Source organism: Phragmites australis, chromosome 3 (genome assembly GCF_958298935.1).
Source record: "Phragmites australis chromosome 3, lpPhrAust1.1, whole genome shotgun sequence".
Lineage (NCBI taxonomy): Eukaryota > Viridiplantae > Streptophyta > Magnoliopsida > Poales > Poaceae > Phragmites > Phragmites australis.
The window spans coordinates 7288997-7359284 of record NC_084923.1 but is presented as its reverse complement, the minus strand read 5'-3'; the positions used below and the strand labels follow the sequence as shown (position 1 = coordinate 7359284).

General features: G+C 42.7%; 7 protein-coding genes and 1 pseudogene across 11 annotated transcripts; 2 read left to right on the top strand and 6 right to left on the bottom strand.

Moving 5' to 3' along the window:
• Window positions 1-8848: 8848 nt before the first annotated feature.
• LOC133911883 (uncharacterized) lies at window positions 8849-13559 on the bottom strand. The gene is made up of 3 exons (XM_062354336.1): window positions 13312-13559; window positions 11897-11980; window positions 8849-11544 (listed from the first exon to the last, which is right to left on the bottom strand). The coding sequence occupies exon 3, from the start codon at window positions 11468-11470 to the stop codon at window positions 9155-9157; it is 2316 nt and encodes a 771-aa protein (XP_062210320.1). The 5' UTR covers window positions 11471-11544; window positions 11897-11980; window positions 13312-13559; the 3' UTR covers window positions 8849-9154.
• A 12167-nt stretch (window positions 13560-25726) lies between these two features.
• LOC133911881 (uncharacterized) lies at window positions 25727-30203 on the bottom strand. Of its 2 annotated transcripts, XM_062354331.1 has the most exons (3): window positions 30075-30203; window positions 28817-29175; window positions 25727-26717 (listed from the first exon to the last, which is right to left on the bottom strand). In XM_062354331.1, exon 3 carries the CDS (start codon window positions 26695-26697, stop codon window positions 25912-25914), a length of 786 nt encoding a protein of 261 aa, XP_062210315.1. In that variant the 5' UTR covers window positions 26698-26717; window positions 28817-29175; window positions 30075-30203; the 3' UTR covers window positions 25727-25911. The 2 variants fall into 2 exon arrangements, with proteins under 2 accessions (XP_062210315.1, XP_062210316.1); XM_062354332.1 differs by lacking the exon at window positions 30075-30203 and having other exon boundaries at window positions 25727-26703; window positions 28817-29269.
• Window positions 30204-30264: 61 nt separating this feature from the next.
• Window positions 30265-30893, bottom strand: LOC133911882 (uncharacterized). Of its 2 annotated transcripts, none has more exons than XM_062354335.1 (2): window positions 30606-30893; window positions 30265-30514 (listed from the first exon to the last, which is right to left on the bottom strand). In XM_062354335.1, exons 1-2 carry the CDS (start codon window positions 30815-30817, stop codon window positions 30382-30384), a joined length of 345 nt encoding a protein of 114 aa, XP_062210319.1. In that variant the 5' UTR covers window positions 30818-30893; the 3' UTR covers window positions 30265-30381. The 2 variants fall into 2 exon arrangements, with proteins under 2 accessions (XP_062210319.1, XP_062210317.1); XM_062354333.1 differs by having other exon boundaries at window positions 30265-30520; window positions 30606-30885.
• Window positions 30894-34005: 3112 nt separating this feature from the next.
• LOC133911878 (uncharacterized) lies at window positions 34006-45383 on the top strand. Of its 3 annotated transcripts, XR_009908729.1 has the most exons (10): window positions 34006-34562; window positions 35497-35685; window positions 36217-36309; window positions 36503-36685; window positions 36760-36862; window positions 36950-37135; window positions 38451-40816; window positions 42340-42944; window positions 44603-44789; window positions 44949-45383. XR_009908729.1 is itself a non-coding variant. In XM_062354328.1 (9 exons), exons 1-9 carry the CDS (start codon window positions 34362-34364, stop codon window positions 44622-44624), a joined length of 3948 nt encoding a protein of 1315 aa, XP_062210312.1. In that variant the 5' UTR covers window positions 34006-34361; the 3' UTR covers window positions 44625-45383. The 3 variants fall into 3 exon arrangements, 2 of the variants coding, with proteins under 2 accessions (XP_062210312.1, XP_062210313.1); XM_062354328.1 differs by having other exon boundaries at window positions 44603-45383; XM_062354329.1 differs by having other exon boundaries at window positions 34007-34562; window positions 44651-45383.
• Window positions 45384-45599: 216 nt separating this feature from the next.
• LOC133911880 (uncharacterized) lies at window positions 45600-51825 on the bottom strand. Its single transcript, XM_062354330.1, has 5 exons — window positions 51494-51825; window positions 51206-51295; window positions 50986-51082; window positions 50654-50904; window positions 45600-45770 (listed from the first exon to the last, which is right to left on the bottom strand). Exons 1-4 carry the CDS (start codon window positions 51642-51644, stop codon window positions 50766-50768), a joined length of 477 nt encoding a protein of 158 aa, XP_062210314.1. The 5' UTR covers window positions 51645-51825; the 3' UTR covers window positions 45600-45770; window positions 50654-50765.
• LOC133910470 (uncharacterized) lies at window positions 48816-50265 on the bottom strand. The gene is made up of 2 exons (XM_062352858.1): window positions 50015-50265; window positions 48816-49936 (listed from the first exon to the last, which is right to left on the bottom strand). The coding sequence occupies exons 1-2, from the start codon at window positions 50263-50265 to the stop codon at window positions 48877-48879; spliced, it is 1311 nt and encodes a 436-aa protein (XP_062208842.1). The 3' UTR covers window positions 48816-48876.
• A 943-nt stretch (window positions 51826-52768) lies between the features above and the next one.
• Window positions 52769-53695, top strand: LOC133910469 (cold and drought-regulated protein CORA-like; annotated as a pseudogene).
• Window positions 53696-55342: 1647 nt separating this feature from the next.
• LOC133911877 (uncharacterized protein At5g01610) lies at window positions 55343-57921 on the bottom strand. Its single transcript, XM_062354327.1, has 3 exons — window positions 57697-57921; window positions 57172-57226; window positions 55343-55961 (listed from the first exon to the last, which is right to left on the bottom strand). The coding sequence occupies exons 1-3, from the start codon at window positions 57781-57783 to the stop codon at window positions 55585-55587; spliced, it is 519 nt and encodes a 172-aa protein (XP_062210311.1). The 5' UTR covers window positions 57784-57921; the 3' UTR covers window positions 55343-55584.
• Window positions 57922-70288: the final 12367 nt, after the last annotated feature.

Genomic DNA, 70288 nt, shown 5'->3' with positions numbered 1-70288 from the left:
TTTAGAAGGTACCTTGATGATCCAAAAACATTTGTATAAAGTTGTGCCATATTAGGGGATTTATGTAAACATTAGGATCGTGATTAATAATCACGATCTATTTTGGGAGGATTTATGTAAACATTTGCATCGCAATTAATAATGGTAATCCAATTGAGGGGCTACTTCGTAAAAGTTTTTCGCCACTGTCAACTAAGGCAGGCTGCACATAGCCGTTTGATCTAAAATGTGGGGCTCAGATTGAAGCCAGTTTAGAAAAGCACTGCCTTGTCGGCTCGCCGGCGGCCGACGCCGATGGCAAGCCCGTGGGAGTTTCCCCGGTCACCGCTGCCACCACTCCGCCGCTCCGATTCCTCTAAGGGCGCATTCACCAGAGGTCAACTCGATCAAGGGAAGAGGAGGTAACCGTGGGCTGGAGGAGAAGATAGAAGAAGCTGGCACCGAGCAATCTGGTTCCGCCATGGGCGTCGTCGCCCGCGCTCAAGCGAAGTGGAAGTGGTCGCAAGAATCGGATAGCCAAGAACCAGGGCCTCGAGGAGAAGGAAGCGCCAATCTGATATGCCTTCTCCCAATGAGGTCCTCGATCGGTAGCATAAGCTCTCTTCCTCCTTGTAACACCCTACTTTACAACCAAGCCTATTTTTTTAAAAAAAGAAAATTTTGGCAGTATTTCCTCTATAGAGAGGTATAACTGACCAAAAGAAATATCACAGGTAGGCAGAAACAGATATAACCAGCATATATATAGAGTCCGCCACGACGCTATCAGCGTCGTACCACAACATAAACAAAAACAAACGACGGACCATCAGACACACCACTTGTATACACCGGTTGAGCTATCGACATCGTGATAAGTTAGTGTGTGCAGCTACCGAGATCCATCTTCAAAATGCACGTCAACATCTAAACATACCTGTAAAGAAAACACGGGTGAGATTCGAAAATCTCAGCAAGTGAAAGGTACTTTAACAAAAAGCTATTTAGCCACAGTTGAATGTGCTAACAATTCTAAATAGAAACTAGTAATGAAACAGACCACTAACACTAGGAGAAACAGTTATGACTAAGCAAGTCCAACGATAACATTAAACATTTTAACATTCGGTTGGTATAAGCCTTCAGAGCCGCATATATATTTATATACACGCTAACTAAAGGAAATAAGATTTAATATGAATAATTCATTGAATTTCACAAGAAGACATAACCATGCACATGACATGCTCTTCTCACCCTTACCCCTCCTCGGGTAACATAAGGGTGTGCACCGTACCCCTCCTCAGGTGACATACGGTACTGTACCGGTACGGTCGCGGCCAGAAGACGACGACAAACTTCCAATGCATGAGACGTATATGTATGACGTGCTTCAAGCATAACCAACATAACTTCCAGAATATGCTTGAGACTTCAAAAAAAACATTGCATACAACACTAATGAACAACTGCAGAATAGTATATCGTGCCTACTGCACTTCATAAATCAATCATCGAGTAAACTTCTGAAAACGTAAATAACATAGTACTCAGCCCAGAATCAGTCATTCAGATTAGATGAATACACTGTAATTAAAGAATGTAGGCAACCCAATATTAGGTTAAAGCATAGTCATACAATACATTCACTTACCTTTACCGACGATAAAGAAAATTCGATCAAAAACGTCCGGAAATAGTACCACTTGTACAGGCATACTATTAGAACTAAAACACACTTAAAACACATAAAATATGAAGCGTCAATCCTACGCCTGAAAATGTCGCGTATACGCCTATATTTCGAAAAATCGAACAGAAAATCGTATCACATGAAATGATACATTATTTCCAATTCAGCGTCGAACCAAAATTCTCACTAATTAGACTTCGCTTCGATGAACGAAAAGAATATTTCGACTCAGATGTCGTATCTTCAAATCAATAATGATTATCGAAACGAAACAGACTATTAATTACATGAAATAATACGATAGAAATTGATTAATTTAATTTAGTCCAACCACAAACATCTAAGAATTACTGAGAAATCACCATCGAAGGATTGACGACGAATCCAACGAAATTCCGAAATTTCCAATTTTTCCCTTTTTCCTTTTCTCTTTTTCCTTTCCTTTTCTTTTCTTTTCTTCTTTTCTTTTCTCTTTCCTGGCTTCTCTCCTGCGCTGGTTTGCTTGCTTCTCTGTGCTTGCTTCTTCACGGCGGCTGGCGCAGAGCGAGCGCGACAGCACGCATGACGGCGCGACGCGGTGGCCCGGCGCGACGGCGGCGCAGGCGCGCGGCACGCGCAGCAGCGGCGATAGCGTACGGCAGCGGCGCGCGCACGCAGCAGCAGCCACGGCGGCGCAGGCGCGCAGCGCAGCGGCGAGGCGCAGGCCGGTCAGGCGGAGGCGACGGTGGCCGGCTGCGCGCAGCAACCAGTGGCAGCGAGCGGCCGGCGCGGCGGACGACAGCGTACGGCGCGAGGAGCTCAGCAAGCAGCTTGCTCAGCAACGAGGAGAGAGAGAAAGGAAAACGGTGGAGACGTCTGGATGGATCGGCCGGTACTTATCTCTTTTTTTTTTTTTTTTACAACCAAAGATTTAAATTTATTGAACTTGCTACAGGTCATAAAGTGCTCGAAACGGACATATAAATAGCAAAATGGGTTCGTCTCGACGAGATGAACGTAACCACGGTCTCCAATTATCCATACGAGCAACGGATCAAAAAGTCAAATTTTGGTCAAATCTCTCTTTTTTTTCTCTCTCAAAAATTTGGTATTACACTCCTGCTGGCGCTCGTGGCTCGTGGCACAATCATCAGCGAGGCCATCCACTCCCGTATGGCCGTGTGCTCTTCCGAACACCTTGATGATCCAAAAACATTGTTATTCTAGTGACAGAGAGTAGTTGTGATTATGTTAAACAACCGCTTAAGAGTTAGTACTTTTCTTGTTGATTAATAACATCCCGGTGCTATATTACTATGAACTATGACCAAATTACTTAACCTATGCTGTAAAAAGTAAGTTATGGAACATACAAACATTCAGATGTTCTGATTTTATTCCTAAAAAACACAACTCTTCAAAATAGACAAATGCAGAGTCCAGCCATAATTTCCACAGTTTTGTAGTAATCAGTCAGTGAACCAATTTTTCTTGAAAGAAACGGAACCACCAAGATGAAACAAGATAAAAGGTAAAATCTGACAAATTGGCATTGCAACTTCCAGTGGAAATGAGCAGCAGCGGAGAATACGACGCTGCATTTGCAGCCACAGTTGCGGGCAGCAGCATATGCAATTGCTGCACGAGAAGAGAAGCTTGCATCTCAGGAGAGGCCTGTAACCATCGAAATCCCACGCCCCAAATCTTCTATGTATACTATAACAGTTATACTATATTATTCTCGAATTAATTAGCTAATATGTATATTATAACAGTTATATTATCATCGTCAAACTTCGTATATAAATATTAAAGTCAAAAAAAAAATTACAAACCATACTGTATATTACAAATATAGCCTAACGACCAACAAAAACACAACGGAAGACCACGACCTAAAGCCACAGGAAGCTAAGGTACGAACACGACTTCTAAGTCTACTCTTCATCCTTGCCTTCTCCTTCAACGAAATCGACTTTAGTTTCCTCATTTGAATGACAACAAAAGTAAGTACAGAAGTTACTCAATAAGCACTATACTACTTAAAATATTTGATAGATGCATAAAGAGTAATTTAAGGATAAGACTTTACGGTTTAATTTTAAGTGTAAAGCAATTTATGCCGGGATTAAGTTGTATTCTCTACTGTTAACTTTAAAAAATAGTTTGAAATAGTTTGTGTCGGAGTATTGAGTAATGTGACATTTTGACTAACGGGCTCTACGAGAGATGTGACATCCGATGGGGGATATAACCTAAACCTTAGCTCATCGAGTGACTAGCTCTTGGCTCGCACGACCAGCGCGAGACTTGCTCGATCAGCCTCCTTGTGATATAATAGGGCTGGTCGCGGGACGTCCATACCTAACCTATTTAATTGTATTTATTGATGTCTACTTAAGTGTTTTCTTTCCCGAAGTACATCCTTCAGCAAATAAAGTCGTGGCCGGCGCAGATGAATAATACTCCGTCCTATAGCATTAATTGCTATATAGTGGGGTGTTACGGACCGACTTGCGCCACATGACGAATGAGACAGAATCTGCAGAACGACCAGACAAGTGGATGATTTTATAAGTAGACTCACAAGACGCAGGGATAGGATGCTTGGCAGACGATCCTACGGCACACGGCAATGGGACAGGTCGGGCGACCGGGAGAGGCGGGTAAGATAACGTGCCACAGATGGGACGGGCGTGCAGAGCTCTCAGGGTGTCGGTGAATCAGGAACCAGGGGTCCCCGAATCCCGAGACCAAGCCAGCAATCCGCCAAGTGGCGCCATCCGGCGGGGTCACCTTCGCAAGGTAAAAAAGAACAAGTCCCAGGAGAGGGCGCTCGGGGCCACAGTCAGTGGTCCCCGAGTGCCCGGGTTCCCCGATGATCTGCGAAGATTAAGGTGACCGGGAAGAAAGTGCTCGGGGAGGTAAACGGTGACCCCCGAGCACTCAAGTCCCCCGACGACCAGGAAAACCAAGTACCGGGAGGGGTGTGCCTGGGGCTGCGAGCAGTAGCCCCCCGGGCACCCGAGTACCCCGAGGACCCACTGAAGGAAGTTCCGAGAGAGAGTGCTCGCCGAGCACTCGGTTCCCCGAGAATCCGTACAAGCATGCCCGGGAGAGAGTGTTCAGGGAGGTGAACAGTGGCCCCCGAGCACTCAGTTCCTCGAGGACCAAGGAAGGGCGTTCCTAGGAGAGAGTGCTCGGGGAGGTGAACAGTGACCCCCAAGCACTCGGTTCCCCGACAACCCAGGAAGCCTCTCCGTCAGTGGCCCCCACAGGGGTGCAGCGATGAGGTGTCAGCCGGCGAAAGGCCCGAGACCGCATTTAAGAGCGCGCGTGGTCTATCACCTCCAACTGCTCTCGCCACGCTCGGTGTCAGTTCCTGCCATATTCTGGCAGAAGGGCGTAGGGACATTAAATGCACGGGTTCCATCCCGCACTATCCGGTGCGCCTCGGGATAGCATCGCGAGGCCCGAGGCGTTCCGTCTGCCGCGCTGCTGTGGCAGGAGAGCAAGACGAGGCGGGCACGCCGGGTCGCTCTGCGGCTGCCCGGTGGGCCCTCTCCACGGCGCCCATTGCCAGCGCCATCATGACGACTGATAACCGGGGGCGGGGCGCGTTTTCAACCCCCGTCACTTCGCACAGGGGCTATGATGACGCCCTTTCCATTTATGGTGCCTTAGAACTCGTGCCCTCCCATTCGGGGCATGCTACCGTCGGCGGGTATTTAAAGCAGCCGGTAGCACGGACAAAGACAGACGAAAAAAGCTCTGAGGTCTTGGAAGTCTTGAAAGCTCAGCAAGCTCTGCACGGTTGAAGAAGTTAATGAAGTAGAGAAGATCGAGAAGTCCAAGGGCACCCAAAGCCAACAGATACACACAGATCGAAAAACACCTTCGTACGAGCATAGAAGCCCAAGAACAAGGAGCCCCAGGCTCTAGGATAGACAGGCATTCTTGTAATTAGCACATTCCTGGGAGACATTCCCAGGGTATTTATAGCATCCACACAGGAGTAGGGTGTTACGCCTCCGTGCGGTCCGAACCTGTCTAAACCCCCAGTGCATTTACTTCGTTCCGCATTAGATTATTCCACCCCCACCAGCCATCGCATTTACTCCATTTATTTCTCCAGCAAACTTATTCAGAATCATCCCCCCGACCGAATCTCTAAAAAAGGGTCCCTCAGGATCCCTGCGACAGGAGTTAAGCCTCCGACACAGGGCAAGTTGGATTCACCAGGTTCTTCATGATGATGATTTAAGAGTAGAATATCTAGCTAGACATGGGTCTGCTAAATAGTTGAGGAAAGATGACCTAGTTTGTAGTGAGACAAGGGCAAGAGTTGAAAAAACTCATCTGTAACCAGTTCACTAACTCTGATAACAAAATACACATAACGTAAAGTTGTTATCCTTCAAGAGGCCTGGATCTAGATACTCCCTTCGTGTTCTTTAGTCCATCATAAGTACACGAATGCCACAAGCGTTGTTCATGTATCTACCGACTGGTACACCTCAGAATCATTGTCAGGGATTAACCCTCGACATTTGTCATGTCAGGTAGAAGGACACATTTTTGCATTTCGATAGGTGTTAAAGATTAGATTGGGCTACCCATGGCCGGATCCACGTGTACCCATTGAGTCCCATTTTGAGGACCCCGGTCACAGTGAGGTGTTCGTTATGGGATACGACCCAGATGAGCCTGGTGTGCTCCAGGAATGGGACACTGAATCAGAGTCCAAGGGCTCCGAGACTCAATAGGAAGTTTGCATGACAATTCATACAACAGGGGGAAGCGGAGGCTCCGTTATTCCGGGTGCCAGCAATGATCCCCAGGCCATGTGCCCAGAGGAGAACCAGCCGGCACCAGACACAGAGACTCTCTGGCACAGCCCCAACTACCACAGCGTCACCCAGAGGAGCTGCCACAGAGGACCCGGTCTTTGGCGGCGGCGTCACCAAGCCCGTCACGCCGCACGAACGCCGGGGGCTCCCCCTCGTGATATGTCGTCACTTCGTGCTCAACAGCTCGACTACGAGGTCATGATGCCTGCACAAAATCTGCAGACCGTGCGAATGCTTCTTAGCCACCCACCGTTAGCAATATCGAAGGATTCGCCAATTGCGCCATGATTGCGTCACCTTGCCCTCCTGGTTGAGAACGTCCGACACCAAACTATGGCGGCAAACACCATGTCTGTCGCTAGGACTGATGAAGGTCACGATCGCCAAGAATCACGGTAGCCCACACGACAGTAAAGATCTCGTCCTCCCTCGGTAACAGGGAGCGCTCGGAGACCCCTGCCGCGTCGGGACAGCCAACCCTCTGACATGCGTGACTCTCTGCGCCAACGCGACCTTCGCAGCGTGATCTAGAGTCAGGTGGCCATGCGAGAGCCTGTCACACCCGATTTTAAGACCAAAACCAAATGTGAACTATATGTATGTCAGGATCAGTTTACACATACATATAGCGACGTTATTAGTGGATAACAGACACAGTTCTCATTATTACAATGTTAATTATTTAAAATGATCACACGGGTCTAAAGAAAAATTACATAGCAGCGTAAATGAAACATAGCGCAGTGCCCACTTCTCAGGCAGTCGACCGGAAGCTCCATAAGCCTAGAACTTTGCGCCGTCTTAATGATATTCTTTACAAGCTTCACCTTCTGACAAGCAAGCGTGAGTATTTTCAATACTTAGCAAGTAGGAAAAAGTATGACATGAAGGCTTAAACCAAGAATGCCTATGTTCTAGGGTTTAATTTGTATAAAAGCCAATTTTTAGACTATAGCTACAGAAAAGCAATTTTTTCAAAAAGAAAGATGTGCAACAGATCTCCTTTAACCTCTGAGAATCCAACCATTTGTTAACCATGGGAAACTTCCACCCGACTAATCATGGGAGGGCGAGGGTCCATGCCGCTCATAACCGTGAGCACGGCTGAATATTCAGTTTGACACTTTACAGAGTTTGTACACTTTACTCACGAGTTGTGACCAACTCTTTTGCTGATACCCGTCGGTACCTTACACACTTTCGAGATGTACGTCAAGAGATCACTACGAGGCTTTTCTAAAAAGTCTCCCAGTATGCACTTATCCATTAAGGTTTCACTGCTGTACATAAGTGGAGTAACACTCTACCCCAGAAACCCCTTCTTGTGACAGGTAGAATGGGGAAATACCCATTCCTTCTCTACACATCCCACTGGCTCACACATCACTGGGAGAGCATCTAATTACTTAGCCAAGTCGCATCATATAGGTCTCGCGGTTGTACTGTTGTCATGTATGATCGCTCCACGAACCGGTCTTTATTAAGGTTTGGGCAAGACCACCAACTAATCAACAAGGGGTAATCATCAATCATATCCATTCAAGATAACCATGCCTGAAACACACCAACATACCCTTCTTGCCTAAACTCTAGATTTCTTGTTGTTAATCCCTTAACAATATCAATTATCGAAACATACTTCCCATCTCAACTTTTAATTTCATAGCTCATGATTCATCACCTACATACTACATGTTCATCTAAAAGTATGGCTAAGCAGAAACATGATATTATTGAGAAATAAGCATCTATAAACGTAAAACATGCATAATAGGAGACTGAGTTGGACAGAAAAAGGGCAAAGGCAGTGGAAGAATACAACTAGGAAATGGCAAGGATCAACAAAATTTCTGGAGGAGCAAGGTCAACGGTAGAGGAAAGGAAAAATAATGATGAGAAGAAGATCAGAGAGAAGGCGGACAAGATACGGTCAACAGGAAACCTTCCGCACTCATGTGCTTGCTTTTGAGAAACAATTCTATGCTATGGAATCTGGAATGAAATGTAGCCCGTGAATTGAATATTGTACAAGCCACAAAACAGCCATGTATTGTATCTATTGTAAAAATGTATTTGGTTTGATGACTGATTAGTGTATAGAATTGTATTCATTATACAATATATTGATACTTTCCACTGAAAGCAACATGAACATGTTTGAAGGGTGTGGAATTAAGAGATACAATGAAAGCTCTATGCATCCATATTCAAGATGAAATATGGAGTAGGAACTATGAGAAAAAAAGTGCATATACTCATTAAAATAGAACAAAATTTAGAAGTTTCAACGCACCGAGTCTTTTACATACAAATAATACCATCATCATAGCGAAAATCAAACCAGAAGTAGGTACAGCAAAACCAACTCTTCTATTATAGCATTTAGGAAATCCAAGCCAAACAAAAGAACACTTGGTTTTACAGTCTCAATTGATTTACAATGAAGTAAACTTCAGAGCACTCTTTCCATGGAACACATTGACTATATATGCTCTGTAAACCTTTTCAGCCATTGTTATGTTATTCTACAGGACAAATCTACTGTACAAGCTATACAAAATCCTCACCATCAGGCCCAATTCCGTAGCCATTAAAAGAAAAAGAGTCCAAACGATGAATGGAAACTTGAAAATCTTTGAAATACATGCATGTTCTATTCAGCTTCCTCAGGTGCATTTCCCTCGTCATCTTGAACTGAATCTTGCGAATTACTAGCTTGTTGTGTGGATGATGTGGGTTTGCCATCCTGGAGAGAGATCACCGTTTCAAAAGCACCAACTAAAGCCTTTACCTTGCTTTTCCTGGACTCCACTAGCTTGCTTGCAGTTTCTTCGATTACGTTATTGAACAATCCTTGTGCATCTTTTTTCTCTTGTGTGTCTTGATGTCGCAATTTCACACCGGGAGATTCCACATCTGGGTTAGCAGGAACAGTATTATTGGTGTTGTTCCTCCTGTAAATCTTTCTTACCGGTTGGCTTTCACCACCTGAAACTTCATTTGCAGCCTTTCTTCTAAATTTCAGTCTCCTTGGGCCACAACTGTCTGGTGGGAGTTCAACAATTTTACCCCTCTTAAACTTCAATTTGTAAGGTGTGATACTAGCATTATCCAGTTCAAGTGCTGAGATTCTTATTGGTCTTTGGTAACCAGCCTTTAAAGATTCATCCCTACTTCCATTGATTGTCGCCTCTTCATCTTCTGTACAGGATTCATCTGATTCACTTAACTCAAAATCATATTCTTCATAAAATTCATCATCTGACGGTTCTTCTGATGATTGTGGAATAAAAATCCTTGATTTCGGTCCATCATGTTCAAAGGTATTTTTATTACTGACACTTGCTAACTCATGAACAGCAGAATCACTTGGTTCAATTTGCATGGAATTAGGTTCCTCCACAAGTCCAACATCTGATGAAGTTTCTGAAATTGATTGGCAGTGAGAAGTACAGTTATTCACCCTACCGTCAAAAACTTCATCAGCTTTGTCATTCTCTGCTGCATTTCCAGATGCAAAATCACAACAAGACTCAGGCTCCTCAGCATGTGTTTCATCAAGTGCCACTAGCTCTGGAGATCTTTCAAAAAATTTGTGAACTCCCACTTCTTCCTTACCTTCAGCGATTAGAGACTCCACAGGCGCATTGACTTTAACTTGATCATCTTCAATTTTCGAATTACTTTCAGTTAATACAGGGTCATATACATCTGTATTTTCCACAGCTGTTAATTGTTCTGATAATTGGCAAAGAGCTGGATCATCTGTTTGGCTGTCTTTATCCTCTGAAGCTCGACCATGAACGACATTCTGCTCTGCTAATTTATGTTCTGGATCAGATTCACCTAGCATACCATTGAATTCCTGGCCATCTAATGATTGCTGCAGCTCAAGAGCAATGGCACTGGCCTGGAGGGTTTCGCCCGCTAATACTTCACTCTTTTCTGTGCTTCCCATCCCAGCGTCCTCTGAAATGGAATTACTTGTTTCTTCTGGTGCTGGTCGAGAATTGTCTATGCATTCTGTGGCATCTGAAGACAGTACTGCTAGTGTTGACTCGGCATAATAGCCTGTAACTTGAACATCATCTTCTTGTATTTCAACCGAAGCAGATCTGGACATGTCCAAGCCTTCCTTCCCATTTATATTTGCATTGCTTGACCTTGTAGGACTTCGTCCAGGTTTTGCACGCACTCTAGTAATAGTTGCTGGTGGAGATGTAACCTTTCCTTTCGGAGTACTTTTATCTTTTGAAAATAGATGATGACTAGAAGCCTGAGATGAAACAGGCACATGTTTAATCATGTTGAGCTTAGTAGGAGATGAAGCTGGCCTCTTAAGCAATGATTGCTTAACTGTTGTGACTTTGTCCACATTTCTGGAATTCCCAGGCAAAGTCTTCTCTGGAAACCTCGACTTCGCACCAAATGTGGCCTCCTTGGCTGGCGTTGTTGCCTTTTGATCAAATTTTGGAAATCCATTTGAATACTGTAGATTTGTTGGAGCCTTCTGTGCAACCATTGAATGCTTGTTTCTGCCATCTGAGTTCAATTTTTTATGATCAAATGATGTGGCAGTCTGCAGAACCAAATGCTCATTGGATGTAACACCTTTCCGATTTGCTGATGTTATCTTGGGTGCAACCCGTTCAGCTTCACCCAGAGATATACTCGACTTGGCTAGTGAAAGACTCCTATTCCTGACATCCTTGGACCTATCCAAGATAGCTGATCTGTGCAATGTCAAATTATTCAGCTGAGTAGGGAGTTTCTTTCTTCTTCCTCCTGAAAACCTAGGCACCTCTTCCGAAGGATTTTTGTGTCCGTACTTGCATAGATCATGGCATGAGCCTGTAGAAGCTCTGAGATAATGCGGTACTGTCTTTTCATGCTTTTTTGACTTTGGAGGTGAAGCTGAACTCGTAGGTGTGGTGACACCGAGTGAACTTCTTTCCAAAACTTTGGACATCGAGGCCTTCTTGGTAGCTGAGATGGTGCCGGTGTCAGATTGATGTTCTTCCTTTTGAATTCGAGATATTTAGACTGTTGCAATAAAGTGTATATGTCATTTCGAGAGCTTTCCACAACCACACACTAAGAGTCAACATAACTAAATAAGAGTTGAAAATTTAAATTAGCAACACAGAATAGCAGTAGTCCTAACCATCTCACACAAATTGTACTAGATCAATAGGTTACTAATGCTTCATTAGATAACTGAGTAGTAAGTGCAGGATTCACACCACGATATCTTAACTATTTAAACCAATTTTTTTTTCTTAGTTGTGTTGGTACTTTACTTCTGCAAAGTTAAGTGCTTGAATGAAAATTATAAAGAAAGCATCTGAAACAAAATTACAAAAATTAGAGAAATGTCATCACATCCGAAACATACCTCCTAAAAGCAGGTACTCGCAATTGTGCTCCTCAATCGGCAATTGTCAAAGAGTGCATCCAAATTCCATGATGAATAATTGGCCTGAATTTGAAAGGAAACAAGGTCATCAAGACAGCAATATTTCCTTAGTCATCACTCACATATAAATTAAATATTTCAAAAAAAAAGAGCCCATCACGCCAGTTTGCAATGTCCTTTATTCCTTCACCACCTATTATCACACCTACCACATTACAGAAGTTTTCTATAGAAAGAGGAGGAATAGGAGGGGATGAACATAAAGATCTTAACAAGTTCCTCCTGACTGAAACAACGGAGCAGCCAGAATATGACAGAACACCAATTAGGAATTCGATTGTCCATGTCTACAACCTATAGAATACAAGAAGGCACAAAAGGGAAGAATTATAAAACGAGCTGTCCTTGTCATACTTGATACTACGACAAATCCGAATACTAGACAATACCTACAGCTCTACAAGGCCACAAATGACAAGACATGTCCAATTCAAGAACTATTTATCTTACTGTACCTTGAACTGCGCTCCAAGCAAAGAGGAGATTTGGTCATTCAACTACTGGCCAAAAAGAAATAAGAGGAACAAATCAGTCTAAGGGGCTGTTTGGATATGGATGGGAATTTGGATCCAAATCCTTAGCATTTGGTTCAAATTCGAACCGATCCCAACAATTCCTAGAGCACTCCACATTTTACAAACACAAACTAAAATTGGGTAGAGATCCCCTCCAAGATCCCACTCCTCCACAAATACTTCATCCAACTAACCGATCATTAAACAGAAGCAACTTTTTCCTAGCCAAGCTGTCCTAGACCACACTGCTCCACCATTAGTCTTTCCAGCTCGAGACTGCAAGGACTAAACGAGTAAAAGAGCCAAGATCAACCAAAATCCCAACGGAAACAAGAGGACCACGACATTAATCTAAAAAGTGGCACCTTTTCCATGGCAATTTTATTGCCCTTGAAAACAAATCACTAAACAGAACAAACGAATTTGCAAAGATCAAATCCCACATTTACGCATATTACAACAAGCAGAATCAATGTTTAACTGAAAACATACATAACCAAAGACTATTGGATCATGCCAGCAGCCAGCGCAAATAATTCTGAGGCAAACGAACTAAGTGGGGACAAAAAGAATCAAGAAACAGCACGACGCAACAATTTCCTTCACGTCAAAAGTCCATCTTTCTGCGTCAAAATTTGCTCTTCTTAAACAGAGAATTGTTCTTATCGGCGGCCAACACACGCATTTGCGTACGACCTAGTCAACCCCGGGAACCAAACCAAATCGCAGAAGGCAAAGACACCATACTAACAGCCGATTCAAAGCGACCACACAAACCTGAACCAGAACCCCGTCCGAGCAAACAAGACAAGGCCGTACCTCTGAGAGAAGGCAGAGGCCCCAGCCGGAGCCTCCCGCCCTCACGACCGCAGAGGCAACCGAAGCGGAGGCGAAGACGGCGTCGGCAGAGGGAGAGAAGGCGACGACCACGCGGTCACCTGCTGGCTGGGCAGGCAGGCAGGCAGGCAGGCAGGCAGCTAGCCAGCAAGCCGCCCTTTTCTTCCGGAGAGGAAGAGGAAACTAGAGAAGAAAGAAGGCGAAAACCGACGGGGGCGGCGGCCGTTTGTTTTGTTTCAGTTTTCCGCGTCTTGGCGGCGTTATTTCGTTTCGTAACGTCTGTGTTGTTTCCTTTGCTGACCCTGCGGTTTTTACCGTTGCTTTTGGCGATTTTCTTTAAACATTTTGTAAATATTCCACTAAGAACGTTTGTAAATATAGAGAATAGGTTTACAGACTTACTTAAAGCTATTGCCTTCAATTTTGTCAATACCGTATTTAAGTGAAAAAAATCTTAGTAGCCACTCTCGGTATAACCAAAAAAGACATTGTGGTAAACAAAACTTTAAAACCATAAGGGCATGAAAGTGCTTAAGGAATGAGAGTATTAAGCACCTACATAAAAATTGTAATTTTTTAATACAAACAAAAAGCTATAGATGTTTAAATATAGTTAACTATCTTATTAGTATTAATATAAATAATGTTTAAGTAAGCATATTTCTTTCTGTCTAAGTGCAATTGAGAAAATAAAATATTTTTCTATAAATATTTTCTCTAAGCATCCTATTATACATGCTCTAATAATCAGAGCATTTAGTTTGGTCTCAGCAAAGATGAGACGTTAGGAGATGTATCTGAGCAGTTAGAAAGGAGCGATAAGATACAAAATAAGTTAATTTGAGATGATTAATTTTTCTTATGGAGGCAGTATATTACGACGATTTTTGCTTTCCAGTTTAATTATGTATTGTTTTGGACGCATGAATGCGTAGCGCTACAAAACAATCTCAGCTCAGCTCCACTTGATGATTTAAAAGAGAGACAGTTTAATTGCACGGCCTTAATATAAAAAGTATTTTTAATTCCACGTGGTCCTTTGCGTTTGCCAATGTACAATAGACAAAGGAGACTTGCCGCTCACCAGAAGTGGCCAAATGGACGGTCCGGCGTAGGACGGTACAAGCTAATTGGGACATGATCTGTTTAGTATAATTCGTTTAGGTTCGTCAGTTAAACGTATCATGTTGTGTCGGTTTATATGCCGTGACTTCAGTCTACACATGATCTATTTAAAATCATGCTGACCTGCGGTACGATAGATCTGATTATTTTTTTTCCCTTCAATTCATAAAAAAAATAGAAAAAATCAAAAAACTAGCTTTCACTCGAAATCGAACACAACATTGTGCTTAGAGTTAAACATACTATTATTACACTACATATCATATATGATATTATATCTAAATAAATTATATAAGATATTTTAAAAATAAAAATAATTAAACGAGTCGTACCGTACTGATCCGTCGTGCCACGTCTCCCGTTTAGATACAACCTAAACCGTCGTGTCATGCCTGAATCAAACTAAAATAGCCATACCTAATACCGATCTATTTAGCTCGACCCAATTAGCCACCTTTACCGCTCACATCCCTGCGGTGACCATCCCCGTCCTTCTCAGCTCCTTTCTTATTTCGTGGAGCACCCGCCCCTGAGGAGTGAGGATCCTCCCCTGCAACGAAGGGTCGTTGCACGTTAGCTAGGCTCCGGCCCCCGGCCGATCCATCACGGATCACCACGGCTCGCGTCGCGCACGAAGAAATTGGCACAGGGGCAGCGGCGCACCAACTCCGCATCGCTGCCACGCACGGATCGATCGATCACACTCCACACACCGTGGTTCGATGGGTGAACGGGGAACAGGAGCAGACTTCGCCGGCAATTGATCCGTGGGGAAGTCGATCGAGCGTGCGTGCATCACTGCACGTATATGCCGGGCGCGTGCCTGCAGTCCAAGTAGGTGCGCAGCCACCTCCGTGATTGGAAGATCAGGTGGCTAACAAGGCGAGGCATCAGTCGATCGATCCATCAATCAGAACGACGCCGATCGATCTTCGCCGCCTGTTGCTGTTGATCACAATTCTCCAAGCTTGTGTGACTTGCACGGCCTGCAAGTGTCGATCATCTCGTGTATATTAGTTTCTTGTGCACAGGAATTCTCGAGAATTTCGACTAGTGCGCCATAGATTCCCCGCCGTGAATAAAGCCCAACTTTTTTTTTATCTGCCCCCACATGCAGATTAATCATCTGTATAGATAAGAAAAAGGGAGCTGGATGAACGGACGTGAAAAGGTTGATGTGCCGACCGAAAGCACCTAACGATATGAACTCTCCAGTATCTACTCGATTGATTGCAGCAAAGTTGTGCCGATGGCTTACTAAGTTGGGTCGAAATTAATTAGCATCTTACTATTCTCTACAGTTTAAAAAAAATTATTTTGGATGTCGATACGGTCACCAATATCTTATTTGGTCACTAATTACTTGAATAAAATGCATGCAAAATATAATAAAGTTGTAATATTTGAAATTAGTTTTCAAGACAAATCTAACTATACCATTTTAAAATATTCAATCGAAATATTCAAATAGATATCGATGGTAAGAGTTTAAACATGTTGATTTCACATAACTTAAAATGACACTTTTGCGACTAATGGGGCTGAAGGGAATTGTAGTGAAAATGGTCCTAATAAGTTATGATTACGATTTTAATGATTAATGATAATATAATCATTAAGACTAACATATTTATCAAGAATATATGTTAGTAAGTCTTATGGATACAATATATAAAAAAGTTACCGTAGCTATGATAAAGTTCGGTTGAATTGAAAGAAGTCACAGAAAAATTAACTACACCGGAAAATTCGGTGCTCAGATGCCTATACACATCGAAGTGCTGAATGCAACGGCCGGTGGTGGTGGAGATGACCTAGTGCAAGAAGAAGTAAATGCACCAGAATTTAGACAGGTTCGGGCCGCACGGGGGCGTAACACCCTACTCCTGTATGGATACTATAAATGCCCTGAGGAAGTCCCTCAAGGATGTTGCTGGTTACAAGAATGTTGGTCTATCTAAGAGCCTGGGGCTCCTTGTTCCTCAGCCTATCTCGTGCTGCTCTTTTCTCAGCCGTGTTTCTCTTGCGCTGTGTTCTTGGCTATGCTTGAGGATCTATTCCAGATGCATTCAGCTTCACTTCGTTGCCCTTGGTTTTTTTCTCAACTTGGGATGCATTAAGCTATATCCGCTTCTGTGCCGCCGGCTGCTCTAATACCCGCCGGCAGCAACGTGCCCCGAACGGGAGGGGGCACGAGTTCTGAGACACCATAAATGGAAAGGGTGTCATCATTTCCTCTGGGCGAAGTGATCAGGGGTGGAAAATACGACACACACCCGGTCATCCGTCACAATAAATGCCCTGGCAACGGGCGCCGTGGAGAGGGTCCACCGGGCAACCGCAGAGCGACCCGGCGTGCCCGCCCTGTCTTGTTCCCCTGCCACAGCAGCGCGGTAGACGGAACGCCTTGGTCCTTACGACGTTATCCTGAGACGGGTCGGATGGCACGGGACGGGACCCGTGCAATTAATAACCCCACGCCTCTCTGCCAGAACGTGGCAGGAACTGACGCTGAGCGCGGCGGGAGCAGATGGAGGTGACAGGCCACGCACGCTCTTTAAATACGGCCTCGAGCCTTTGACTGGTTGACACCTCATTGGTGGGCCCCTTGGGGGCCTCCACCAGGGGACTTTCTGGGTCGTCGGGGTACCGAGTGCTCGGGGGTACTGTTTACCTCCCCGAGTACTCTCTCCCGAGAATGCCCTTTCTTGTCCTCGGGGAACCGAGTGCTCGGGGGTACTGTTCACCTCCCCGAGCACTCTCTCCCGAGCACTCTTGCTCGGATCCTCGGGGAACCAAGTGCTCGGGGGCTGCCGCACGCAGCCCTGAGCACTCTCTCCCGGAACTTAGCTCTCCTGGTCGTCGGGGGACTAGGGTGCTCGGGGTGACCGTACACCTTCCAGAGCAATTTCTTTCCGGTACTTAGATTTCGTGGATCATCGGGGGACTGGGGTACTCGGGGGCCACCGACTGTGGCCCCGAGCGCCTTCTCCCGGGACTCGCTCTTTCTCACCTCGCGGGAGAGACTCTGCGGGATGACACCATGTGGCGGATGGCTGGCCTGGCCTCAGGATTCGGGGACCCCTGGTTCCTGATACACCGACAAAGTCAGAGAAGTTTCCATACACCGGAAGGTCTAGCGCTCGGAATTAAAGGCACCGGATGCTTACACGAAGCATTTGTTGCAGAGAGGGTGCAACAGTGGAAGACTGAAGATCAACACGTTGAAAGGCCCGCCGATGAAAATATGCACACCGAAGGTTTCACGGAGCATTTAACAGAGTGTGTGAAAAATCATGAAAAGATGTTGTTGTACACACCAGAAGGTCCAGCGATGAAGATTGTGAATGCCATATGTCGGTGTCACAGGAACCAGGGGTCCCCGAGTCCCGAGGCTAGATCAGCAGTTTGCCACGTGACGCCCTCCCGCGGTGATCATCCCTGCGAGGTACGAGAAGACTAAGTCCCGGGAGAGGGTGCTCGGGGCCATAAACAGTGTTCCCCGAGTACCCAAGTTCCCCGATGACCCGAGAAGACCAAGTGTCGGGAAGGGAGTACTCGGGGCTGTGAACAGTGGCCCCCGGACACTCAAGCCCCCCGACGAACAGAAAAGCCAAGTGCCGGGAAGGGGGTGCTCGAGGCCGTGAACAGTGGCCCTCGAGCACCCGAGTCCCCCGAGGACAAAAGGGAAGTCAGTTCCAGGAGAGAGTGCTCGGGGCCGTGAACAGTGGCCCCTGAGCACTTGGTTCCCCGAGGACCAAGAAAGGGCATATCCGAGAGAGAGTGCTCGGGGCTGTGAACAGTGACCCCCGAGCACTCGGTTTCCCGACGGCCTAAGAAGTCCTTCGCCGGTGGCCCCCACAGAGGTCCAGTGGTGAGGTGTCAACCAGTGAAAGGCTCGATGTCTCATTTAAGAGGGCGCATGGCCTGTCACTTCCAACTGCTCCTGCCACGCTCGTTGTCAGTCTCTGTCACGGCTTGGCAGGGAAGCATGGGGACATTTAATGCACGGGTCCCATCGTGGGACATCCGGCGCGCCTCAGGATAGCATTGCGAAGCCCAAGACGTCCCGCCTGCCACCCTGTTGTGTCAGGTGTACAAGACCGAGCGGGCACGCCAGGCTGTTCAGTGGCTGCCCGGTGGGCTCTCTCCGCGGCGCCCGTTGCAGAATGGTACGATGACGAATCAGATCGGACGGGGGCGTGTTTTCAACCCTCCCCGTCACTTCGCGTAGCAGCCTATGATGGTTGCTTTCCATTTATGGCGCCTTGGAACTCGCGCCCTCCCTTTCGGGGCACGCTACCGCCCCAGCGGGTATTTAAGGCGGGCGGGCTCCCCGGTGAAAGGGACGAGTAGACAGACAAGGAGAAGGTTGAGGAGAGGAAGCTGAGGAAGAAGACAGAGTCTCAGTACAAACACAAAAGCTGATATCACCGAAGAATAAGGAGCACGAAGCTCTAGGCTAGACAAATATTCTTGTAACCAGCAACATCTCTAAGAGACATTCTCAGAGCATTTATAGCACACACACAGGAGTAGGGTGTTACGCTCAGTGCAGCCCGAACCTGTCTAAAAACTTCTAGTGCATTTACTACTTCTGCATCCGATCATTCCATTCCACCTGCATCGTATTTACGCCCATTTATTTTACCCGCAAAACAGATTCAGAATCATCCCCCCCCCCGTCTCAAAGGGGGTCCCTCCAGATCCCTACTTGAGGAGTTCATCCTCCGACACCATAGCTTTTGCACAGAGAAGAAGTGGCGTGGTCAGGCTCAGGTCAACACACCGAATAGTTTGGTGATAGAGTGAAGGTTACATCGAAACATCCGGTGTTCAAAAGAGTTACTGAGTTGAGTTCCAACGACTAGTTTGTGATGGTGTACACATCAGATTGTCCAATGAGTACAAGCTGTCTGCACCAGTCCATCTGGTATTCACAGTAAAATTGAGTTGTTGGAGCAACGGCTAGTTAGCGGGTTTGAGACTATAAATACCCACCCACTCGGTCATTTGAATGTGTTGAAGTCTAGAGAACCTCATACACACCTGAGAAGATATTCAAGTCATCTAATTACTTAAAGTATTCATCTAAAGCGATTAAGCACACCATTAGAGATCGATTAGTGCTTATAAACCTAGAAAGAAGTGTTGCTAAGTGTTGCAAGAGTGTATTAAGAAGTGATCCAACCGTATACCGAGAGGTACGTCGGCGTCTTGGAGTCTTGTTGACTCATCAGTAACTTGTTGATCCTTCGACTTGGTGTGAAACGGTGGTAAGAAGATTGTGTGGGGATGTGGATGCCCTTATCTTTGTGACTAAAGCTTAAAAGTGAAGATGACGTATAAGTGATCGGAAGAGAGGTTAGTGGTGAGATCTAGTTTTGGTGACTGTTGGAATCGAGGTCCCAAACAAGGAAAACCTTCGCTCTGAGGGAAAGTCGAAGGCTCCTGGGTGTGACACATGTTATGGGTGAATAATCTTGATTCCTCTAGCGCTTCAGGTATAGTATGGCCCTATTTATAGCCATATTTATAGTCCGTACCCAACCACTCTATGCTAGGATTTACAGTTTTACCCTCTCAACTGTCACATTCCCAGCATATTCGAGAACATTATGGTACAATCATGTACATTTGCATAATTACAATTGTGCCCTGAGCGGCTATGTGGGCCTCGATGTCTATATGTGGTCTTCGGCCAATCTTATGACTACGCTGCGGGCCTCTCTCCGGCTTCCAACCGAAAGTTCGCCACGACCTTCGCTCCTGCTCTCCAGTGTCGTGGTTGACCTTCGGCCTCCAGCCGAAGGCACGTCAGAGCCTTCGCCTGCACGGGCGAGCGGAGTCGTTGGTCAACCTTCGGCTTCCGATCGAAGGCATGTCGCAGCTTTCGCCTACACGGGCAGGAAAGTTCGCAAACCAACCTTCGGGCTCCGGCCGAAGGTCCGTCATGGCCTTCGCCTACACGAATGGAGGTCGCAGGCCAACCTTCGGGCTCCGATCGAAGGCCCGCCATGGCCTTCGCCTTCATTTCCTGAAATATAACTGCAACACCCATCAGTGCTCAGCCACCAGTAGACTTCGACTTGCCATCCGAAGGGGGCGGGAGATCATCCCCAACAGTGACTCATCGTGCTTGAGGCTTTATTTTAGTGAATTAGTAGCTCAAGAGCTGTGACCGGAAGAGACTTAACGACTAGGAGCATATCCTTTGTAGAGCTCCAATGTAGATCAGGGGTAGCTTATGTACCACCGATACCACGAAATAAAAATTTATTATGCCGAGTTTATCTCTCTACCTTATTTACGTTTATATATTTACATATTTACAATTTAACTTGCTATAGTAGGTCGTAATCCTATTGAGCGGTAGAATAGACATATTAGATAAACTTAATACATATTTCAATAAAAATTAAGATATATTTATCTTATAATTTTTTAAAGTTATTAGTTTCTAAATATCCTAATTTACCCATCTCGAACGTGACCGTTGCTCACATGAATAATAATGTACTGTAGCAGCTTAACTAATTCTCGTTGTACCGGTGTTACTTTGATCGCAATTAATCATAAAGACGAAAGATGTTTAGCCCGGCCACTGGGGCTGGTAGTACCACATCAAATAAAACGCACGCATGCTTAGATGCCAAGCAAGGAGGAAAAAGAGACTTTGTGTCTCGAGATTGTTGGGTCATTTTATTTAGGAATAATTGTTCAGTCATTGGTGGGGGCCTGAAGAATGATGACCGTACTCTTGTTTTCCTTCCTCCCGTTTCTTCTTTAGTTGGTGAATCATTGCTGTTCCATTTTGCTGGCTTTGAGTGACTTTATCAGGAGATTAGGAATATCTTGTGTGTGTGTGTGTGTGTGCCGACGCCAAATCTTGTACAAAATCTGGATCATTGGGGAGTGCTAGCTCGACCAAGCATGTGGCTGTGGGCCTACACTACACAGCCTACTGATATCTCACAGAATGTGTCTTGTGCATTGCATACTGAGAATTGAATCACTCACATTAGTCTCTGGATTTACATTAGTAAGAGATTGATGACCGTATGATATAAGGTTACTGTTCCATCGCACTGCTCTGCAGCCTGCAGTCCGGAAAGGCTAAAGGTCTGACAGCACAAAAGGAAGGACGGAAATACGGAATGTGCTGGCTGAAGAACCAAAAAGGCTCCGTGACGGTCCCTCCCAACATTATTCAGTTTTCACCGGTATCCAAACGATAAAAAGTTGAAACAGGACAGGCAATTCAAGCAGATAGATTTCTTTTTCCAGAACGGGGATCCCGAATTTCATTACCGTAGCAACGAAATTAAAGAGTTAGAGTTTTAACCACCAAGTACGATTGCCGTAAAAGAAATGAACTTAATAGCGGCTTAAACATGATTCAGATGGTGAGTATGAATGGAGCGCTGGACCGTGACTTTCTGCTTCTGGGAGGAGCAACTAATAAGCGGCCTCGCAATGTCGGACATTTGGGTCGAGATGCGAGCCAGCAATCCGCTGTCTTGAGAACGAGCTCCTAGTGGTGGGGAGCGATGATGGTGCCTCACGCATCCGGATTGGTTGCTGGGATCCGCCCGGTTATCTTATCGACATTTTATATTTAAACATAGATCTTTAGCTTTATATGCGTGTAGTCGCAGTGGGACAGCGACGTTTCCGCCGTCTGTGAAGTTTGGGTGACTTCGTCGTCCTCTTTAAAAATGTGTGATATCTATATAAGTTATAGATATAGTGTATATCTCAGTAATTAAAGTATGTGTGGTGTGTGGTATGTATTTGAGCATACGTTGAGATACTATAATTTATATTTGTTAGATCTAAATCTTAGCTAATTAACATTATGATCTAGCTCTAGATTAAGTACCTCTTAATTATGAAAGCATGAAGTCAAACTTGAATTCGGTGACACCATCTTATCTTGACGATGAGGTTGAAGAGCGTAAACATGTCAGTGTGGATGATCACCGACCTGATGGTGAGGTAGATGTAGTGGGCGCTAGTGTGATGAAGTAGCTGGTCGACGTAGTCGCCGTAAGTGCTGCAGGGGCGGCAGCCTTCACCTCGGTTCAACTCATGTGAAGATCAGATCAATTAGAGTTGTGGGGGGAAGTTTTGACCTAACATGAATTATCAAATAGGCATCGGCTGCCCCTCCCCTCATGTATTTATGTGGCACTGCCTGAGATGGGACTATAACCAAGAGTTGGTTACGCTCCCGATCTGAACGCATAGGGAGATCGAACTCCCTCTCTTTCTCGATCTCCTTCTGTTATGGTACGTTAGTGTCGATATCAATTCTAACATTCTCCCATTTGATCGTAAGGCTAACACCATAAATCCACTCTCAACGAAACAGTACATCAAGATTAAACGTTACAACGGCTAATAAAATATCACTAAAACCCAAAAACCTATAGTGTACCACTCCATCTTGAAAGAGAAATTTGTTATTCCTTGTGAGAGTTAGTTAACATTATGTTCCTCTTATCCAGAATTATAGGCTTTTCAGTAACCCCATGCCGGTAAAATGATAAAAAAAAGGGGTGACAAGTCTTTATTGAGCGAATCCGCAAGTATTAACTTAGTACTTATATGCTTGACACTTATTGTTTGATCCTGAATTCTATCTTTCACGACATGATACTTAATGTCGATGCGTTTTGCAACATCACTCGACTTGTTGTTACTTGTATAGAAAACTACGAGTTGATTATCACAGTATAATGTCAGTGGATTTGAAATACTGTCGACCACTCTTAAACCCGGGACAGAATTCTTTAGCCATACAACTTGTCCGATAGCTTCATAACATGTTACAAACTCAACTTGCATCGTTGACGATACCGTAAGTGTATGTTTAAAACTTTTCCACTAGATAGCTCCTCCAGTGAAGGGTGAAGATACAACCTGACGTGAATTTCTTAGTATCCACACACCCCGTAAAGTCTGCATCCGAATAACCAACAATTTCGAGGTTATCAGATTTTCTAAATATGAGCATATAGTTATTAGTGCCTTGCAAATAGCGAAGTACTTTCTTAACAGATTTCCAGTGGTTCAGTCCTGGATTTGACTGAATCTGCCAAACATCCCAGTCACGAAAGCTAAGTCAGGACGTGTACATACTTAAGTATACATAATGCTTCAGACAGCTGAAGCATAAGGAACCGACTTAATCTGATTAGCTTCGTATTGGTTCCTTAAACATTGAAATGTTCCAAACTTATCGCCCTTAACAATAGGAGCAGCAGTGACAAAGCACTTATGCATATTCTATTTCTTCAGTACTATGTCAATGTATGTCTTTTGAGACAAATCTACCAGTGCATGTGATGGTATGCCTTATGTAAACACCTTAATTTATGTTAGCTGCAAAATTATGTAATATAATGCTTTGAATTAGTTGTCAACGATCATTTATGTGTTTAATTATGTGGTGTGGTTTTATGTAACATGAATATATGGCATTTGTTGGCATAGCTCATAATCTAAATCTGATAATTGTTGCAATCAGATGAACTCAAGAGAACAGGTATTGAGCTAGCTGCATTTGTTTCTTAATTATACTAATTCTACTTTACACGTTATTGTTTTTAGTTTAGATGTGATTTATGTTTAGACTTGATTAACCGCTGTACAGAATTAGATAAAAGACTTGATATGGAAGCAGCAGCTTGATCTAAGCTATCCAAACATGACGAATGCAAAGGTTAATGCCAGTGATATGTCTATCCCTCTTTTCCTATAAAAACAAAAGGTTGAATATTCATTTGTTTGTATTACTCTGGTTAAAGATGCACAATGGATTCTAAAGTCAACACTAACTGAATAGATTTGTGATGACAGTGGTGTGGAGACCCAGACTGCTGCAGGTTTAAAAGTTCATAACTTGCTAACAGCTCAAACACGTTCTCTCCCTAGCTTCTGTTCTAACATTTGCACCCTCATTTGTGCTGCTAGGTGCATCTCCATGTTCAGCTTGAGCATTCAGGATCATTTCACCTACCTATGAGTTGATATGTAAGTGGACGAGTGAAGCACTTGAAGAATCATCACATCCCAAAGTATTAATCAATTGAAAAAGATATGACCAGCAATATTATCTTATCAAAGCATGGTGTTGATGTCTCCATTGTTGAACCTAGTTTACAGACAGATTAGAGCAGTTCCAGATAGCCACATTATTATTGATTTTGCCTAAATTTAGCGCTGAAAGATGAGGCCTTATTTTCCCTCAAAGTTGAAGGCTTCAACTAGAGAATTTCATTCAGATAGGGATGTACAAAGTTCTTTCACAGCTTGTGAATATGTAGACTGTAGAGATGTATATAAGAACGGTAGAACATAGATAGGTCTTGCTTCTGTTTGATGTATGACAGAGAATACTTCAACTAATGCATAAAACAAGAATAACCTCATTCATACATTGCAGCAATCTCAGCAAAAGCTCTATCAACGTTCCTGGCTTCTTTCTCCAGCTAATCGAAAAGGTAAAAGCTGAAGTATTGCAGATTTTACTATTCTATTTCTATCCTTGCTGAAACTGAAAAGCTAATAAAAAAGGTAGAAGCTGAAGTATTACAGATTCTACTATTTTATTTCTATCCTTGCTGAAACTGAAATGTGAGGACCGGATACAACCATACATTGTTAATGCTATATCCACCTGCTATGTACTGACTTCAAGTGGTGACCTTACCATTTCATATATTGATGTGACTATACTCAAATTTGACTATAAATCAAACACTTGCCATATATATCTGCTAAACTTATGACACCTTATGTGGTAACAATTCAAACAGTGACCTCGTTTAGATTTGCTATAACTAAAGTTAGACGTAGCAACAAAGTTAGACATAGCATCCGAGCCATCTACTGCCGAGGCGCCAAGAGGAGGGTTGACCGCACTCTTAGGCCCACGGGACTTTTGTCTGATTCCCTTGGCCGTGGGAATTGAACTGTCTCTAAAATATTTCCACAAACTCACGTCATATTCCTACGTACGCCTCAGCCAATCGATACACAATGCAACTAGAGCTAGCAGATACCTGAAATAAAATTGCATGAATAACTTTACCTCCGTTTACAAGGTAGGGAAAAAAAGAACAAATCATTACAGGTTTACAACTTATAGAGAAGTTGGTTCGTAAAAAAAAACACAATGCTTGAATTTTGAATGATTATAATGCCATGGAACAGAAATGTCGAACCAGAACCCAAAGATAAATAAACAAATGTAGATCCACAGGGGAAAAAAAACGATCATGAGCATCTTAATAAACAGATAGTTTCAACATAATTACTGTCCCATAAAGCCAGAAAAGAAAGGGCATGAAATCAGAATAAAATTACACAGGGCCCCAAGGACCAGTGGTCATGAAATACATATTTGTGTCGGGGAACTATGAACTGCACTGGCATTTCAGACAGAACAAACTAAGCGAAGATCTCTCTGACAAGCCAATCCAAAGTGGGATAGGCAAAGTAGAGGATCAAAAATGAAGGCAATGCAAACAAAAGAGTCACAAGGACATACAGGACCATAACAGCAGCACTTGCAGGGACAGCATAAAGAATAATCAGAAGGAAGATTATCACAAGTGGAAACTTGACTGTCATCTGAACGAAGCATACCATAAGCTTTTGGAGAGATGCACTGATGTTATCAGTGTGAAAAATGTTGCGGACAACATTTGTATCTCTGGCTGAAGATCTCTCTGGTCGTGCGACAGCATTTCTTCGTTGGCGATGACTGGAATTTGGGCCATCACCAGAAGGCCATGAGGAATGATGTTCTTCATGACTAGTGGAATGGAACTTAGCTCTCTCGCCATTCATACTCTCAACCATCCAGAGAAGACAGTAGTTTTTCCGCGGGAACTTGAGGTTGCCCTTGTAAACCAGCCGGAAAGACAACAGATTGCACCAAGGGCATGAGATGAAAAGTGGCAGCTGGATAGGAAGTGTCGGGAACTTGACTACAGCCCAATGAAGACCAAGGATACAGTTCTTGCACATTGTGTGTCCACACCACAAGACATAGGGAACATTCTCCACAAGGTTGAATGATTCCCAGCATATTAGACAATCAAGGCCTTCCTCTCTGCTTGTACACGAAGAAACTTCATCATCAGAACAATCAGGATTTGATGTGCTACATTTTGAAGGCTGCACTTTTTTCTTTAAGCTTCCAGCTATGGCATTTGATGCAAAACTCCACATGATGACCTGACAAAACAAACCTGAGAAAACAACGTTAAGAACTTGCTACGATGCGATCAATAATTACATTGAGGAAAAGATACAAGTGACACATGTATGATTGACCACTAATCCAATATGCGGTATATAAGACAAATTTCAAGTGCAGAATGCTAGAGACATAGCAATATGCACATGCAGAAAATTTCCCACTCTTATCAAGTATTCCCTCCAGCCACAAATAAGTGTCGTTTTGGACATCAACACAGTCCCCAAAACACATCTTTGACTACTTTTTGGTGTAATATATTTATAGAATATAGCAAAGCTATACTATTGCGAAACTACTTTTCAAGACAAATCTACCCGCATCATTTTTAAATATCCAAACTCAATACATAAAGAATGATTTGTAGCCAAAGTTTGAAAATGTTGACTGCACGCAACCTAAAACAACACTTATCTGTGACTAGAGGGAGTAGAAAAGAATAAGCATATCGTCACGTGGATATATTGTGAATGAATCACAATGACTCAATCAGCCATGTCTGGTTCTTGATAACAAGTTAAAAAAAATCCGGCATGAGCATAAAATTGCCTGAGTTCATACACAGAACCAGCAATACGGTATCACAATGCATTGATGATTGTTCAAGTGGCATATGAATTGTAAAACAACTCGGCAACGGCTGGGAGCTTTCCTTTTTATAAAGAAGGCAAGGAACCCAACAAGCAAGAATTCATTACCCAGCAATATAATAAACAAAGTTTCTTCTGGTAATTCCTTTACTTTTAGAAAGACACTTATGATGATGGAAAATCAGATTCTAGTCCTACATGAGAATTTGGGTTGACAGTCAACAGCAGTTGATTATAATTCTGTAACATGTAAACTAGAAGAAACTGATCGACAACACGAAGATCGTATTTAGAGAACAAGGGAGATACACCATCCAATTTTGTGAGACCACATGAACTTACCAATTATTAACTGTAAGTTGTATGAACATATTGGATACATACAAGTAAAACTGGAAGGAGCAAAGAGAACCTACAGGACTACAGAGGACGAGATATGACCAATATTGTGCTTCAGGCTGCAATTGAAAAACCCACAACACTATTCTTTGAAATGTCAAAGAACAAAATGCAGGATTGTGAATCTACTTGATCCATACATGATATAAAAGAAACAAGACCGGGGGAGAGACATCCCCACAACATACTCTCAAGAAGGGAGGATTCGAACCTGGGCAAGCCCTACTTGAACCCTATATGATATAGAAATGCAAGAGCACCAAAATTGGGTTTTCTTAATGCATCACAACACATATATAATTCTGAAAATAGGATATGATTTCTCATTCAACTGACTTAAAAGGTGGACATTTGCAACATATGAAATGTTCACCATTATACAGTACCCAGAGCCTAATTGAGAGAGCTCGTGATTAGCCAAGCTTATGCCTCCTTCAACAAGTTCACCTAGGGATAGCTTCCACAAAGAGAATGAGCATGCCAACAGTTTAATGAACCTAAACCATTTTCCCCAACCAAAAACTCAGCATCAGACCTGCTTAGACAAGTGGGATTATGCATATGTTCTATCCTCTTGAAAGTTTTAACGCGATCAATGATATAAACGGGACTCCAAGTGCATTTGGAAAGGATCCGTAACATATTCGATCACAGCAATCCCCATAGGATTGCTACATATACATCACAACATTATTGTGTCTACTGGTTGCTTCCAAACTTCCATCACCTGCAGCAAAATATATGTGATCACCTGATAGATGACCACCAGCTCCACTGTTACCACTCCTACCAGAACATGAACCAACCCTAACCTAACCAATGCTTCCTCACGCCCTTCCCTTTCCTGTGCAACACAAGGAGGAACCCGCTTTGTGGCTTCATAGAGCCGCTCTCAATGACAACTAGATTATCTAGGATGCAAATCTTCAGCCTTTCTCCTGGTGCAAGGTGGATGTTGAGGTCATGGGATATATCTAACCTTTTTGTACGAAACAAATCCAAGCCATGAAAACCCCAACCAGCACGAACGCGCGTGCATGAATCGAACCCGAATCAGGCAGATTACTCGAGGGTTAGGGGATGCTGGAGGTGGCGAGCTTACCAACGAGAGTCCGGAACTCTCTCTAATAGGGCAGGCGGAGGAGGAGGGGGAGGGGGAGCGGGAGATTGCGCCCAGTCCCCTGGCAGGTGGTCATCCCCGCGACGGCCACCGCCCGCCGCGTCGAGGGGTCGGACCGCCGAAGTCCAAAGGCGGAGAGGAAACGAGAGGAGGGGTGAAGGCCTTGAAGCCTGAAGCGCGGAAGGGGAAGAAGAGCACGGCCCCCGCAGCAGTGCGTTCTTGTCTATGTACAAGCAGCCCTGCCCCACGGAGCGGTGGTAAGATCTGGGCCGCTAGCTCCCTGCTTTAGACGGCTCGGATGAAGCAGCTGTCGTTATGGACCGATCAATCTTTCTTTCGTCCTGGAAAAAAAAACTGGCAGCTGACATACTGAAATCACATCGTGTGTTCATATCATTGCCAATTTGCCATTGGAAAAATGTCATTATGGGTTTTACAAAGGCTTCTGTGGTAATGTATGTATTTTTATAGTCTTGTTAGTTGAGACATGTACTCATGACACGATAAAAGGCTGAATGTGGCGGATTTAGAGCCAAAAAGCAGAAGCGCTCTCTCTATTTCTTCCTCCTTCTTCTCTTTTCTTCTTCTTCTTCCTACTCTACTCTTCTCTTTCTCTTCCTCCCGATGGATCTGCCGCTGAGTGTTGATGTCACCGATGGGTTGTCAGTATGATGCATTTTTTTCTTTTACCCAAAATCCGGCCTTTTTGCAGAAGGGGCTAGAAGCCCAGTTATATTAAACACGCATCAAGCTTACACCCAAAAGCCACTCTTTTAAACTAAAAATGTTATTCTACCTAATTGCTAGTTTATTTTCTTAGCTACTTTCTTAGTTACTTATGGTGGCAATTTTGTTATGAACTCGAGTGGTTAGCTGCGTGCCCATTGGGTTAGCCATCACATCCCTGCCTATCAGTGACCCTTGTGGCAGCGACCAGAAACGAGATATCTGCACTGACTAGCGGTTTGTGAACAGCAAGAGGGCGAGACAGAGAAACGAGAGCAACGGCAAACGCTCTACGGGTCAGCTGATCCCAAGTTAGATAGGCTATCAATTCAGAAATTATCACCCGTAGAATGTAAAGGTGCTGCGGCCTCGTGATGCGAAGCAGGAGCGGCCATGATGGCAACTACAAGTCCGAGTTGTTTGGATCATACGCAAGATCGGACAGCCACATTTAGAGCTCAGTTGTGGCCTTGCCTGAGACTTAGGCCACTGTCTGTCCCAACTGTGAACTCACCTGGGCATGAGCCCGACCAAATGCGGAGAGCGATTCACTGAAGCACCGATATGTTTTATCTTCAGAAAACTGCTTCTCTTGGATCCCTCCAACGCAATTGCAAAACGCCGCTTGTTTTCTTCAACTTGCATGTTTTCTCTTCAGAAGAAAAACGATGAAATCGTAGAAACACATTCTGATTTCATTCCAGTACAGCGGTAAAGACTAGAGCTTAATGGCACATAGCGCGAGAACCAATCCAATACGAGTCTGCAACACGAGGCCTGAGTTAGATGCTAGACGAAATGAAGCTCGATCTTCTCAAACCCTAAGATCGATTGTTGCTGTCTTCGGATAACGAAAACACGAGGGCCAGAGAGAGCGGCACGACGACGTAGGCGCCCAGCTTGAGCAGCTCCTCGGCGTCCTTGGAGATGGCGCCGATGCGAGACCAGTCTCCGCTGTACCTGCAAGCAGCACCAGCTACCGCACGTGAAGGCCGGAGCAGGCAATTCAAACAGCCGGTTTCGCTACGTGTTCGTTGCAGCTCACCCGGCATCGACGAAGCCGAGGGCGAAGAGCGCGACGCCGGACCGCAGCAGGACGCTCCTGTTGAGCACGCTGCGTCCGGCTCGGTCCTCGTTCGTCGCGGGCTCCTTCGCGCTGCGCGGCCGGAGGCGGTGGCGCCAGCGGCTGCGCGCTGCTCGCCGGGGCGCAGACGGGGCGGGAGCGATGGTACTGGCGCCGGCGCGCCACCGCAGCATGCTGTCCAGCTGTGGCGGTGTGTACTGAACCACTGGTTTTCTTTCTCGTCCACATGTGTGGAGAGAGATAATAGAGAAAAATGACACCCATCCAATTAATGCGTCGAGAGATAAATAAGAAAAATGGCAATCATGAGTAGGAATGCCAACAATCATATTTTATCCACATGTTCGTTGGTAAAAACTTTAACGACCACAGACTTAAATGCAATCCTTACATATGGGTCTGAATACGGTTTTAAAGTTAAACCTAATATGTATAAAGATAGATATGAAAGTCTTAGTTACATCCGTTTTGTCTGTGTAACTGTTTCACACATCTGGCATGTGGTTCCAATTCATTTTTAATATATGAACTAGCGGACTCTCCTTCGGGTTTCTCATTTCATTCCATACCAACTACCTAGCCACCACTCGCTCAAACGTCCACATGGCCATACCTGAGTCTTAGGCTCCACGTTCGCCTTCGCCTCCGTCTGCCCAAAGATAGTTGCCACACTCGATTGCACCCTCGATTGTGCCCCATCTGACTAGATCCAGCCATCACACCCTGACCGTCTAGATCTTTCGTCCGCGCGATCAGGCTCTATCCTCTCCTGACGCCCCTAATGCCCCGTCCACCCTTGATGTAGATCTCGTCGTTGTGATAGCAACCCCTACTAGTAGTATCCCTGAGCAAGTCTCGCAATTATAGGCGACTGCCTCCGCCCCTCTTATTGCATCTGAATCTCCTGTTTGAATCGGGTAATGATACAGGTAGTCAAGTTTGATATATATAATGAAGTTTACTATATCGGCGGGCATACGAGTGTGCCTGTGGATGACAAGCGCGGGTGCTAATTCTAATATATGGTAGGTAATAAGTGCGGGCGTGAATTTAGAAATTAACTCGCGAGTTCTACTTGTAGGTATTATATCTATTGTCATCTCTAATCATGAGTGATGTCTAGGTCAACCTGCCAAAGTTATGATGCTACATAAATAATAAATCATGATGGTTGTACGTCAAGAAATGATAGTGATAGCTTGATGGGACATTGAAAAGGGGTGCATATGAGGTGCTTGGCTGAATTGGACTATTGCGGTCATGATGCATTAATTAGAATTATACAAACTAGGGTGTATTTTGGTCCTCACTTGGTTGCAAGTCAAAATTTAGCATGACCTAATTTTTTTTAGCAGTTTTAGGTCTCTTTTATTTCAGCTTATAGATATGAACTATAATCATAATTTATAAGTTGAAACAAACAGATAGATTATGCAATCTAATTTTTATAATTTAATTTTTACAATTTAGTATTTTGCCATCCACACTTATAAAATATTTTTTTATAATTTTTAGCTGAAACAAACAGTCACTTAGTACAAATCCAAGCCAAACTTTACGAAAAAACTTTTCCACACGTGACCACACGCAGCCAAAACGCTAGCTACTGTAGCAGGGCCACACATTACGAAAACTTTTCCTCAAAACTACCACTGTAGCACAGGGCTATGTAATTTTTTCCCGAAAACTTTTTTCTCAAAACTCCTAAGCAAACTTTTCTGATTATTTTTTCCTCAAAACTTTTTTAGTTAAACTTTCTATGTATTTTTTTACAAAACTTTTCTCATACAAAATTTTTCAAAAATAATAAGATACAGGAGAATTTTTTTTTTTTAAAGGAGAGCGATAGGCTATCAAAAGATTCGCACGCGCTTATTAGCGGTGTCCCAAACTTTGGCTTCCACCCGCGAGCAAATCGGTGGACCCCGATATTGGTTTGGTGACTCGCTGTGTATGTGCTGATGTAGCAGCATCCGGTTGGTTGCATTAATTGTTTAGATTCTCCTATATGCAAGGTTCAAACAATTGTATCTCCTAATTCGTATATCCGATTTACATACTGTTTGCACTATTGTGTTCCTTATCATTAAATTAACAATTCAAGACCCAATTTGACTATATTTTAATGACAATTAAAATATTAACATATGGGTCCCACTTGTTATACTCATAGTTTTGATAAATTAAGGCATGGTCACTGTCCAAACACGATTTTCCAATCCAATAACTTGACACTGTCCAATTTTAGCTTAGTCACTGATCAAACACCATAAATTAAACCAAAATTTGGTATAACCCTAACACTGGTCCATTGCAAATTTTGATCAGGTTTTTTAAGTCTACAACTATACACTCTAGACTGGCAGAATAGACAACAAGGATGATGTCGCAATCCGACAACCATCTGCTCAGTGGCGTGGTCGAACTAGATGTCAATTTTGCTACTAGTGAATTTAGAGGAAGAGGTGGCAAAAAAAAAAAAAATATAACAGACTAGATCGGGAGATAATGGAATAATAAGACTTCTCGGTGACGGACCCACCTCTCAGGAATATATGGTTAATTTATGAACCCACCTATAAGCTATGCGATATCGACTTGCAAATATTTTCACCATATCCATCATGTTATCATATTATTTTTATTTGGCATATTTCAATTACTCATTTAATGATTATTGACTTCTTCAACATTTCGAATCATAATTGTGTTTCAATCTACCCGTTACCTAACTTATGGCTAAATCTCGATGACCTGATACACTCAATTAGAAATTAGGATTTAGATCTGCACTTCAAATTCCAGTTTATAACAAGTATGGCTCATACTTCAACACATACTTCAACACTTTCTAACAAGTAGTACTATTAAATACTCACCTGTATTTGAGAACCAAATTTAGCTTGAGTAATTAGTGGAGTTAATTGTATCTTCTAATTATGAGGGACCAAAGCATATATTTGCTTCTTGTGTGTTTTATTAAAGTAAAATTTTTTAAGTGGCAAATGATATATTTGTCGATACTGAAACGTCTATGATGGTTTCGTTAATCTTTAAAATCTGTATCTTTGATTTTTATAGATATCGTGTGAGTGTGTATGTGTTGTATTGGTGTTTCTTTAAAAAAAAAATACTCACATGAATTCAACCGACCAATCGCAACTTTTGAAAATCCAACCCCCAGTTCACACGCATCTAGCAAGACGAGAGATTCGTAAGTCCGGACCGCGCAGCACGGTGGCCGCTCCCGCTCGAGCCCAAAGCCCCGGACGGCTGAACCCCCAACCCGAGCACTGTCCACGCGGCCACGCCACGTCGAAGTGTTTGAGACGTTAGAGGTCAGGTCGCACGCGCGGCCTCTCCCCCCGCACATCCCTACGGGCCCAAACCAAACACCGACCCGCACCGCACGTCTCCTCCCCTCTCTCTGCTCTCCGACCACTCCCCCTCCCTCCCCTCCTCACCGCCGCCGCCGCAGCAAACCCTGCACCGCGGCCGCACCGATCCATCGCTCGCGCTAGGGTTTCCGCCCGCCCGCCTCCCGCGGCTCCACCGGATCGGCTCGATTCGCGCCAAGGGCGGCTGCTTCGTGCTCCGAGGCACCCCTCGCCGCTGTGGCCCGTTTGCCGCTGGGGTGTTCTGTGGTCGGCTGCTGTTGGTGGCGGGGGACTAGGCTTTTGACTCCGCCAGGCGGAGGGGGCATTAGTTGGCGCGCGCATGGGGATGGTGCCCAACGGGCTCCTGCCCAATGCGTCGGCCGGGGTGATGCGGCGGCTCGACCCCGAGCGCTGGGCCGTCGCGGAGGGCCGGACGGCCGAGCTGATCGTGCGCATCCAGCCCAACGCGCACTCCGAGGGGCGGAGGCAGGCCGTCTACCGCTATGTGCAGCGGCTCATCATGAACTGCCTCTCGTGCCAGGTATAATACCGGCTTACTAACTCGTCCGATTGCTCCGTCAGGCGCCAGGTAGTAACAGAGATTAGTGTCTGTCTGGTGTGCATGCGTTCCTAAGTGTGGAGTAAGTAGAGCGCTGTTGTATATGGCGGTGAGATTGCTGTATGGATGGCTAAATGAGACTGCTATTATAAAACTGAGTATACTGACGATTGCTGGGACGAAGAGGGCAATAGGCCATAACTGATGCTTTACATTTTTTTATTCAAATGCGTGTTTGGGAAACCGAAGCTGATTCTGGAGAGAGAGCGTATATGAAATGGTGGTTTATGGTTACAGACGAACAGGAGGAATCTGGTCACTTGAAGTCCATGCTTCCGGACCTGACATTTGACAACTTGTTTAGAAGCAATAACTTCTCATACAATGGGGATGACTTGCAAAGCTTAATATACGCATTGGGAAAAGAATATGACCAGAGATCCTGGACAGTGCATTATTGAACTGTATTTTCCTCTTTATACACATTCCTGTGACATGGGATGTAGCACACATCCAATAACATGTTACTGAAGGTTTGTCAAACTGCAGAGTTGACCTCTGCTGATAATACGACATGAAAAAACTTTCATGTATTAGTTGGAAGATTTTTAGTAATTCATCTTTGATATTCATAGATCAGTAGCCATATGCGGATGTCCTAGGAATGCTGTCTTGCCCGATGGCATGAGCATTTGTAGTAGCCTGTCAGGTGCATTGTGAGACCACTTTTACCATGTTTCATGTTTCTTGAAAGATTGAAATAGACTAATTCATTTCTCTTGTGCATGTCAAGGGGACTTTTGCGCTAGCATATTGGAAGTTCCCTGCTCTTATGTTCAGTATTTAATTATTCTGTTGATTAAATGTGCTCCACAAGTGAATTGATCTCTCTCTGTCGCTCTGCCTCTCTCTACAGGTTTTTACCTTTGGGTCAGTCCCTCTCAAGACCTACTTACCTGATGGTGACATTGATGTCACTGCTTTTAGTAATAGTGAAGAATTAAAGGAGATTTGGGCAAATCTTGTCCGGGATGCATTGGAGCGTGAAGAGAAGAGTGAAAATGTTGAATTTCGTGTAAAAGAAGTTCAGTATATTCAGGCAGAGGTACTTTTTTCCCTATGATAATTTGAGTAATGTTATTTTCTTTTTGTTGTTGTATAGGCACCATAGTTTCTCCATATAAGTTACTCTTCGGTTAACTATGTACCTACAGTAGAGTTTCATTTAGCATTGTGCCTGCATTTATGACTTTATATGTGTGTTGAAGTTATTAACAGAAGTTGTTTGTTGTACTTTGTGCTATATGAATTGGGGCAGAATAGAAAATAACACATCTCAAAGTTAAACTTCAGTTAATCATATGTCTGCTGCTCCTTCAGTACAGTTATTTGCACAATATGAAGCAAAATAAAGTACTGTTAGATCTGCTAATCTATTATTAACATTTATGATGATAATGTATTTGAAGATACTTCTAGCATCCTTCTAAATACATAAAAATGCACTTGATGTCTTTTCCGTGCTCCCCTCCCTCTCTTCTTTTGGGAATGTATCATGTTCTATGATTTGGTATTTATATCATGTTGGTCATCATCCTATTGTGTCGTTCTCATATGTTTCATGTATCATGCACAGGTCAAGATTATTAAGTGTCTTGTGGAAAACATTGTTGTTGACATCTCATTTAATCAAGTTGGTGGATTATGTACTCTTTGTTTTCTTGAAGAGGTGAGTTCTTCTTTTCAAAATCCAGCTTAATGTGTATATGCAAACAAGTTGCTTGAAACTTTACCATTTGTATCTTAAGACCGTAAAAGTTATTTTTGATTTGATAACTGTGCTTATTGCATATAGGTACCTGGATCAAAGATGCTTGATTTTTCTGCCTATACTTGCTTCTAATGATTCTGCATTTTAATAGATTGACAACTTGATCAACCATAACCATTTATTCAAGCGGAGTATCATATTGATAAAGGCATGGTGTTTCTACGAGAGTCGTATTCTTGGAGCTCACCATGGTCTTATATCTACCTATGCATTGGAGACCCTGGTTTTGTACATATTTCATATATTCAATAATTCTTTTACTGGACCACTTGAGGTGACTTACTCTCTCCTGTCTTATATATATCCTGATATGATGCCAGTGCTTATTTGCTATTCGTGCATGCACAGGTATTATATCGTTTCTTAGAATTCTTCAGCAACTTTGATTGGGAGAAATTTTGCTTGAGCTTGTGGGGCCCAGTTCCTATAAGTTCACTTCCTGATATGACTGGTAATCTAATATGTATTACTTTGTTTTGCTTGATCAATTATTGCTACGTGAATGGTTTGTTTGATAATTAGTTTTATTGTCATGCAGCGGAGCCCCCGTGGATGGATAGTGGTAAATTGTTGTTGAGCAAGTCCTTCCTGGATACTTGCAATTCTGCGTACGGAGTCATGCCTCGCACCCAGGAGAGCCAGGGTCAACCATTTGTTTCAAAGCACTTCAATGTAATTGATCCTTTACGTACAAACAATAACCTTGGAAGAAGTGTCAGTAAAGGTAACTATCATCCTGCTTTAAGATTATCTTATTGGTGAATTCAACAGAATAGATGTTCATTTACTTTACCCGTTTCCATACAATTGATGGTATATTTAAGTTTGATTTAATGATATTTGTAATGCTAAACAACCATATCGTGCACTGTGCACATGGTAATTAATTACCATCTCAATGTTTGGTTGTTATTGCGATTTCCTTTCTTCCTTTCTCAGAAATGTTGTGGTAGCATTCTTTTTCTGTCATAGTAGCTGTTTGATTCTAAGCGTAATTATGAATCTCTTCTGAAATTTCTATCAATTTAAGTTCTAGTTTGTGAGCATTTTTCTGGTAGCAGAACACTCTGTTTGGTAAAAACTCAGCATAATTGTTATCTATATAACATGGTCTAGCTTGTCTCGTGGTGTAGTCACCATTGTACTGGTATATCTATATAAAGTGATCTGCAAATCAGAATTAATGCTGACAATAGGAACTGGCAATCTTTGCCTACGCTCTAACAGGTATTCTGTAGCTATAGTTACAAGGTTTTGTGGCTGATCCTGGTCTATCTAGCTATTCTAGATGTATACCAACCTTATGTTGAAGTTATACGTTTCACCAGTCCCATATTGCATGTTATTGCGTGAAGTGAGTGTCAAAATTTGAATGATGCGATCCAAGCTTTTTAGCCCAAACATGGGAAAATCATTTGGCCTATATAAACCCAAGTGAGCCAGCACTTTGAAGCTCTATGCGCCCCTCCTTTGTAGATGTCACTAGAAAAATATTGTCTAATTGATAAGTGATCCAAAAATGCCTTAAACAGCACCTTGGCGCTATTACCTTTTTGGCTTGTTACAGTTTATGTTAGTACTCAGTAATGGCTCTTTTGAATCCCATATATCAGCATTTTGTACTAATACTTCAGTCATGGACTTTGCAGTGCTATTTTAGAATGTGACCTGTAATAGAACCTCCTTGAGCAGTATTACGATGATTGTACTTGTCAAACCTTTATTCATTCTTACATATATTGACTTCCAGGGTATGTAATGATTATGAGCAGCAATCTATCTTACTTTGATTGACTAGCAACTTAATAGAATAAATTCTTTCTTGTTAATTGTTATGATGTATACTCTGAAATGTTACTCTTGTCAATATTTTGTCTTATTGGCCATTTGATGCTAATGATAGATCCCGTGATTAAGAATATTCAAGTGTATCGATTAGACAATTACCACCATTTTGGTTATGTTCAATGAAAAGTTTGATCTCTGCAAGAACGACAAAACACATCACTTGTTGAGTTAATATATTTTTGTTTTTGCAGGCAATTTTTTTAGAATACGCAGTGCTTTTGCATTTGGGGCCAAAAGGCTGGGAAAGTTACTTGAATGTCCAAAAGAAGATTTAATTGCTGAATTAAATCAATTCTTCACAAATACATGGATAAGGCATGGGAGTGGCAGTCGTCCTGATGTGCCTACCCTAAGTCTGGCTGATGTGCGGCCTCTGAAGGTTGTTCCTGCTGTAGTGTCAAACAGTGACAGAACTGTAACAACATTCAAGAAAAAGGTTGAAAATCCTAAGCTTCGTGCTAATCAGGATAATTTTACTGAAGTTGGTCATAGTGATTCTGACCCTTTTCACACAAGTGACCTACACTATCAGAATCTGCCAAGAACAGTTAATCCTTCTGTTTCACATGCTCAGCACCAAAAAGTTAATGCAACACAGGGCAATGCCAAGGTTTCTGAACAGCTTGAAAGAAACAACTCTGCTGGATCGATGCAAGGTGAAAGGGATAAGAGAGGGCCAAATGCTCTCTTTATCAACGACAGAAATGGGCAAAACAGGTCTAGATTTGCAAGAACCCAATCCAGTCCTGAACTGACAGACTCTTCTGTTGAAGGGTTTCGTGGTAGGCGGACTAGAGTGGTTGATATGGAAAAATCTCTGAAGGTTGATTACAGTAGCAGAAGAAGTGTCTTGGTTCCAGAAGTGTCTAGTAACCACAGCGCTAAGTCTTCACAGGATGAATCAATGTCTTCCATGAACAGATCATCTCACCCTAGTGCAAAAGCAGCTTCTGACTCAAATAATGTTACAAGCAGCTATCGTGAAGATAATGGTTTTGTGATAAATGAAGAACTTCCTTCTGTCTCTGAATCATCAGAGATGCACTATGATGAACAAGTTCTGGTTAATTTAATGGCATCAGCGAAGTTGCATGGTTTTAATGGACAGGTTCAATTGCCAATGCAAATACCTTCTAATCTGCCTGTAGCACATTCCCATTTACTGGCTCCAACAGCTTTATCTCAAAAGCATTTGGCCGGGATTCCACCAGCTAGCTTAATTGGGACACCATGGTCGCCCGATATGCAGTTCTTCCACGGATTCGTTCCACCACATGTGACCCATTACATAGACAATCCAACTTTTGCACCAAACGTTGAGGATGGCCATGAGAGTGAGAAGCCTATTACATCAGATGCAAAGCATGATGCTGGATTTTCTAGACACTTTGATCCTGAAGGAAGAGATCCTCACATCTATGATATTGATGGCAAGGAACATTCCTCTTTGCCTAATGGTGTACCTGGTGCCACCTTGGAAAGGCAGATGGAACTTACTGTTGAGGATAGTTGTGTAGATGATCAAAACTATACCAGCATGTTTCGAAGTCAAACAAGTAGAGAAGTCGATGTAGACTGCTCTATGAGGAGTGGATATGTGAGTCTTCCTTCTCATGCCAGTTCTTCTAGTGGCAAAGCTCTGGATGCGAGTTCATGGGATGAAATGACTGTAAATACATCTAGATCATCAAGAGACAAATGGGGGAAAATGCCTGCCTTTGCAGCACCTGCCACAACCACACATAGCAGGACTGGCTGGCAGATGTTAAATACTACGGGGCATCTCCCAACTCAAGTTGATGATGACCCCAGAAATGGGGCAGTAGTACCAATCATTAATGAAGCTTCTGAGATATTATCAGGGCCTGACCCTTTTTCAAGGCAATCAAGAATTAGTCAAGTACCAAATGATTTTGATCCATCACAGATCGGCATGTCTAATCCAGTGTTTGCACCTTTTCTTATTGGTTCCCCTCAGCAGAGGCAAGCTGATAGCTCTGGACTGACTTTTGTTCCAACAGGTCCACCAGTTCCTTTTGTTGTGCTCCCATTTGTTCAAGGGAATAGTGATGGTTCTGTTCCCCAGTTTGAGAGAACTGAAGGAATTGATCAGCTTCCTGCCAATATCAGAGGTCAAAGTTTTAGTCCACTTAATGATGTTCACCAACCAGATACCAATGCTACCTCAACAGCATCATGCAGTAGTATGGCTGAGCCATCCGATGAACACAAGTGTGACATCTTGAACAGTGATTTTGCTAGCCATTTGAGGAATTTACAGTATGGGCGATTCTGCCAGAATGCACGTCCCCTGGGTCCTGTTTTATACCCTTTTGCGGTCCCACAAGCATATTTGCAGGGCCATGCTCCATGGGATGGGCCTGGAAGACCAGCTGCACCAAATGTTAACTGGACACATATGGCGGGCCCTAGTCAACGAGTATTTCCTGTGATGCCTCTACAACCTACTACAGAAAGAGCTACTGGTGTTCTCCAGCACTATGGAGAAGATGTACCCAGATACCGTGGAGGCACAGGAACCTACTTGCCGAATCCTGTAAGATCCTAAAAATTGTTTCAGTACCTTATCTCATGCATAGACAATTGTTAGTTATAGTATTAAAAAATGAAAAACTGAACAAGCGTGATCCTTTGTTCTGTTAAAGGATTACACTTCGAATGTGGTTTAACTGAAAATACCAACATTACCAATGTAGTTATATCAAACTTTGCTTTTGAAACTTTGTACTGATTCCAGCTTGTTAGGCATCTGTTATGGGCTTTAGGTTCTTGGCCATTTATGTTCCACTGATCTTTAACAATCTAGTCGGAAAAGGTTACATCATAAAAAATAAAGTAGTCTGTTCGGCTACCCATGGAAATTGTTCTAGCAACAGAACTTATATCTTATAAAGATTGATGAGATTGGAAGATCCATGTTTACGTAGAGTATGGGAAATACTTGTGAGTCGGGGAAATGTGAATTGAAGATCATGATCTATCCCATTCATTTGGACCTTGTTTGGATTTTAGGGATGGTAGGGGGGGGGGGGGCTCATCCTAACCTTCTGTCGTTTCCTATTGGGGTGTAGGATTTATACCCCCACCCTACCCACACACACACACACAAAATTTAAGATTGTAATGGTTCATACTTTTGTTGGATACTACCGGTTAAAGTTTTAACTCACTAATAAGATTTATGAGTCTACCTGCCAGATTCATGGGAAGACCCCCTTTATCTCATCATGAATAACCTAGAGCTTGGCTCCAGACACAGGCAGTGAATTGTTTTCTACCAAGTGGCTAGTTTTGAGTTGCTTATTGGTGAGAGTTGGTCTGTACCAGTTGGTTTTAATTGATATTCAAAGCTAGTGTAGATCATTCTGAAGCTTGTATGTGTCACAGTTTTTGGCTGAACCAGCTGTTTTTTTATCCTGAAACCATAAAAACTTATTTTGGTGCTTTTTAGCACTACAAGGAGGATGCACCAAGGCACTGTTTTCGCTAAAAAAAGGAGGATGCATCCATGTAAACTTGGCAGGAACCATAATCATGGAAGGATTCTGAGATACAACAAAAATAATTGTTGATCTGGTTTTTCCCTACTAAGCAATCTTACAACAAAAATAATTGTTGATCTGGTTTTCCCTACTAAGCAATCTTTCTTTGTAATTAAGTTTACCTGGTTTTAGTCAACCTGAAGCACATGTGTCACTCGCCAACAGCGTTAGATAATGATTGGTGGCACCGTAAGCATGTACAAAAGATTACTACATTGCTGAGAGTGTTATCATCAATAAATGAAAAATGGGTATGTAAGCTGGAGGAGTTCACAGGTGAGGATGAATCGTCAGTTGCCACATGAAGAAAACTCATGAGTTCATTTCTTGACTGAATTCTATGACATTTTGGATCATGGGATCTGTAGGTTTTTCTTTTGGTAGTTCTACCTTTTGTGCCTCTTGGGCACAATGATTTATTTGTTTTGCAAGAGCTTTATTAAGCAATGATTTATGAACTTGATAGTCTGAACTGCGGAATACTAAGTTGTCAATTCTGTGGCTTCTGTTCTCTCAGAAGGTACCATTTAGGGACCGGCGCTCAAGCTCAAGAAACTACAGAGGAGGTTATAATAGTGATAGGAGCGACCATAGTGATAAGGAAGGAAGATGGATAAACTCGAAACAACGAAATCCAAACCGCAGCTATGGACGCGGCCAATCAGAGAGGCCTGATAGAAGGGCCACTGATGAGACTCAGTCTGACAGGCAGCGACGAACCTATAGAAATGACTCGTACAGGCATGAGGCGGGCGCTCAATATCTTGTGCAGGGCCTTTCTTTGGGGTCTACAAACTCTATGCGCAAACCAGGGAACGTAGCGCATGGGGTTTATACACCACCATCTACAGCTGCAAATGGTGCTGGTACTTATTCTGGCCTTCCAGGACCACCAATTTTTATGGTGTGCTCATATGAATCAGGCGCAAATCATTGTGCTTCCTCATCTGAACCAATTGAATTTGGTTCACTTGGGTCACTTCCCACAGCAGACGGTGATGATATACCACGACCCACACGTCAAGTAATGCCTAATGGGTTTTATGGGCAAAGGCGTGGTTCATATAGGGGTGGCTCCTCCCATTCATCTCCTGATCAACCGTCCTCACCTCAGCCTCACAGGTAATACTTGCTGCTATATTCTTTGTTTTCACCGTTTCTATTTTCAATGTTTTGAGTATGAGCAACCAGAAAAGTCCGAATCATTACTGTGTAAGGAACTTTATCTTATTTCTAAAAAAAACTGGACTTTTCATTACTGTGTAAGGAACTTTATCTTATTTCTAAAAAAAACTTGTGGTGCTTTCCTATACAGAAGCAGAGTAATAGAAGTTGCTTTTAGTTAAGTTACTTTTTAACCTATAGCTAAAATTGATAGACAAAGGATTGCTGCACATTCTCGTGTGTTGGAGACTCGGGCACATGACCATGCAGCCATGTGCAAATAGATGGGGTAAGCAAGGATTGAAGAGATAAGCTGCTTCATAGTTCACGCAAGCCACAGAATAAAGTTTCAATTCATTAATTTAATTTTTATTCCTCATTGGATCTTTCCGATTGTACTGAGAATAGTTCATTCTTACATGGTTACGCCATTGTCACATTGATTGTTGTGATGGTGATAAGACACCAGTAACTTCAATAGAATACAGAATCAATATATGCTTATTTTCAGTAGCCTGTGGCCTCCAGGAAGTCCTAAAGTATTTACAGAATGTAAGTGTGTTGAACTGCTGCTTATAACAAGGGATAAATGCAAAAAAACCCCCAAAAGTCACTTGGATTTTGACTTCCCCCCCCCCCCCTCCCCAAAAGTTGTTTTGTTGCAAAAAAAACCCCCCAAAGGTTTGATTTTGTTGCAAAAACACCCCCAATTTTTTTTAAAAAAATTAAAAAAATCACAGAAAATTCTAAAAAAAACTAGAGACAATTATAAGACCTTTTGTGAAATTTGTTTTCAAAAATAATATCCTTTGCATCATATTTCATGGAGAGTAAGTTTGAAAAAAAAAGAAAAACGTGCAACTCATTTATTAATTCGAGTTAAATGCATAGTTAATTATTTACTAATCCAAAAATCATGAAACAAAATTTTTTAGTCTTCTTACATGATCCTCTATCTTGTAAAAATACATGAAATCTTGAAATAGTTATTGTAACGTGCAGGACTGAGTAAATGTGTTGTAGATAGATTAATTCATAACTAATCCATAACACCCCCAAAATTAGTGAAACCACTTTTATTAGTTTACTTAAACAATTATTTGTGTAGGAAAAATAATAGTAGACATGACAAAGTTAAAATAGCATGAGTTAATAAATGAGCTACACATTTTTCTTTTTTTTCAAACTTCCTCTCCATGAAATATGATGCAAAGGATATTATTTTTGAAAAAAAAAATTCACAGAAGGTCTTAGAATTGTCTCTAGTTTTTTTAGAAATTTTTTAATGATTTTTTATTATTTTGAATTTTTAGGGGGTTTTTTGCAACAAAGTTAAACTTTGGGGGGGGGGGGGGTTTGCAACAAAACAACTTTTGGGGGGGGAAAGTCAAAATCCAAGTGACTTTTGGGGTTTTTTTTTGCAGTTTTCCCTTATAACAATCATTAGTAATTGGTAAATTGGCTCCTGATATCCAGTTTGAAAGGTGAAATTACCTCATAACCATGTTAAACTATTACGACATCTGGGAATATTGTTGCATTGTGTAATTATTCCATCAGCTATGCAGTTTGCTTCTTTGAATTGAGTTACTTATTTACCTTTTAGTATTTAGCAGCATTTGGTGTCACAAAAGCTGAAGTTTGTGTTTCTGCTCGCTTTCAAGGTAGTTGAGTCCTAATATGACGGCTCGGTCACTTGGTTCTGGCATCGAAACCTGGTGACACCAGTATTTCGCTCCACTGCTCGTGGTCATGTTCTACATGGGTGCAGATGGTTGGGCCATCAGCTACTGACAAAAACAAGTATGTGCCCTAGCTGGTTTCTTGGTGCTTTGTGATGTGTAAATACCATCAAAAGAGGCATCAGTCATCAGCACGTTATCACTGTTTATTATGGTGCTTCCTGAAATCAAAGCAACAATCTTCAGGATAAATCATGGAACTGAGAATATCTTCATGCAGGATTGAGCTAGAGATTATGAGCAATGATTAACTGAGAATTACTCCCATTATTCATTACATCTGCATCGAAGATAACAATTAGGCTGAATGGAGCAGGAACAAACATTTCCGCGTCAATATGAAAGACAAGCCTGGAAGATTGTTGGATTTTACAACCATCGTCTGGACCTGTGTAACTGAAAGCTGATAATGAATTCCTGTCTGTAGGTAGAAGCAAGATCGTGTAATCATTAGTTCACATACAACAGACTTTTCGCTTAGATGTATTAGGAGTTAGGTGAACCCTAGATTGCAAATTCTCGTGGTGTTTCTAGCCGGAGGGACATAACTATTCCCGAATATTCTCCGTCTCACGCACGAGTAAAATTGATCCATGAATCTATCTACCTCTGTCCCATATGTGCGTCATGTGGTGGTTTATCCTGTGCCATTCAATCCGGTTTTGGGATTTCTGCTTATTTCTAGTCCTGGGCATTCCGATGCATCAATTGTTTTCAAGGTAGCTAGTGAAATCTCAAATGATAGATGTAATTCAACTTGATTTCAACAAGTTAATGTTTTCCTCATGAAACGACGGTCGTTCACAGAACTGGGGCTGCCATCCGGTCCAGTCACAGTAAAGCCTATTTCACATAAGTAACGCTCTTCCAGTTCTTCAAGAACAAGGGAAATTTTAGGAACTTGCCATCCGGTCCAGTCACAGTAAAGCCTATTTTACATCAGTCTGCTGCTAGTAGGCACAAATGCATTTACATATCTCCTGGCACTCCTAGTGGCCTTTGGAAAAACATTGTGGGCTACATTGCTTGTGTACATTCCTGAGAGCAACTCCAAAAGCATCTCTAACACTCACGCCATTCCACTGAAACGCTAAAACGATCAATTTTTCCTCTCCAACAGACTAGCCAACACGCACGTCATTTTGCCAGCCTCGCCATCTGACTCCTCCCGCACGCCAAACCTGGCGTGTCTCTCCCCCCACGCCATCCTCCAACAGCTGGTCGTCCCGTGCACTCCCGCCACCATCCGGCATCCTCAAGCGCGCGGCCACCATCCCCTCGCCCGTCTTCCTCCCCGCCGCCCGACCCCAGCTCCCCTTCGGCCTCTGCGGCTCCGCCCCGAGCCCCAGACGCTGCATTCCCTCGCACTCGTCGGAGGTAATGCATCCCGGCGCTCTCTTCTTGCTTGCATTCCCTGCCTCGGTTTCTTGATCTGGAGCTCATTTGGGCTGCCATAGTCCTAGATCCGTGCGAAATTAGAGCTTCCGTCGCATTTGCTCTTATGCTACCCCCTTCAAATCGCACCGCAACCCTGAGACTGAGAGCCAACTGAAATTGGGGTCGAATCTTTTCCTCAATCCTTCGATTATAGTTACTCTGCCCTTTGGAAATTCTCTGATCTGGTAAGTTCCATCAGCCCTTTCCTGCTATATTTTGGTGCCTTTCTCGAATTCTTTATTGGGGTCAGGGGAACTGGTAGGATTCGGCCTAGAATGGTTCGAATTTGATCCATCTTTTGTGATTGTACTAGCAACTGCAGAGATCATAGTGGTGTAATCGTATTCTTATGGGCATCTACATGCTCTGGTTCATAGTTGCAAGAGAAAGATTTGATCTTTGTTGGTGATTCGGGGGTGGGAGGCTTCTTGATTTGTGCTGTGGGGACTTTTCTTGATTACTTGATTTGACCAAAAGTTATAGAAACCTATATTCTCGTTGCTGCTAGGTTAATTGAGATGATGCATTGCTCAAAAAGCCCCAATTTTAGTGAATTTAGTCATCTTGGTCAAAAGTCCGATTTCTTATAGTTCATGTGCTTATTCTTGGATGTGCAAGTCCAACTTCAGATATCAGAGACGTGCAAGTTCTGCGCTATTTTTCAGTACTGAATTCGCACAGGCCCAATTTTCATGCCTCCTTGTTCCTGGATGTGCTATTTCTTGGAATTTCCACACTTTGTTGCTATCTGTTTTGCATTGATGATGTACTGAAGCCACCCAAATTATTTCTTGCCTCTTCATGTACTGAAATTTGTTGTTCAGCTTGTCCAAATGAATCATATCAATCAGATTAATATGTGTGCAATTAGCGATGCATTTCTTGGTGCAGTGCATGTGCTAGCTATTGAATTCTTTTAGCAGACCCAGCTGCGATTCAGCATCAGCCTCTTCTATTTCTATTCAGCACCTTTGACATGTTAAGATTGTCTTAAGTACTTCACACATGCAAAGAATGTGATGTAATAAATATGCATACTTTCTCTCTAATGTTAAAGCAGGGTGCTTCAATGGCGGATGGATTTTATTGTAACTTGTTGAGTGGTGGAATCGATGGCGCAAGTTGAGAGGATAGTCAAAATTTTAGCCCAATTGGAGAGCAACAATCATACATTGAAGAACCTATCGTCTCCTCGAGACCCACCAACAAGAGATCAAAAAATTTCACTGAGCAAGAAGACGACTTGTTGGTACAAGCATGGCTAAATACCAGTTTGGATGCAGCAATCGGGAACGAACAAAGTCGTGAATCTTACTGGACTAGGATTCATCATTACTATCAGCAGAACAAGCAATTTGAATCGGTGCGCAATCAAAATTCTCTTGCCAACCGTTGGGGTACTATTCAAGAACAAGTTAACAAGTTTTGTGGATGTTATGACCGGATTCAGAATAGAAGACAAAGCGGTATGACAGCGTAAGACAGGGTATGCACCTATCTCTTTAATTTTCTTGCAGCTTTATATATTGTAGCTTCATATGTTGTGTGCAAGTTTAATAAGACATCTTCACTTGCAGATTGTTCAGGCATGTACTTTGTACCAGGCGGAAGATACTAAAGGGAGATCATTTGGATTATTGCATTGCTGGAGAATCTTAGAGCACCATCCAAAGTGGACTTCTAGATTATCTCAGAAAAAACAAAAGACGGCCTCCAATGCAAGTCCGGGTACTTCATCTCCAGGTACGACCTCCAACGATGATGAAGTTGAGGCTTGTACTCCTGAACACGATCCATTGAGAAGACCAATTGGTAAGAAGGCCGAGAAAGAACGATTACGATGAGGTAAAAGTTTTGCCTCTTCAGATGGTAGTGCTGTCATGTTAGCATTGGATAAAGTGTGGTCAAAAAAGATTGAGAGGGAAGACAAGAAAGAGGCCAAGAAAGATGCTCGCTATGAGAGAGCACTTGCAATGGAAGAAAAGATGATTGCACTTGAAGAAAGTAAGCAGGAAATAGAAAGGAAGAAGGTAGCACTAGAACAACAAAAGCTAGATCAACAGAGAAAGCATGATGAAGAGAGGATTATGAGCATGGACATTAGTAGTATGAGTGGGCCACAACAACAATATTACATGAGCTTGCAGGGTGAGATCATTGCTCGACGATACAACGTATCAGGTTGAGACTATTATGTTTTTTAGTTGTGCTATTTGCATTGTGGTATGAACTATTTGTTGTGCGTACTATAAGTTGTATGGACTATTTATGAAGGATTCTATCTAATTGAGTTTTCAGATCCTAATCTAGCTGTATATTTCAATATGCAATTGATTTAGCAGTTACCTAAGGTCGTGAATAGTTAAGTATTGCAAAGTGATCGTGCAGTCATGTTTATGACTTTTTGCTCATTCCATGTTCGTGCTGATAATTATTGTCTTCCCTTGCATTGCTGGCCTAATTCCTTCTTTTTTCCTGGCATGTCTCTCATTTGCTTATCTATTATCTGTTCCAGTCATCAGATGTTGTGCAAATTTATTTATATTTATCTATCTACAATCCCTTCAACCACTACATCATACGCGGTACATTAATTTAGAAAGAACTGCATATATTATCATACATAATTTGAAAACACTACATCCCTCCATAATGAAAACACTACTTGATAGATTCCGATTACATTATTGCAGATGCTTACACTATAAGAACTATGACTCTGCATATAGTTGCCATAGGTGCTCGACTAGATCATCTTGAAGCTGAGAATGAGCTTGTCGATCCCTGATATTATGATTGCTCTTAATAAACTCCATAAACTGAGACAGCTCAGGGGAGTGCTCATCAGAAACTGTCACCCTTTCTCCCTCATGATCGTAATGGAAGTCTTCCGGCTCATGATTGTAATCAAAGTCTTCCCGCTCATCTTCAATTATCATGTTATGCATGATGACGCAAGCTGTCATGATTTGTCCGAGTGTCTCTTGATCCCAAAACCTTGCTGGTCCACGAACAATAGCAAAACGAGCCTGTAGAACTCCAAATGCTCGTTCGACATCCTTCCTAGCACCTTCTTGAGCTTGCGAGAAAAGTTTTTTCTTATTCCCTTGAGGAGATGTTATTGTCTTCACGAAAGTTGCCCATGGTGGATATATGCCATCTGCCAAGTAATAGCCCATTGTATAGTTGTGACTATTGATGGTGTAATTCACTTCTGGAGCTTGTCCTTCGGCTAGCTTTGCAAATAGAGGGGAACGGTGAAGAACATTAATATCATTGTGAGACCCTGGTAAACCAAAGAAAGCGTGCCAAATCCAAAGATCTTGTGAAGCAACGGCTTCCAGAATAATTGTGGGCTCATGCACATGGCCGGTATACATTCCTTGCCATGCTGCAGGGTAATTTTTCCACTTCCAATGCATGCAATCTATGCTCCCTAGCATACCGCGAAAACCTCTTACTTCTCCCATTTCTAGTAACCTAGCAGTATCAATGTTATTTGGAGATCTCAGATACTCATCACCAAATACTTCCATAACAGCTTGTACAAACCTTTTAAGACTCTCTATAGCAGTACTTTCTCCAATCCGAATAAATTCATCTGTAGCATCCGCTGGTACTCCATAAGCTAGCATGCGAAATGCAGCGGTAATCTTCTGCAAAGGAGATAACCCAAGAATCCCAGCACTATTTCTTTTCTGCATGAAATAGCTATCATGCTCTACTATAGATTGTACTATACGAAGAAACAGAGAACGAGCCATTCTAAATCTGCGCAGAAATAATAATAAAATGAGACGAGAGGATAAAAAATAAGGGTGAACAAAAATATATTCACTAATTACAAACCTACGCCGAAAGATAGCTGGGCTGTAGGTGGGATGCTCTGAAAAGTAGTCTTGGTATAGTCTCACATGTCCGGCTTCTCTACCGCGATGAATTACTCGATGTCCTGGCACGGAACCGCCATGGCGTCGAACATTCAAACGCTGATCTTCATCGTGCACTTGGAATGCTGTAGCAACAATGAGTTCGTCGTCGTCGGATGAGGTCGATGACGAATCCATGAGAATTTGCTTGACAATATTGCGACGCCTCATTGCGATGTTGGAGAGGAGACAAAGATATGTGGGAGAGGACACAGAGAGAGCTGGGAGATGAGACACAGCTCAAGAATGGCAAATGAACTTGCATATATAGATCTGAAAAAATAGCCGTTGAAAAAATAACCGTTGAAAAAATAGCCGTTGAAAAAATAGCCGTTGGAGAAATAACCGTTAGAAATATAGCCGTTACAAAAATATAGTCGTTACGAATATATTGTTAGTTATAGAATACTATTAAAAAAATATGAGAGAGAATATAGAGGGTGAAATATGGATGTGCTGTTGGAGTGGTGAAATATTATAGAGGAGGAATCTTTATAGATGGCAATCTATATGGGGATATAGATGGTGAAATATGAATGTGCTGTTGGAGTTGCTCTGATGTGCTTCTTCCTTCCTCCAACCCAATCTCCCCCGGTAATTCGGCTCTCAAAGGCAGCCATCCTCGGGAACACTACAGCGGCGAATCTGCTGGAAATCGTGCCCTCAGCTCGTTATTCTGCTCCAGTTCTCTTTTTCAGCTCCGAAATGAAGTCCTCCCTTTCCTGATCCGACATCCCCTCCGTGGAGCAGTCCCCGACGCCCCACTCGGCGCCGCGCAGGCAGTACTTGTCCTGGATCTGCCTCTCGTTCCTGAAATTCACGGCAACAACAATATCATCACAAGCGAAAACAGCAGAGAACTTCAGGAGAGGTCTAAGCAGACATCTTTACTTCTCTTTGTTCTTCTTGGACTTCTCGAGCAGATCCTGGAGCACCTTGGAGTTCTTGAACCTGTTATCAAACTCGGCGTACTTCTTCTGGTTCTCCGCTTGAGAGCGCAAGAGAGATGCAAGGTTTCTCATCAGCCAGAGGGTCAGAATGGCAGGTTAGCAGCAAGAGCAAGTCCATGGCATTTACATGAACTGAACAAGGTAACTGAGCAGCTACTAACCATTCCATTTCTCCAGAAACTCCACCCGGGGCAGCTCGGGGCCAGGAGTCGACTCCAACCCCGAGAAACCTGACAGGATGCCGGCGTTCACTGCAGTTTGCAAACGAAGGGTTCAACAATCAGTGATGGTATATGTTCATCAAATGCTGCATGCTAGCTACTCCAACTCATCCACAGGTCTAGTGCTTACAAGTGCAGTTTCTAGTGTGCTACTTGTGCAATGCGCGGTGACTTCGTCTGCTGCACTGAGGTTACCAGCGCAGTGATGGCAGTGTGCATGTTCTGTACCTGGACTGGACCAGAGGACGAGCGAGAGCGAGGCAGCCGCGGGGACGGCCAGGGACGCCCGGCCGACCTTCCCCGGCGGCGTGGCGGCGCTACACCGCGTCCTCGGCGGTGCTGCGGCGGGCGCGGCGACGAGGCAGCGGAGGCCGAGCATGGCTAGGCTAGCTACCTCGCTTGCTGACTGCTGCTAGCTCAATCTCAGTGGCTGGCGCTCTCTGTTCGAGGGAGTGGATGGAGCAATGATAGATTGGCTGGAGCCGAAGGAAAAGAGATATTGGTGCCGACCTGTTGGCTTGTGAGCCACTAACGATGAGATGATCTTGCGGATTGCTCCTGGGATTTTTTTGGGCAAGGGATTACTCATTATGCCCAGTCTGAATCGACAATAGTATCTCAATTAGTAGCTAATCCTGTTACATTCGTCTCACTATATAATAAGTTTGTATATACTGCTCGAGTTTGGGTCTATGCTTGAGTTATATGAGATGTGAAGTAGCCGAACAAAGTTCAACCCGGATCTTGTCCTCACAGGAGGACCTCCTCCCAGGGCCGTACCTGCAAATTTGGGCCCCTGTTCTAAACACAAAATGAGGCCCTGCATTCGGAAAATGCCAATGACCAAAATACTTTTTCCCATATTATATATATGAAACATATATTTTTCTTACAATATTATAAATTACATTAGGCATTAATGCTAAAAGAGTATAAAGATAGTCTCCGAACACTTAACAAATATCTCAACTTCTACCGAAAAGCATCATTCGTCTAGTATTTTTTTAAATGAAATCTTCAATTATATCTCCATAGTTAATCTTCTCCAAAACATCATTTTCAAGGGTTATCGTTGTCAATTCCATTGAGTATTTCTTGAGTCATAGTAGATTCTTTTACAACAAAACTGTCAAGAGCACCCTTCTGAGTCTAAGCTAGTGCTTCAAGTCTTTGTTTCTTCTTACACTTTTCATAACCATAGTCATATTTCCTAATTCTAGAAGACATGATCAGGAAATAAAACACCCCCCTGTTTCACAAATAGAACAAAACTAAAGATTCAGATATCAGCACATCAAAGTTCATGCTTAGGAAGGAAAAAAAAATGATTTTGCTCCAACCTTGATTCAATGTCGAGTTGCATACCTGAAATCCAGAAATCCTGAGGTTGTGGGGCTGCCGCTGCACTGATGACTAATCGCACACCAATCGTCGTAGCACAGCCCCAATCCAAGCTCATGAAGAAACAACGAATAAATAGATGAGAAGGGAGAGGACGGATCCATGGGAAAATACCTGTATATGTTCAGCACGAATCTCAAAGCACAAGCTGGAGGGCAGAGACAGAGGGAGGAGGTCAGGTTATCTGGGGAGGACGTGGGCTACTGCAATTTCTTTTTCGGTGTCACGCCTCATGCCGAGTTGCCGACTGATTACAAGAAGAGGCCTACTAGTGGTGGCTATGGCGGCGGCGGCTATGGCGGAGGAAGGTATGAAGAAGAGGACGAGTATAGGAAGAAGCCGAGTGGTGGTGGCTACGGCGGGGGAAGGTACGAGGAAGAAGATAATTATGGGAAGAAACCTAGTGCTGGTGGATATGGAGGTGGAGGAAGGTATGACAATGAGTACAAGAAGCCAGGTGGTGGTCATGGCGGAGGGAGGTATGAGGAAGTTGATGAGTACAAGAAGCCTAGTGGTGGTGGATATGGGTATGGGGCTTCCGGTGGTGGAGACCATGGAGGAAGGTATGGGGAAGACAACTACAAGAAGTAGCCTAATGGCCATTCAGGGGGAAGGTCCGAGGAAGAGGAGGGTTACAAGAAGACTGATGGCCATGGGGGAGGGAAGTACGGTAAGGAGGAAGAGGAAGATGGAAAGAAGAAGAAGCATGGCAGTGATGACTCAGAAGGCGGTGGCATTGGAGACTACCTGAAGCTGGCACAGGGTTTCATGAAGAAACAGGACGGGAGGGGCAGAGTGGGGGCGGTGCGGGAGACTACTTAAAGCTTGCACAAGGGTTCTTGAAGAAGCGTTGATTGATCTTTGTTGTGCCATTATTTGGAAGGACTCATTGTGTTTGGTTAGTACCTTGCCCTGTTTGACTATAGAAGTGCGTTGCTCATGTTATCTGTGTGCTGTAACATGAATGCTTAATGTGCTACTCACGATGCCGGGAGAATAAAAGGTTGGATAGCTTGTTGTTCATGTTATGTATTACTAGTTCTGACCTAAAATAATATATTGTTATAACTTATAATAAATGAAACTGTTGAATGTATATTGATGCATTAGCTGCTACTGCCAAAAGCATTTCGTTTTGATTGGTTGCTGTTATTTTGAAATTGCTGTGTAGCTATATTGGTGCTCGATCTTATCGTGCTGGATGCTAATGCATTGCTGTGCATCTGTTACTGAACTGGGTTTCAGATTTGCTAAACCTGATACAAAGAAGCCAACCTGCCATATATGTTTCAATTTGATCAGTGGTAGTTATAGGATTATAGCCTTATAAAATAGCTTCTGTAATGGATAGAGTTTAGGAACTACAGTTCTTATGTGCATTTAACTTCTCCTTTGCTGTGTCGGCTCTTATCTTCCAGAAGCAGTTGCTGACTCTTTCCTCACTTGGCCCTTGTGTTTAGTGCGTGCTGGTTTTATGTCGAATGAATGAATTATGATGGTTTTGGGCAATTGTGTACTGTTAAATGGCCAAGCAATTGACATTTATAATTTAGTATCTTACTCGAAGTAATGTCTTGAAGTAAACAACAGGTCATATTGAAAAAAAAGCTAAGAGGATTGTTGAATTAGACCTACAGCTGGCGTCATGTCATCTGCTTCAACCATTGTCGCAGTTATAGTATTATGCCTTTCCGAAATTCCATGGCAAGCAGAAAAGGCACAAGTGCACAACTCAATCAAAAGGACCTTCACAAGCACAAACAGCGTATTCTTTCTTCCACCATGGTGGAATATTTCCACAAAGGGTACCTTTCTCAGCCGCTTGTTTATGCGATGAAGCAGGTTTTGTGGGTACCTTTCTCAGCCGCTTGTTTATGCGATCAAGCAGGTTTCCCCCCCCCCCCCCCTTTTGTTTGTATGACCTCAATACTCTGATTTTAAGGCCCTCACTTATTGATTTATTTATATTTAACAACCCCCTAGAACTCCAAGTGATTGGGCAACCAAGATCATTATGGTATCCTTTCAACCCAACGGCTTCTGATCTCCTATTACTCAGCCTACCAATTTGCCAGAAGTAGAACTTCATTGGTCCAGATATTTCTCATTGGTCTGAGAAGTTCATGCTTTACTCAGATTTAGTTTGATTATCTTGAGGTTGGGAAGCATATGTTAATTTGGTTCTATCCATAATGGACATAGTATTTGTTGATATACGAAGCACTTATTCACACAAACCTCTTCTTTGGTTTATGATTTATAATTTGTATACTTTGCATATCAGCTAGGTGTGTTCAAGGGACTATTCGGCCATGTCAATGTATTTTTAGCCAAGTTTTACCACCACAGTTGATATGAAAATGCACAGTTCTTGGTTATCTGTATCGTCTCCGGTTGTTTTCATTGGTGGTATAACCACGGAAAGACACCTTTTTAGCATCACGCCATCCTCGACGAGTAGCGTATTTCTATACAAATGTACAAAACTATCATCCAAGTGATATCCAAGTTGCCAATCTGTGCATAATTCTTCCGTCACATATGTTGAGTGCAAAACAGGGCCAACGATTATGATCAGGAAAATTTCAGTATGTCTGAAAGCTTGTTGAAACAAATTGTGCAACTAACCACATGCAGTACCATGAAAGACAGAACACGTCCCCTGGAAGCAAGCGATGCAAAACCAGAACACATGCTAAATGTTCACATTGCTGAAACACCATACATGTGAAGGAGTGATCAGATAACATGCACGGGTGTCTTTTGCCAGGCAGAATAAATTCTCCATGTTTCCAATATACAAATCTACCGAACGACACACAGCACATCAATCATCAATCTGTCCTCAAGAATCACACATCATAGGGGCTCAAAATAATGGCAAGAATGATACGATGGATAAGATGAATCGGCCAAGCTCAGAACTCTTCGACAGAGACGGCTTCGCGAGGGACCTCATAAGCGTCCTTCTGCCTCAGCTTCTTCACGCCAGCAATGAAGCTCACTTTGTCAGACTTGTAGCTCTCGACGCTCACGCTGGTCACCTTCACCCACACGACCACCTTGGTCTTCATGCCTTCGATCCCAGAAAGCTTGCCTCGGGACAGCGTCGCCTTGACACGAGGAGCATAACGTATCATGGAAGAATCTTTGAAGCTCACTTCGCAGGGCTTAGACAGGTGCACCACCAGCTTCGACCTTGATTCGTCGTATTCATAGCAGATGATGTTCCGAGGGAAGAGGCCTGGAGGGAGGTTATACTCACGCAGGAGATCAGAGAGTGGCTTGTTTTTGCCTGGATAGTAGAAACTGCGGTCAGTATAAAGTTTTGCAATATGAATTATCAGTTTGTATCTGCTTTTTAAATGCGCAGATGGCAGATCTAACCGTGAAAGGGTGCTGTGGTATGAGGTTCACAAAATGATTTATAGACAAAATTCAGAAGCAGAAAGTGTTGAGTCATGAAGGAAAGTTCTACTTTATGGAGCGAGTTGACATGGAATTTCAAATGAAATGTAGCAAGTGAAATCTATGATACTGTATAGACTAAAAGATTTCCCCAACATTTCAATTGTTTCATCACATAATTGCAATCAGACAAACAGAGATAATTGTGATAATACTCTACGAGCAATTAACAACCTTAACCTCAGAAGAAAGACAGCAGAGAGTGATGCATAACTGTATACTCTACAAACGAAACGAGATACATAAACTATAAACACGTTATTGGGGAGGCCTGTAACTGGCAAAAAGGCGCGCAATGAAAAATAATCCAATTTGCAAGCAGTCTTAGTCACAACAAAGGCACTGTATCTTGTATGTGCAATGCTTTCAGATGAGAAGTTGTTATTGATTGCTTGAATTGTTGCCTACATGGCCACAACAAATTAGACGCTGCTTGGAAGCAAGTACTATGACACTGAATAGGCATTACAGGCTGGCAAATCAACTGGTTGTGGTTGGTGCTACCTACGACCAGGATATATGTAGCACAGCCTTGCTAATACCGCCAAAGACTTCAGGAGGACCAATGCAAAGATTGCAAATAAAACCAGCTGTTAGGTGAGCAAGTCCCCTATCACATCGTCTATGGCATCAACAAAAACTGGACCAGATCCCAACCAATGCAGAACAGCAGCATGTCACAAAAGTCATTTCAGTTTGGCCCCCATGTGCACTAAACTTTGCAGATCAAAAGGGTACAGGAAATCAAAGGAAACCTAGATCCAAATCAAAAAAAAAAAAAGGAATCAGGCAGCTAGTACATGCAATCATATTTAAGAAAGCTCTCTTTTGCATTGCTTTGGTTTTACGCATGAAGCAAAAAAAATTAGCATTTGTGATTGTTCCACTACCAGCAATGGACACTTGTACTGATGATGTTGCCAAGACAACATAACATGCACCCAGAAGGTTCTAATTCATTTCATCATTACCTTTCTTCAGACTGACTCTTATTTTCACAGCCACAGAACCAACCATGGAATGGAGCAGAACGATACCTTTGAGCTTCTCGAAGACCCATTTTGCCTTCTCCTCCACAGTGCTCGAGAAACGCTGCAGATCAGATTGAAGGTTGTCAGTGTGATTTTGTGAATGCTAAATTATACGAATTGCATCTACAGTGGAAATTGAGAACCGCGTGACAAAGAAAGCTAAAGTGCAGTTGAATCATTTTCCTCACCGAAAAGAGAAAGTTCAATCAAAGAAGGTATTTCCTTTATCACTCCACTAGGACATTGTTGCATAAATAAAATAGATTAAAGCAACAAAGTAACCTTGCTATGAGTAAAACAGCAAGGGAATAAAACAAATCCGACCGCAAAGAGGGCAAAAATGCAAACGAGAAGGATCCGCGAAGAGATGCTCCAAGGACTCTGAAGAACCGGGGGGAAAAACTCGCATTGCCACAGCCAACTTCCTCAGGACAAGATGAAGATTAAAGCCAACGGATCCAATGCAATAGCCTCGAGCAACCGAAACCGATAAAACGAAAGGCGAGAACGAAGAGGGAAACGAGTGCTCACGGAGATGTCGTCGCCGATGGCGGAGAGCTCCTGCTTGGCCTTGCGGGAGATGGTGAAGCTGCCGAGCTTGGTGAGAGCCTTCTCCATCCTCCCTAGCCCCTCCGCGCGGGCTCGGCAGAACTGACCCTGGCGTGGTGCAGCAAATGCTGCTTTTTTCGCTTGTGTGAACGTGTAGACGAATGGGTGGGCGAGGGCGGCTGGCTGCTTCTGGTTCTGCACTGCGGGGTGGGGTGCCGCAGGACGTGTGATCTATCAAGCAAATTTTATAGGATTGAGCATTATAAAAAATCTTTTTTTATTTTGATGAATGTGTCTTTTTTTTAAACTTAGAAAATATATAACTGTATCAAAGTCTTATAAATATCTTTCGTAAAAAAAATTATAAAATTTGTTTCCGCGGCTCCGTAGAACCAGGTTCAAAGCTGCGGCACTCTGACCCAAGAGGGCCCCGATAAATAAGCAACGGCCCGTGAATCCAAATGTTGGTGGACCTGCAGCGCCGGACCCCTGCTTCGTATCCATATTTGCTTCAGGATCAGGATGAGCTTCATCCGTTTGAAATGACATCTTCACTTCAAATCGAAAAATATTACCTAACTAATAAAAAAATTACATAACTAAATAGATTATGCGATAGCGATGATTTTTTAAATAGAGAACGTGGTATTGAAGAGTACGTATGACGGTGTTATTCCCAAAATTTGAGCACGTATTTGCTCATTTTATTTGTAGTATTTTCAAAGTTATCAAAAAAAAAAAATTGGCTACTAATTCAAATTATGAGCCGAATTTGCCAGTATAGTGATAGATATCGACGTGATAGATACGTAGAGCCATGATTCATTTCACTGGAAGTGTGAATGTTGGTGTGCCGAGCAGGAGCGGGGCCGTTGGTGTGCCGAGCAGGAGCGGAGCCCGCCCGATATTATGTGATCGTCGGTTAGTTCTTTTCGTCACGAGATGATGAGCGAGAGGCATCCCATCGTGCTATCTGTTAGAATATATAGGTTTAATTTATTATATTTATATAATTCTAAATAAATCTTAAATGTTCAACTATACGAGGAATGTGTGTATTCTTTAATTCTAACTTGCTAATAGAAATGTATGGTGACTAATTTAAAACTGCTTCTCCCCTTCATTCACTTAGCATGTGTGAATGAGAGGATTAAAAAAACATACGCGTGCACTCACTCGCCTCAACAGGGCGAAGGCACGGGCTAAGGGCGTGGGCGCATGACACATGCGTGAATAGCGTCGAAATCATGTCTAGTTGTTTGCGCAGGTCCAGTCTCCTTTTGCGGTTTCTTTCTTTTTGCTACGTGTGCAAACGGGTAAATATATGAAAACCATATTGGTCAAGACTTCGATCGTGACGGCCTAACCGTGTCTGATCGTGATACGTCTCAACCGTGTGACTCTCCCTCTATATACATTTGCCAATCGTCGCACAATGGATAGGCGTGAGACACCACACGTCATAGTTGCTTTACCAATTTCTCCCTGATGCGCCGTCACATATAGTCTACTTCATCCCACTACGCCGGTGTGCACCGACGAACAAAAGAGTAGGTCTTCAAAACCCGTCGCCCTTGGGATCCTGCACCGGAAGAGTGAGAATAAGGTTTTTGGGAAACGCTCATCACGACTACTCATGATCTGCTTCCTCTATATCATTGCAATCTGCTTCGACTACTTCGTCTTTGTCATCACCTACTAGATCGACATCATTGTGGACTCTGCACCGACTACTTCATCTTCATCATCATTTACTGTATCGAGCATTGACACCACAAGGGCGTCTGCATCTTATGTCGCCATCGAGTACGTATGCAAATCTTACTCGAGTACATAGTTAAGTACATATGCTGGTCGAGTACCTAGTCGAATATCTTATCGATGACATACTCTAGTTGATGCTTGTTGAGATTTGTCGAATCCTACTTGAGGCTAGTCGAATTTAGTCAGGGCTAGTCGGAATATGATCGTTATTGATTATTTGCATCCGTTCTTGTTCATTTTATATCAGAAATTAAATAAAATCTGAAAGTGATATTACTTCCAACAATCCAAAAACTTTATTGTATACACTTTGATTTGATGATGGCTGGTTTAGCCGATGCACTGAGGTTGAACAAGTTTATCGGTGTATACTTTAAGGGATGGCAGGTCAAAGCCACTCTTTGGCTTACGGCTATGAACTGCCACTGGGTTGCGTCTGGCAGGTCTGAAGGAACTCCTTCATGTGATGAGGAGAAGAAGTTCGATAAAGCTAACACACTCTTTGTAAGATGTGTTTTTAGCGCTCTTACCGATCATCTATGTGATGTATACATGCACATATAGGACGTAAAGGAGTTGTGGGACGTACTGAATGTAAAAATTGTTGTGTCAGATGCAGACAGTGAATTGTATATCATAGAGCAATATCATGACTACAAGATGATCGATAATAGATCGGTAGCCGAGTAGGCTCATGAGATTTAGTGCACTGTAAAAGAACTTGAGCTCCTACATTGTACCTTACCCGATAAGTTTCTGGCTAGGGGTATCATTGCCAAATTGACTCACTCATGGGGGGATTTTGTCACTGCTCTAAAACACAAGAGACAAGAGATCTCTGTTGAGAGTCCGATCATGTCTCTTGATGTTGAGGAGAAAGCTCGAGCTAAGGATGTGCATGACAATAGAGGAGATGGATATTCTAGCGTAAATATGGTGCAACAGTCCACTAATGACAAGTACAAAGGGAAAAATAATAAGGCCAAACAAATCACCAATTTCAAGAAGAAGATGATGAACAGAGATGATAAACTTTGCTTCGTGTGCGACGAGGTTGGCCATTAGGCCAAAGACCGCCAAGACCACAAAGGAAGATAGATTAATGAAGAGAAGAACAATAAGTCTGTCAACATGACCATTAACAACACTAGTGGATATGATAATTTACGTATTGTTCTTCCAGTGAATCATTTTATCAGTTGGTGGATTGATACTAGGGCCAATGTACGTTTCGGCTGATAGTGAAATCGGCGAGAATTCAGTCTAAATCGACCAAATGGTAACTGGTCGGTTTGCTACGGTTACCGACCGCATTTAGCGATTTATCGACTGATTTTTCTGCATTCTCCAAATTGTCGGTAACTAATTCTTCGGTAAACGTTCGGTTTTAGTGATTTATCGAGCGGTTTTCTCGAATTTTAGTTTAGTTTAACAAAAAAAACCAAAAAATGGTTCAACTTGTAAAATCAATAACTAATTCATCTGAGCTTCAAATCAAGTGAAATAAATTTTGTTGGTTTTCTTGTAACATGATCTACATGATAAAAGTATTTCTACTCATAAAAAAGTTGAATATTTTCTTTGAGAAAATGTATTTACTAAACCAAGTTAAATGCATACTTTACTCTTTGCTAATCCAAAAGTCATGAAACCAATTTTGTTAGTTTTCTTACATGATCCTATGTCTTTTAAAAATACATGAACTCATGAAATAGTTATAGTTACATGCAAGATTGTGTAAATATGTTACAACTAGATTAATTCATAACTAACCCATCACACCTCCAAAATTAGTGCAGCCACTTGTATTAGTTTAATTATTTATGCTTTATGTAGGAAAAATAATGGTGGACATGAAAAAATTAATGTTTCTTAACATATTTATTTTATGCTTGTCAACTTTGTAAAAATCATGGAGAAATTAACAAAACTCTAAATGAAGTAAAACCAATTTTAAAGATCCTCTTAAGATATGCCCTACACACAAAAAAATATATGTTTACATGTTAAGATTTTCCTTAACATAAGTTAATAAATTAGGTTTGTGCTTCAACTTTTTTTGCAAACTTCCTCCCTCTAGAATATGATGCAAACGACATTATTTTTGAAATTTTTTTTCACAGAAGGTCTTAGAATTGTCTCTAGTTTTTTAGGATATTTTTTATTTTTTGAATTCAAATTCGATTACCAAACGGTTTCTAATATCGATGCGGAGCGGTAAGCTTAGTTACCGCGATTTTCGAGCGGCAACCGACGCATTTGTGAACCCTGGGTGAAGGAGTTATTATGTGCTCGTATGTTGATGACATCTTGACTTTTGGAACAAATCAAATTATATGTATCTAGAAATTTTGATATAAAAGATCTGAGTAAGGCTGATGTGATCTTAAACATTAAGTTGATTAGAAGTGTGAATGTAATTACACTTTCATAATCCCATTATGTGGAAAAGATATTGAGCCGCTTTGGCTACATGGACAGCAAGATCGTTCCAACTCCTTATGATCCTAGCTTAATACTTCGAAATAATAAAAGAAGTGCTATGGATCAACCGAGATCCTCTCAAATAATCGAATCGCTCATGTACCTAGCTAGTGCTACAAGGCCTTACATCTTATTTACTCTGAGTAAATTGAGTCAGTTTACTTCTAACCTGGGTGATGATTATTGACATGCGTTTGATCAAGTCATGCGTTATTTGCTAGGTACTCTGAATTTTAGACTTCACTATATCGAATACCTATCAGTATTTGAGGGGTATAGTGATTCAAACTGGATATCCGATATTGATGAGATAAAGGCCATAACTGGATATATATTCACTCTTGGTAGTGCTACTATTTTATGGAGGTTTTGCAAACAGACCATATTGACAAGGTCAACCATGAAAATAGAACTCACAGTGTTAGACACAACCACTGTTGAGGCAGAATGGCTGCGTAAGCTCTTGATAGATTTGCCAGTGGTCAAAAAACCAATATCGGCTATCCTTATGAAATGTCGCTACTACAAAATCGGTCTTATATGCCGGCCCATCACTGCTGGTTTCTAATGAGTTGGCAGTGATGGGACATCACTACTGGTTTATAAGCCACGCGAAAAAATCAGCCATCGTAGCTTGTCAACCAGCAATGATAAGGGTCATCACTACCAGTTTGTATTAAACACCCGCAGTGATACTATCACTGCTGGTTTTAAATTCAAACCGACAATGTTGATAGGAACAAATCCAAAATTTTGTTTCAACTTGGTTTTGACTCACGTACGCCCGACTGATATTTTCTCTCTACACTCAAGTCTCTTATCCGCTCCACCTCCTTCCTCATCCACTTGTCTCTCTGCACTCAAGTCTCTCGATCTGGATCTCTCTACCGTCTCCACCGACGCGTGCTCAAACATGTCCATGGCAACCGGTGCCGCCTCGAGCACGTAAGGCCAACGCTACGAGCTCCTTCGAGGCCTCGTGTGCGAGGCCAGCCACGAGCGGTTCCTCGGGATTGGGCTTGGCCTCGTCCACGTGCAACATCCCGGAGTTGTTCGATGAGAGGGGGGCGAGCGAGCATGACCTGCGCAAGTTCAGGCTCTGGGAGCTCCACGACACCATGCGCGACTTCAACCCACTACTCGTGGTTGGCAAGGGAGGCTTCGGGTGCGTCTATAGGGGCGTCATTCGGCTCCCGGATGGCAGAGAAGAGGATAGAGGCCGTGAGGGAGACGTAGAGGATGAGGATGGAGATGGCGCTCTGGCACCTTGACGTGCAGCGGCAGCTCCTGAACATGCTCGTAGTGTAGCGAAAATGAACCTATTAGGCTACGATTGTGAATTTAGTGATTAATGATAATATTGTCATTTGGACTAACAAAATGACCCCATTAGGCTACGATTGCGATTTTAGTGATTAATGATAATATTGTCATTTGGACTAACATATTTGTCAAAAATATATGTTAGTAGGTCTTATAGATGAAATACACCAAGAAGCTACCACAATCAGGACATGTTTGATTGAATTGGAAAAGTTTCAAGAAGATTTGCCCCACTGGAGGTCCAGTGCAGAGGGGTTGAACTCACTGGAGTATTTTGTCCAGAGGCAAAGTGAATGTTGATGACTTCACCGGATGGTCCGGTGCTCTATTTGTTGAACTCATCGGAGTATTTCTGACAAATGGGAAGAAGGTTGAGGACCTCACCATATACTACGGTGATCTACACTGGGTAACATTAGAGTATTTTTTCAGAGAAAAATGCAAGTGTAGAAGACTGAAGATCAACCCACCGGAAGGCTCGGTACTTGGTTTGTGCACACCAAAGTATAGCACTGGAGCATTTCTTGCAAAAACGACTACAAGTATTGAAGAATGAAGATCAACTCACTAGATAGTCCGGTGATCATAGAGATAGTTGCACCGAAGCATTTTTAGATAAAAGAAGAGAATGTTTAACTCACCGGATGATCTGGTGTGATTGAAATGAACATCGGGTGAATGCACCGGAGCATTTTACACAGAGAGACTGCAAAGGTTCGGATGTCTCAAGATAACTCACCGGAAAATCCGATGATGGATTTGAAAGCATACCGAAATATACGGTATTCACAGAGGCATTGAGTGGAGTTCTAACGGCTAGTTTCTGAGTTGTACTCACCATATAATACGGTGTTAATACTACTATTCTCACCGGATCATCCGGTGTTAACAGCTTTTTTGAGCCGTTGGGAAAATGGCTAGTTGGCGAGTTTGAGGCTATAAATACCCCTCCACTCAGTCATTTGAAAGTGTGGCATGCTGCTGGAGTCTAGAGGAAGCTCATATACACTTGAGAAGATATTCAAGCCACCAAAATGCTTAAAGTAACTATCCAAGGCAATTAAGCATAAGATTAGAGAGTGTTTAGAGCTTATAGGCCTAGAGTGAGTTATAGCTAGGTGCACTGTTGGAAAATTCTAATATCTTATTATTTACAAGGTAAAGGTTTAGATGTTTGGAGAGTCACCGAGAAAGGGATGAGATCTCGTATCACCAACAAGGAGAGGCAATTAGATGTATTGACGAAGAGTATCTTTTTATCATCTTTAAATATTGATACATTTAATCGTGTTTATTCTCTCACCAATGCACATGATATTTGAAATAGTCTCATTGAAATACATGAAGGCATAAAGGATAAACGCAATGATAAATACCATGTGCTTGTTACTAAGCTCAATAGTATCAAACAATTTGCCCATAAAACTACTAATGATACGTACTCACGGTTGAATATTCTTGTCAATGAGATCAATGGGCTAGGTTTGACGCTAATTGATGATGATCAAGTGGTGAGAAGAATATTTCAAGCTCTTTTTTAAAAGTACACGTTGATAATCTCCATCATCTACGATAACAACAACATCAAGAAGATGACTCCAACTCAATTGCTCGGCAAGATCACCACCTATAAGATGATCATGAACATTGGGGATGGAAGCCTCTTCCTCATCCGACACCAAGAACCTTACTCTCACAAATAAGCAAGCACAATACCCATACATTAAGACGAAGATAAGAAGGCAAGAGCAAGAGTCAAGTTTAAGCGAAGATGATGGAGATGAAGATAATAATAAAGAGAGCAATAAAGATGATGAGGAAAGTACGTCAAGTGATGAAGAAATGGATCCCGATGTCGGCATACTTATCTCTCAAGTGGAGAAGAACATCAAGAAGATCAATACCAAGATTGATCATCGAATCTCCCAGAAAGACTTGGTCAAACTATTGATTGTATCAAGAAGGAGAAGAAGACAAAGAGTAAAAGGGAGACAATGAAAAGAATCAAACCATTTGCAATCATGAGAAGATGGGTGAGTGAAGATGAAGATTAAAGCTCAAGTGATGAGTGCTTCGCCACCCACTCCTCCAAGAGAAATTTTTACTCAAGGTCATCATCACGCAAGCTATCATCACACAAGTACGTTATGACCAAAGGTATGAAAAGCGAATTAAGCAATAATAAATCTGATGAGGATTCTCTCTCCTATGATGAACTCATTCATTTGATCAATGACCAACAAATGATCCTTAAGAAACAATCAAAAGAGCTTAAGAAATTCAATGCACTCAATGACATTCATGCTAACTTAATTTCTAATTATAAATAATTATTTAGCAAATTCAATTTTCTAAACAAGTACTATGATGAGCTTAAGAAAAAAATTGAGTGCGTTGAATCTCAATCTAAGGCCCCCTTGGAGCAATTTACCTCTTTATTTAAATTTAATCCTAAAATAGATGTTTGCATTTCTTGTGATAAGTTAAATTGATTTATCTAACTCACCCTTTTGCAATGAGATTTGTGTTAAGAATGTTGTTATAGAAACATGTGATGATCTCATTGCATAATAAAATGATGAGCTCAAGCTAGAAATCGAAAAGCTCAAGAAGTATTTGACAAGATTAAAGGGTAAGAACCATGTCCAACCACCTCAATATAACCATGCTACCATAGTGAAGAAACTTGTGGAGGGGTCCACCGTAATATGCCTCAAATGTCATCAAGAATGCCACAAGTTATTCCAATGCAAGCAAATCAAGAAGAAGATCAAGAAGAAGAAGAAAATCACGAGCCTCTCCAACAAGACCTCCACTGTCGGTTTAAAGAATAATAGGGTCCCACAGCGGTCAAATGTCAGGCTTTTCTACACATTATGATTGGGCATGAGCATGGTCCCCTAGCGCGTCCAGCTAGTGACCACGCGACTAGTTTCTTCAACCAGTCCCTAGGTCTCAGTGGGAAACCCCACGACTAGTTTTCTCTGGCCGCGGGGCAGGTATGTGCCTAATCAGTCTAATTTTATTACATACTTTTTCACTCAATGTTTTCTCTTACCCAGGTCATCCTTCCGGGCAGACCTAGGCATAGCCGGCATAGACTTATCGTGTCCCGTCCCGTAGTATTAAACACTACATGACGGCCTAACAAGGTGTGGCAGTAGATTTTGCAGGAGCGCAGACAATGCATGGGGACGGAACCTGCCAGACTAAGCGATAAGGATGATGCGGGCGTGGGAGCGATGACGCAGACCCTACATATCGATATGGCAAGTGGATTGCAGCCACTCGTCGTAATGATGGGCATAGGCTAGAAGGATTAGCTAGATCTGGGTCTAGCTTGCGTCCCTATGTAAGTACACTCTCCCTCAGATATATATAAAGAGAGGGAAATATAAAGAAGAGGGTACGGGTATCCAGTTCATTTAGACCCATATCAAAAAATGCACAGGATATAGAACTATTATCCTAAGGGAGGCTTGAACCTAGATAACACGCACGTAGCTAGGACATATGGCCCTAGGTCGTGGATCACGCGTTCGTCGTCAGGTATACCCCGATATCATTGTCAAGGGAAACCCTCGACATCCACCTTGTACACCAAGCCTAACTACAAGATCAAGGCCAAGAGCAACCACTACAAGCTCAAGATGAAGAACAATGGCAAGGTGGTTGCACATATAGTTGGAAGAAAGGAATGGAGTGAAACCAACCCATTTGGACGCCCAAAGAAGTTATCACCAATATGAATAGCCCCAATCAATTTAGGTTCCAAAGAAAACTTGAAGTCCAAGGTGGCTACTAGGATTTGGAGACTTGACTCACAAGATAAAGTGAATGTTCAATCGAAGAAGTCAAGTACATAAGATTGGACGTATTGATAAAGATCATGATCATCATATACTCAAATCTCCATCCAAAGGTAATTAAGGCAAAGATAGTGAATCTAGTTGCAAAATCTTTCAATTATTGTACCTCATTTGCCTTGTTTGAGATTGCATATGCTTATTTTAATTTATTACAATGTCTCTTGTAAATTTTCATATGATAGGTTGTTTGTGTTTCTCTCTGTCTTATGAGCAACCTACATGATTTATTAGTTGTAGATCTCTTACATAGCACTAGTTTCATAATTGAGATCTTTTATGTACCATGAACCAATCTATAGGGTAATCTTCCTATTATTATTAATAACAAGTGCATAATATATGGGCTTAACCCATTATATTTGTATAATTCTTAATAAATCTCAAATGCCCAACCATATGAGGAATATGTGTATTATTTAGTCCCACTTTGCTAATGGAAGTGGATAAAAACCAACTTAAAAGAGTTTCTCTCCTCCACCCACTTAGCACTTGTGGATGAGAGGACTAGAAGAATACACATGCACGCTCGCTCACTTCGTCGGGCCATGGCCAGGGCAGGGGCGAGGGCGGAGGGCGTGGGCGTATGGCACCTATGTAAATGATCTATGGAAATCGGGTTCAGTTGCTTGCGCAGGTTCGACCTCCTTTTGCGATTTCTTTCTTTTTGCTGCATGGACAAACAGATAAATATGTAGAAATTGTGCTGGTCAAGACTCCGATCGCAACGGCGTAACCATCTCCGATCGTGGTGCGTCTCAACCGCGCGACTCTCCCTCTCTGTATATTTGCTAGTCGCCGCGCAAAGAAGAGACGTGAGACACCACACACAATTAAGGTTTTGCCAATTTCTCTCTACTGTGCATCTCACGTAGTATGTTTCTTCTCGTTGCGCCGGTGTGCACCGATGAATGGGAGAGTAGGTCTCTGGAACCCGTCGTCCTTGGGATCTTGCACCGGAAGTGGGTGAATAAGGTTTTTGGAAAGTGTTTGTCGTGACTGCTCATGATCTTCTTCTTTTACATCATCGCGATCTACTTTGACTACTTCGCCTTTGTCATCGCCTACCGGATCGACATCACGGTGGCCTCTCTATTGACTACTTCATCTTCATCACCATCTACTACATCGAGCATCGACACCACTGGAGTGTCTGCATCTCATATCACTAACGGTTATATATGTAAATCTTACTCGAATACCTAGTCGAGTACATCTGCTGGTCGAGTACCTAGTCGAATATCTTGTCGAGGACATGCTCTAGTCGAGGTGTGTTGAGACTTGTCGAATCCTACTCGAGGCTAGTCGAATTTAGTCAGGGCTAGTCAGAACACAGTCGTTATTGATTATTTGCATATGTTCTTGTTCATTTTATATCAGAAATTAAATTAAATTAAATTTGAAAGTGCTATTACTTCCAACACTATGCTAAGCCTAGTGTTTCTAGTGGTTGCAAGAGCGAAGGGAGCGACCATGGGCAGATCCATTGGGGGCCGAGCATACTTGACAACCGCCTAAACCCCTGTACAATTTTTAGGCGTGGGGGAGAAAGAAAAAGGGAAGAAGAATAAGAGAAGAAAAAAAAGAGGAAGTAGGAAGAAGAATAAGAAGAGCGAATGTTTTGCCTAACACGTCGTGCGCTTCTATGACTGGTGAAGTTGTTGTCTCCATAGGCACACAGACGAAAGCGCCCCACACACTCATGCGCACCGCCGAGCGAGCGGCGTCCACTTCATGTCGACATGCCCGTATCCCTACTGTTTGAGGCGCGTGTGTCACAGCCCTGAGTGTTGCCCGCACTGGATCAACAGGCCACCGGGTGGGCAAGTTTTGGCGATGAAATGGAGAATAATGCTTCTATCATTCATGCACGAAAACCACATCTTCGTGTCGTGGACGGAATGCGTGATCTGGTTGCGAATTTGTGATGGTTGAAGCTTTGGTGGATCAAGGAGGGGGCAAGGGGCTTGAATCTTTCAAGCCTCAATACAATTGTTTAGCTTGAAAAAGGAGGAGAAGAAGGAGAAAGAAAAGAGAGAGAAAAAAGAAATGAGGAAGGAGGGGTTGAGCCTCCTAAGACCTTGGCTCAAGATCCGCCACCGCAGAAGCACCAAGCCCGTACCAGCGTGCCACCGTACCAATGGAGTCGATAATACACCCATTATATGCACGGTTTTAGCGGGCATCGACGTAAAAGCCGCACAAGGATGCATGGTTTTAGCCCGAAGAGCAAACGAGATAGTGCACCGGATACGATAAAAGAGTCTCCAACTTACACATACGTACGTGCATTTTCGCCCGTCGGCTTCAAGCTAGGCAAGTCCCTTGGAACATGCACGATTGCCCTCCACCTCGCTAGTGCAGATCCTGATCCAGGCTGTGTGGCTCTACGCGTTGCTTGTTTGCAGTTGCCCACTCCGCTTGCAGCTTCTGAATCTCGTCGGCCGCTGCCCTGTGGCGGTGGCGCCAGTCCAGTCTCCAGTGTTTTGATGATGTAGGAGCCTTATCTAGGCCTCTTGGGCCGACACAGTCTCCATCTCACCTTCCGGTCTTGCCCTGACGGCCTGCTTCTCCATGCTACCTCCTACGCATCATCACCTCGCACCCAAACCAAGACTTTTATGGGCTTAATTTTTAGGCTCCCAGCACATAACTTTTTAGAAAAATTACTCCTAGCAAACTTATCAGCTTTTAGTTTATTTCATCAAAAAACCAGCATTTGGTACAACTTATGACTTCTGAGAAGTAGAAGCTGCTAATAAGATGTACCAAATAGGGCATATACATGATATCCTTTCAACATGCAACATGTTTAAAAATAAAAAAATATTGTACTCTAATGCTCTCAAAATTCAACACTATAAAAAAATAATCATGAAAATTCTGTGTTACAGAGGATGCTATCATCTTCTTTCTAAAAAGCTTCAATTAAACAATAAAATTTGTCTTTTTTCCTCATTGCACAAGTCATATTTTTGTATGAATTTTTGTAGAGCTAGATGATAACATCCTCTATACCGTATAATTTTTTAGAATTTTTCATTGTTATTTTTATCGTATTTTAAAATTTGAGAGCATTAGAACACAATATTTTTTATTTTTAAACCTGTTTCCCTTCCAATATGTGACAAGAGTCT

Bases quoted from the DNA above. Each gene is read 5' to 3' on its own strand.
- LOC133911883 (XM_062354336.1), bottom strand. From the start codon at position 11,470: ATGTCCAAAGTTTTGGAAAGAAGTTCACTCGGTGTCACCACACCTACG.
- LOC133911881 (XM_062354331.1), bottom strand. From the start codon at position 26,697: ATGTGGAGTTTTGCATCAAATGCCATAGCTGGAAGCTTAAAGAAAAAA.
- LOC133911882 (XM_062354333.1), bottom strand. From the start codon at position 30,817: ATGCTGCGGTGGCGCGCCGGCGCCAGTACCATCGCTCCCGCCCCGTCT. The intron at 30,521-30,605 runs GTGAGCTGCAAC...TGCTGCTTGCAG, and splicing joins CTCGGCTTCGTCGATGCCGG to GTACAGCGGAGACTGGTCTC.
- LOC133911878 (XM_062354328.1), top strand. From the start codon at position 34,362: ATGGGGATGGTGCCCAACGGGCTCCTGCCCAATGCGTCGGCCGGGGTG. The intron at 34,563-35,496 runs GTATAATACCGG...CTCTCTCTACAG, and splicing joins TGAACTGCCTCTCGTGCCAG to GTTTTTACCTTTGGGTCAGT. The intron at 36,863-36,949 runs GTAATCTAATAT...ATTGTCATGCAG, and splicing joins TTCACTTCCTGATATGACTG to CGGAGCCCCCGTGGATGGAT.
- LOC133910470 (XM_062352858.1), bottom strand. From the start codon at position 50,265: ATGAGGCGTCGCAATATTGTCAAGCAAATTCTCATGGATTCGTCATCG. The intron at 49,937-50,014 runs GTTTGTAATTAG...ATTTCTGCGCAG, and splicing joins CCAGCTATCTTTCGGCGTAG to ATTTAGAATGGCTCGTTCTC.
- LOC133911880 (XM_062354330.1), bottom strand. From the start codon at position 51,644: ATGCTCGGCCTCCGCTGCCTCGTCGCCGCGCCCGCCGCAGCACCGCCG. The intron at 51,083-51,205 runs GTTAGTAGCTGC...TGCGCTCTCAAG, and splicing joins GTTTCTGGAGAAATGGAATG to CGGAGAACCAGAAGAAGTAC. The intron at 50,905-50,985 runs GTAAAGATGTCT...CGTGAATTTCAG, and splicing joins TCCAAGAAGAACAAAGAGAA to GAACGAGAGGCAGATCCAGG.
- LOC133911877 (XM_062354327.1), bottom strand. From the start codon at position 57,783: ATGGAGAAGGCTCTCACCAAGCTCGGCAGCTTCACCATCTCCCGCAAG. The intron at 57,227-57,696 runs GTGAGCACTCGT...TCTGATCTGCAG, and splicing joins CCATCGGCGACGACATCTCC to CGTTTCTCGAGCACTGTGGA. The intron at 55,962-57,171 runs GTATCGTTCTGC...TCTACTATCCAG, and splicing joins GGTCTTCGAGAAGCTCAAAG to GCAAAAACAAGCCACTCTCT.